The 72,089-nt window shown below is 43.5% G+C and overlaps 1 protein-coding gene across 2 annotated transcripts; it reads right to left on the bottom strand.

Annotated features, from left to right (window-relative positions):
• Positions 1–38,627: 38,627 nt before the first annotated feature.
• On the bottom strand, positions 38,628–49,317 carry LOC124670621 (diacylglycerol lipase-beta-like). 2 transcript variants are annotated; one of them, XM_047207099.1, is made up of 14 exons: positions 48,998–49,317; positions 46,449–46,587; positions 45,867–46,086; positions 45,678–45,778; positions 44,588–44,709; positions 44,417–44,508; positions 43,992–44,097; positions 43,372–43,526; positions 41,938–42,059; positions 41,339–41,469; positions 40,939–41,036; positions 40,662–40,816; positions 40,040–40,451; positions 38,628–39,202 (listed from the first exon to the last, which is right to left on the bottom strand). In XM_047207099.1, the coding sequence occupies exons 1-14, from the start codon at positions 49,262–49,264 to the stop codon at positions 39,115–39,117; spliced, it is 2,208 nt and encodes a 735-aa protein (XP_047063055.1). In that variant the 5' UTR covers positions 49,265–49,317; the 3' UTR covers positions 38,628–39,114. The 2 variants fall into 2 exon arrangements, with proteins under 2 accessions (XP_047063055.1, XP_047063054.1); XM_047207098.1 differs by lacking the exons at positions 38,628–39,202; positions 40,040–40,451 and having other exon boundaries at positions 40,705–40,816; positions 40,939–41,025.
• Between the last annotated feature and the right edge of the window lie 22,772 nt (positions 49,318–72,089).

Genomic DNA, 72,089 nt, shown 5'->3' with positions numbered 1-72,089 from the left:
AGAAAATACCACATAGTAGGTAGATATGGTGGACACAAATGGCATAGGTTTTGGCTCAAGGTTTTGGATGCACGAGAAGCATTTCCTCTCAGTACAAGGCTTTGGCTAGCAAGGTTGTTTGAAGCAAACACAAGTATATATGAACCGGTACAGCAAAACTTACATAAGAACAAATTGCAAGCATTATAAAACTCTACACTGTCTTCCTTGTTGCTCAAACACTTCTACTAGAAAATATCTAGACCTTAGAGAGACCAATCATGCAAACCAATTTCAACAAGCTCTATGGTATTTCTCCACTAATAGGTTTAAACTACATGATGTAAGAGAAACATGATCTACTTGAGAGATCAAAACAATTGCCAAGTATCAAATTATCCAAGACAATATGAAGCATTTTCTGTTTCCAACCAAATAACAATAAGTGCAGCGGTTTTCAACTCCGCCATGAACATTAAAATAAAGCTAAGAACACCATTGTTCATATGAAAAAGCGGAGCGTGTCTCTCTCCCACGCAAGGATTGCTAGGATCCGAATTTATTCAAACACAAACAAAAATAAAGACGCTCCAAGTAAAGCACATATGATGTGACCGAATAAAAATATAGTTTCAATAGAAGAAACCTGATAAGTTGATGAAGAAGGGGATGCCTTGGGCATCCCCAAGCTTAGACGCTTGAGTCTTCTTGAAATATGCAGGGATGAACCACGGGGGCATCCCCAAGCTTAGGCTTTTCACTCTTCTTGATCATATATCATCCTCCTCTCTTGACCCTTGAAAACTTCCGTCACACCAAACTTCTCATAAACTTCATTAGAGGGGTTAGTACTCAAAAAACTTTAATCCACCTTGGTCCTGTAGTGACACATTGCAAGAACTCAATAAAACATTAGCTACAGCTCTCCACGTCTAGAAAGCCTCACTTAAAGTCCACAAGAGACAATGCAAAAAACAGAGACAGAATCTGCCAAAACAGAATAGCCAGTAAATACAAATTTTTACGAGGTACTTCCGTTGCTCAAATCAGAAAACTCAAAACTAGTAAAAGTTGCGTACATATCTGAGGATCACGCACGTAAATTGGCAGATTTTTCTGAGTTTCCTACAGAGAAATATGCCCAGATTCGTTACAGATAGAAATCTGTTTCTGCGCAGAAATCCAAATCTAGTATCAACCTTCTATTAGAGACTTCACTTGGCACAACAATGCAATAAAATAAAGATAAGGAGAGGTTGCTACAGTAGTAACAACTTCCAAGACACAACAAAATAGTAGCAAAATAAACACATGGGTTATCTCCCAAGAAGTGCTTTCTTTATAGCCATTAAGATGGGCTCAGCAATTTTAATGATGCTCACATAAGGATAAGAGTTGAAGCAAAAGAGATAATCAAAAAGCAAGTTCAAAACACATTTAAGTCTAACCCACTTCCTATGCATAGGAATCTTGTACACAAATAAATTCATGAAGAACAAAGTGACAAGCACAAGAAGATAAAACAAAAGTAGCTTCAAAAGTTTCAGCATATAGAGAGGTGTTTTAGTACCATGAAAATTTCTACAACCATATTTTCCTCTCTCATAATAATTTTCAGTAGCTTCATGGATAAACTCAATATAACTATCACATAAAGCATGCTTTTCATGATTCACAAACACATAATTTTTATCAAGCTCAGAAATAATAGGATTAAAACTTTCAAACCCGCTTTTATTAATAATATAACAAGATGATTGATCAGTCTCAAAAGATATGGAACTCATAGATAAAGTCAAGAACTCTCCAATCCAATTTTCATTAGTAGTACAATTAATATTATCAAGTAACATAGGACCATCATCTAGAGATTTATCGTAAACATTTGCTAAGCAAAACTCTTTAGTACCATGCATTTCGACATCAGGCACAAACAAAGCATTATCATAAGATTTATCAAAGTAGCATGGATTATCATAGATAACATTAGCATAATTATTCTCACAAGTTTTACTCATAGGGAATATTTCAAGAGAATCCACATGAACATAACATTCATCCTCTTTCGGTAAGCATGGAGGACAATCAAATAGTGTAAGAGATAAAGAGTTACTCTCATTAGAAGGTTGGCATGGGTAGCTAATCCATTCTTACTCCTTTTGTTCATCACTCTCCTCTTCTTTTTCATCCAATGAGCTTTCAGAGTTCATCAATTTCCTCCTTTTTTTCATCCAATGAGCTTTCAGGTTCATCAATTTCTTCTTCCACTGGTTCCCGCAAATTGTGAGTGCATTCTTGTGCATTAATGAGTCTCTCTTTATAATCAATGATATAAGGATTATCACTCGTAGCTTTCTATGCAAAAATTAAGGATAGAAGAGACATAATCTTTAAGGTCCTTACAAACAACACAAGTTTCATAATTTTTAGACATGAATGATTCTATCTCAGAGGCTCCCATAAATATGACAAATTGTTCTACCTCTTCGAACCCAAAATGAATATAGCTATTCCAATTATAGTTCTTAATTAAAATTTCCTCACTAAAGCCACATTGAAATTTAAGATGTTTAGTATCCTGTTCAGAGCAACAGTTTATATCATGGCGTTTAAGCAAGATTTTAGCAATTGTATTTAATTTTTCTATCACAACACTCATAACTTTTCCCGTTCTTGATTCTCTATAATTATTATATAATTCAATAAGCTCCAAATAGGTTGTAGGTTCTCCCATAATAGCAGTTTTTAATTTTTAGGTTTTTCAAATTTTTATGGATTTTCGGGTATATAGGGAAAATAAAACAAGACAGAAAGAAACTAAGCAAAAGTAAACTAGGCAAAATAAAACTAGACAGAAATAAACTAAGCACAAATAAACTAAACAGAAATAAACTAGCAAGACAAAATAAAATAAAAGCAGAGAGAGAGGTAGAGTGTACTCCCCAGGTGAACTTATGACTAGAGCTATGCCTCCCCGGCAACGGCGCCAGAAAATAGTCTTGATAACCCACAAGTATAGGGGATCGCAACAGTCTTCGAGGGAAGTAAAACCCAAATTTATTGATTCGACACAAGGGGAGGTAAAGAATACTTATAAGCTTTAACAACTGAGTTGTCAATTCAGCTGCACCTGGAAAAGCACTAGTAACAGGGGTAATGTGAAAGTAGCAGTAATATAAGAGCAGTAGTAGCAGTAACACAGCAGCAGTAATAGCAATATGAGAGCAATGGCACCAGAAAATAGTTGATACTACTTCCAATGTCATATAGAACGAGTATATAATGATGCGAGATGGACTGGGGTTCCCAGCTATCTACACTAGTGGTAACTCTCCAATAACAAGTGTTGGGTGAACAAATTACAGTTGGGCAATTGATAGGATTGAAATAGCATTAAGACAGAACATCAAGATTATTAATCATGTAGGCATGTTTTCCATATATAGTCATACGTGCTCGCAATGAGAAACTTGTACAACATCTTTTGTCCTACCAGCCGGTGGCAGCCGGGCCTCTAGGGAAACTACTCGGAAATTAAGGTACTCCTTTTAATAGAGCACCGGAGCAAAGCATTAACACTCCGTGAAAACATGTGATCCTCATATCTAAGCCTTCCCCTCCAGCTTATCCCAGTTCGTCACTTTGGGGCCTCGGGTTCCGGACATAGACATGTGCAAACAACTTGTAGATACAATCTAAGCAATAAGTATAGAGCTTAAATCTAAGATCATGCCACTCGGGCCCTAGTGACAAGCATTAAACACAACAAGATTGCGAGCAACAATAACTTCACAAACTTTATAGATAGACTAATCATAATGTAACAATCCATCGGATCCCAACAAACACAACACCGATTACATCAGATGAATCTCAATCATGTAAGGAAGCTCATGAGATCATTGTATTGAAGTACATGGGGAGAGAATACCAACTAGCTACAGCTAGAACCCGTAGTCCATGGGGGAACTACTCACGGAGCATGATGGAGGCGGTGGCGTTGATGGAGATGTCTTCCGGGGCACTTCCCCGTCCCGGCAGGGTGCCGGAACGCAGACTTCGTCCCCCGAATTGGAGTTTCGCGATGGCGGCGGCACCCCTGGAGTCTTTCTGGAGTTTCGTCAATTGGTATCGCGTTTTTCGGTCGAAAGGGCTTATATAGGCGAAGAGTCGGAGTCGGAGGGGGTACGGAGCCGCCACACAACAGGGCGGCGCGCCCCCTGGGCCGCGCCAGCACCATGTGTGGGGCCCCTGGGCCTCCCCTCTGGTCCCCCTCAGGTGTTCTGGGGTCTTCTTGGAAAAATAGGATGCTGGGTCTTCGTTTCGTCAAATTCCGAGAATATTGCCCGAACAGCCTTTCTGGAACCAAAAACAACAGAAAACAGGAACCGGCCTTTCGTCATCTCGTTAATAGGTTAGTTCCGGAAAACGCATAAAAACATTATAAAGTGTGAGCAAAACATGTAGGTATTTTCATAAAACAAGCATGGAACATCAGAAATTATGGATACGTTGGAGACGTATCAATACGTCGCAAACGTATCTATAATTTCTTATGTTCCATGCTACTTTTATTACAATACTTGAATGTTTTATACATACTTTACAACATTATTATACATTTTCCGGCACTAACCTATTAACAAGATGCCGAAGTGCCGGTTCTGTTTTCTGTCGTTTTGGTTTCGGAAATCCTAGTAAGGAAATATTCTCGGAATTGGACGAAATCAATGCCCATGGTCCTATTTTTGGACGAAGCTTCCAGAAGACCGAGGGGGAAAGGAAGTGGGGCCACGAAGTGGCCAGACACTAGGGCGGCGCGGCCCAGGCCCTGGCCGCGCCGGCCTAGTGTGTGGGCCCCTCGCGTCGCCCCCTGACCTACCCTTCCGCCTACAAATAGCCTTCGTCGCGAAACCCCCTGTACCGAGAGCCACGATACGGAAAACCTTCCAGAGACGCCGCCGTCGCGAATCCCATCTCGGGGGATTCAGGAGATCGCCTCCGGCACCCTGCCGGAGAGGGGAATCATCACCGGAGGGGCTCTACATCATCATGCCCGCCTCCGAATTGATTCGTGAGTAGTTCATCCTTGGACTATGGGTCCATAGCAGTAGCTAGATGGTTGTCTTCTCCGCTTGTGCTATCATTGTTATAGATCTTGTGAGCTGCCTAACATGATCAAGATCATCTATTTGTAATGCTACATGTTGTGTTTGGCGGGATCCGATGAATATAGAATATTATGTTAAGTTGATTATCAATCTATCATATATGTGTTGTTTATGTTCTTGCATGCTCTCCGTTACTAGTAGAGGCTCTGGCCAAGTTGGTACTTGTAACTCCAAGAGGGAGTATTTATGCTCGATAGTGGGTTCATGCCTCCATTGAATCTGGGACAGTGACAGAAAGTTCTAAGGTTGTGTATGTGCTGTTGCTACTGGGGATAAAACATCGATGCTTTGTCTAAGGATATTTGTGTTGATTACATTACGCACCATACTTAATGCAAATATCTGTTGTTTACAACTTAATACTTGAGGGGGTTCGGATGAAAAGCCGAAGGTGGATTATTTAGGCATAGATGCATGCTGGATAGCGGTCTATGTACTTTGTCGTAATGCCCTGATTAAATCACATAGTAATCATCGTTGATATGTATTGAATCTTTATTTGTCAATTGCCCGCATGTAATTTGTTCACCCAGCATGTTAGTTATCTTATTGGAGAGACACCTCTAGTGAACTGTGGACCCCGGTCCATTCTTTTACATCTGAATACATTCTACTGCAATCTCTGTTTTTACTGTTCTTTGCAAACAAACACCATCTTCCACTCGATACGTTTAATCCTTTGTTTTCAGCAAACCGGTGAGATTGACAACCTCACTGTTACGTTGGGGCAAAGTACTTTGATTGTGTTGTGCAGGTTCCACGTTGGTGCCGGTTTCACTAGTGTTGCGCCGCACTACATTCCTCCACCAACAACCTTCACGTGCTTCTTGGCTCCTAGTGGTTCGATAACCTTGGTTTCATACTGAGGGAAACTTGCCGCTGTGCGCATCATACCTTCCTCTTGGGGTTCCTGATGCGCGTAGATGTACACGTCCGTTGGGAACCCCAAGAGGAAGGTATGATGCGCACAGTGGCAAGTTTTCCCTCAGAAAGAAACCAAGGTTTAATCGAACCAGGAGGAGCCAAGAAGCACGTTGAAGGTTGATGGTGGCGAAATGTGATGCGGCGCAACAACTGAGGATTCCGGCGCCAACGTGGAACCCGCACAACACAACCAAAGTACTTTGCCCCAACGAAACTGGTGAGGTTGTCAATCTCACCGGCTTGCTGTAACAAAGGATTAACCGTATTGTGTGGAAGATGATTGTTTGCAAGAAAACAATAAAACAAGTATTGCGACAGATTGTATGCGATGTAAAGAATAGGACCGGGGTCCACAGTTCACTAGAGGTGTCTCTCCCATAAGATAAAAGTATGTTGGGTGAACAAATTACGATCGAGCAATTGACAAATAGAGAAGGGCATAACAATGCATATACATGATATGATAAATATAGTGAGATTTAATTGGGCATTACGACAAAGTACATAGACCGCCATCCAACCGCATCTATGCCTAAAAAGTCCACCTTCAGGTTATCATCCGAACCCCATTCAGTATTAAGTTGCAAAGCACCAGACAATTGCATTAAGTATGGTGCGTAATGTAATCGACAACTACATCCTTAGACATAGAATCAATGTTTTATCCCTAGTGGCAACAACACATCACAACCTTAGAACTTTCTGTCACTGTCGCAAGTGTCAATGAAGGCATGAACCCACTATCGAGCATAAATACTCCCTCTTGGAGTTAAGAGCAAAAACTTGGCCAGAGCCTCTACTAATAACGGAGAGCATGCAAGATCATAAACAACACATAAACAATAGATTGATAATCACCATAACATAGCATTCTCTATTCATCGGATCCCGACAAACACAACATATAGAATTACGGATAGATGATCTTGATCATGTTAGGCAGCTCACAAGATCCAACAATGAAGCACAATTAGGAGAAGACGACCATCTAGCTACTGCTATGGACCCATAGTCCAGGGGTGAACTACTCACTCATCAGTCCGGAGGCGACCATGGCGGTGTAGAGTCCTCCGGGAGATGAATCCCCTCTCCGGCAGGTGCCGGAGGCGATCTCCTGAATCCCCCGAGATGGGATTCGTGGCGGCGGCGTCTCCGGAAGGTTTTTCGTATCGTGGCTCTCGGCATCGGGGGTTTCGCGACGGAGGCTATTTGTAGGCGGAAGGGCAGGTCAAGAGGCGGCACGAGGGGCCCACACCATAGGTCGGCGCGGCCAGGGCCTGGGCCGCGCCGCCCTGTGGTTTCGCCACCTCGTGGCCCCACTTCGACTCTCCTTCGGTCTTCTGGAAGCTTCGTGCAAAAATAGGACCCTGGGCGTTGATTTCGTCCAATTCCGAGAATATTTCGTTACTAGGATTTCTGAAACCAAAAACAGCAACCGGCTCTTCGGCATCTTGTTAATAGGTTAGTTCCAGAAAATGCGTAAATACGACATATAATGTGCATAAAACATGTAGATATCATCAATAATGTAGCATGGAACATAAGAAATTATCGATACGTTGGAGACGTATCAGCATCCCCAAGCTTAGTTCTGCTCGTCCCGAGCAGGTAAAACGATAACAAAGATAATTTCTGAAGTGACATGCCATCATAATCTTGATCATACTATTTGTAAACATATGTAATGAATGCAGCGATCAAAACAATGATAATGACATGAGTAAACAACTGAATCATAAAGCAAAGACTTTTCATGAATAGTACTTCAAGACAAGCATAAATAAGTCTTGCATAAGAGTTAACTCATAAAGCAATAAATCAAAGTAAAGGTGTTGAAGCAACACAAAGAAAGATTAAGTTTCAGCGGTTGCTTTCAACTTATAACATGTATATCTCATGGATATTGTCAACATAAAGTAATATAACAAGTGCAATATGCAAGTATGTAGGAATCAATGCACAGTTCACACAAGTGTTTGCTTCTTAAGGTGGAGAGAGATAGGTAAACTGACTCAACAATAAAAGTAAAAGAATGGTCCTTCAAAGAGGAAAGCATCGATTGCTATATTTGTGCTAGAGCTTTTATTTTGAAAACATGAAACAATTTTGTCAACGGTAGTAATAAAGCATATGAGTTATGTAAATTATATCTTACAAGTTGCAAGCCTCATGCGTAGTGTACTAATAGTGCCCGCACCTTGTCCTACTTAGCTTGGACTACCGGATCTTCGCAATGCCATGTTTCAACCAAGTGTCACAAAGGGGTACCTCCATGCCGCCTCGTACAAAGGTCTAAGGAGAAAGCTCGCATTTTGGATTTCTCGCTTTTGATTATTCTCAACTTAGACATCCATACCGGGACAACATGGACAATAGATAATGGACTCCTCTTTAATGCATAAGCATGTGGCAACAATTATTATTCTCATATGAGACTGAGGATATATGTCCAAAACTGAAACTTCAACCATGATTCATGGCTTTAGTTAGCGGCCCAATGTTCTTCTCTAACAATATGCATGCTCCAACCATTAAGGTGGTAGATCCCTCTTACTTCAGACAAGACGGACATGCATAGCAACTCACATGATATTCAATAAAGAGTAATTGATGGCGTCCCCGAAGCATGGTTATCGCACAACAAGCAACTTAATAAGAGATAAAGTGCATAAGTACATATTCAATACTACGATAGTTTTTAAGGCTATTTTGTCCCATGAGCTATATATTGCAAAGGTGAATGATGGAATTTTAAAGGTAGCACTCAAGCAATTTACTTTGGAATGGCGGAGAAATACCATGTAGTAGGTAGATATGGTGGACACAAATGGCATAGTAGTTGGCTCAAGGATTCTGGATGCATGAGAAGTATTCCCTCTCGATACAAGGTTTAGGCTAGCAAGGTTATTTGAAGCAAACTCAAGGATGAACCGGTGCAGCAAAACTCACATAAAAGACATATTGTAAACATTATAAGACTCTACACCGTCTTCCTTGTTGTTCAAAACTCAATACTAGATATTATCTAGACCTTAGAGAGACCAAATATGCAAATCAAATTTTAGCAAGCTCTATGTATTTCTTCATTAATGGGTGCAAAGTATATGATGCAAGAGCTTAATCATGAGCACAACAATTGCCAAGTATCACATTATCCAAGACATTTTAGAATTACTACATGTAGCATTTTCCAATTCCAACCATATAACAATTTAACGAAGAAGAAACTTCACCTTGAACATTATGAGTAAAGCCTAAGGACATATTTGTCCATATGCAACAGCGGAGCATGTCTCTCTCCCACAAAGTGAATGCTAGGATCCATTTTATTCAAACAAAAACAAAAACAAAACAAACCGACGCTCCAAGCAAAGAACACAAGATGTGATTGAATAAAAATATAGTTTCAGGGGAGGAACCTGATGATGTTGTCGATGAAGAAGGGGATGCCTTGGGCATCCCCAAGCTTAGACGCTTGAGTCTTCTTAAAATATGCAGGGATGAACCACGGGGGCATCCCCACGCTTAGAGCTTTCACTCCTCTTGATCATAGTATATCATACTCCTCTCTTGACCCTTGAAAACTTCCTTCACACCAAACTTCAAGCAAACTCATTAGAGGGTTAGTGCACAATTAATAATTCTCACATTCAGAGGTGACACAAACATTCTTAACACTTCTGGACATTGCACAAAGCTACTGGACATTAATGGATCAAAGAAATTCATCCAACATAGCAAATACGGCAATGCGAAATAAAAGGCAGAATCTGTCAAAAACAGAACAGTCCGTAAAGACGAATTTTAAGATGGCACCAGACTTGCTCAAATGGAAAAACTCAAAACTAATGAAAGTTGCGTACATATCTGAGGATCACGCTCGTAAATTGGCAGATTTTTTCGAATTTTCTACAGAGACTTGTGCCCAGATTCGTGACAGACAGCAATGCTGTTTCTGCGCAGCGATCCCAAATATAACCTCAACTTTGACATAGAAACTTTACTTGGCACAAAAACATGATAAGGAGAGGTTGCTACAGTAGTAAACAACTTCCAAGACTCAAATATAAAACAAAGTACTGTAGTAAAAACATGGGTTGTCTCCCATAAGCGCTTTTCTTTAACGCCTTTCAGCTAGGCGCAGAAAGTGCAAATCAAGTAACATCAAGAGTAGAAGCATCAACATCATAACTTGTTCTAATAATGGAATCAGAAGGCAACTTCATTCTCTTTCTAGGGAAGTGTTCCATACCTTTCTTGAGAGGAAATTGGTATTTAATATTTCCTTCCCTCATATCAATAACAGCACCAACGGTTCGAAGAAAAGGTCTTCCCAACACAATAGGACAAGATGCATTGCATTCGATATCCAAGACAACAAAATCAACGGGGACAAGGTTATTGTTAACCGTAATGTGCACATTATCAATCCTCCCCAAAGGTTTCTTTTTAACATTATCGGCAAGATTAACATCCAAATAACAATTCTTCAATGGTGGCAAGTCAAGCATATCATAAATCTTTTTAGGCATAACGAAATACTTGCACCAAGATCACATAGAGCATTACATTCAAAGTCATTGAATTTCATTTTAATGATGGGCTCCCAACCATCTTCTAACTTTCTAGGAATATAAGTTTCAAGTTTTAGTTTCTCTTCTCTAGCTTTTATGAGAGCATTTGTAATATGTTTTGTAAAGGCTAAATTTATAGCACTAGCATTAGGACTTTTAGCAACTTTTTGTAAGAACTTTATAACTTCAGAGATGTGATAATCATCAAAATCTAAATCATTATGAGCTACAGCAATGGGATCATTGTTCCCAAGGTTGGAAAAAATTTCGACAGTTTTATCACAAGCGGTTTCAGCAGCTTTAGCAATTTCGAGCGGTTTTGTACGCTTTGCACTAGGAGTAGAAACATTGCCAACACCAATTATTTTACCATTGATAGTAGGAGGTGCAGCAACATGTGAAGAATTAACATTACTAGTGGTGGTAATAGTCCAAACTTTAGCTACATTATTCTCTTTAGCTAGTTTTTCATTTTCTTCCTATCCCACCTAGCACGCAATTCAGCCATTAATCTTATATTCTCATTAATTCTAACTTGGATGGCATTTGCTGTAGTAGTAATCTTATTATCAATATCATTATTAGGCATAACTTTCAATTTTAAAAGATTAACGTCAAGGCAAGTCTATCAACTCTAGAAGCAATAATATCAATTTTATCAAGCTTTTCCTCAACAGATTTGTTAAAAGCAGTTTGTGTACTAATAAATTCTTTAAGCATAGCTTCAAGACCAGAGGGTACACTCCTATTATTGTTGTAAGAATTCCCATAAGAATTACCATAACCATTACCATTAGCAGTAAGGATATGGCCTATAGTTATTACCGGAGTTGTTCCTATAAGCATTGTTGTTGAAATTATTATTTTTAATGAAATTCACATCAACATTTTCTTCTTGAGCAACCAATGAAGCTAAAGGAACATTATTTGGATCAACATTAGATCTACCATTCACAAGCATAGACATAATCACGTCAATCTTATCACTCAAGGAAGAGGTTTCTTCAACAGAATTTACCTTCTTACCTTGTGGAGCTCTTTCCGTGTGCCATTCAGAGTAATTTATCATCATATCATCAAGAAGCTTTGTAGCCGCCCCCAAAGTGATGGACATAAAGGTACCTCCAGCAACTTGAATCCAATAAATTCAGCGAAGAAAAATTTAGTCCTGCATAGAAGGTTTGGATGATCATCCAAGTAGTCGATCCATGGGTTTGGCAATTCTTTACCAAAGTTTTCATTCTCTCCCATGCTTGAGCAACATGTTCAGTATCTAATTGCTTAAAATTCATTATGCTACTTCTCAAAGATATAATTTTAGCGGGAGGATAATATCTACCAATAAAAGCATCCTTACATTTAGTCCATGAATCAATACTATTCTTAGGCAAAGATAGCAACCAATCTTTAGCTCTTCCTCTTAATGAGAAAGGAAACACTTTCAATTTAATAATATCACCACCTACATCCTTATACTTTTGCATTTCACATAGTTCAACAAAATTATTAAGATGGGCAGCAGCATCATCAGAACTAACACCAGAAAATTGATCTCTCATAACCAGGTTCAGTAAAGCAGGTTTAATTTCAAAGAATTCTGCTGTAGTAGCAGGTGGAGCAATAGGTGTGCATAGGAAATCATTATTATTTGCGTTTGTGAAGTCACACAACTTAGTATTTTCAGGGGTATTCATTTTAGCAACAGTAAATAAAGCAAACTAGATAAAGTAAATGCAAGTAACTAATTTTTTTTGTGTTTTTGATATAGAGAGCAAGATAGTAAATAAAGTAAAACTAGCAACTAATTTTTTTGTGTTTTGTTTAGGTGCAGCAAACAAAGTAGTAAATAAAATAAAGCAAGACAAAAACAAAGTAAAGAGATTGAGAAGTGGAGACTCCCTTGCGGCGTGTCTTGATCTCCCCGACAACGGCGCCGAGAAAACAGGCTTGATGCGCGTAGATGTACACGTCCGTTGGGAACCCAAAGAGGAAGGTATGATGCGCACGGTGGCAAGTTTTCCCTCGAGAAAGAAACCAAGGTTTAATCGAACCAGGAGGAGCCAAGAAGCACGTTGAAGGTTGATGGTGGCGAAATGTGATGCGGCGCAACAACGGGGATTCCGGCGCCAACGTGGAACCTGCACAACACAACCAAAGTACTTTGCCCCAACGAAACGAGTGAGGTTGTCAATCTCACCGGCTTGCTGTAACAAAGGATTAACCGTATTGTGTGGAAGATGATTGTTTGCAAGAAAACAGTAAAACAAGTATTGCGATAGATTGTATGCGATGTAAAGAATAGGACCGGGGTCCACAGTTCACTAGAGGTGTCTCTCCCATATGATAAAAGCATGTTGGGTGAACAAATTACGATCGGGCAATTGACAAATAGAGAAGGGCATAACAATGCATATACATGATATGATAAATATAGTGAGATTTAATTGGGCATTACGACAAAGTACATAGACCGCCATCCAAGCTGCATCTATGCCTAAAAAGTCCACCTTCGAGGTTATCATCCGAACCCCTTTCGGTATTAAGTTGCAAAGCAATGGACAATTGCATTAAGTATGGTGCGTAATGTAATCAACAACTACATCCTTAGACATAGAATCAATGTTTTATCCCTAGTGGCAACAACACATCACAACCTTAGAACTTTACATCACTTGTCCCGGTGTCAATGAAGGCATGAACCCACTATCGAGCATAAATACTCCCTCTTGGAGTTAAGAGCAAAAACTTGGCCGAGCCTCTACTAATAACGGAGAGCATGCAAGATCATAAACAACACATAAACAATAGATTGATAATCACCATAACATAGCATTCTCTATTCATCGGATCCCGACAAACACAACATATAGAATTACGGATAGATGATCTTGATCATGTTAGGCAGCTCACAAGATCCAACAATGAAGCACAATTAGGAGAAGACGACCATCTAGCTACTGCTATGGACCCATAGTCCAGGGGTGAACTACTCACTCATCAGTCCGGAGGCGACCATGGCGGTGTAGAGTCCTCCGGGAGATGAATCCCCTCTCCGGCAGGGTGCCGGAGGCGATCTCCCTGAATCCCCGAGATGGGATTCGCGGCGGCGTCTCCGGAAGGTTTTCCGTATCGTGGCTCTCGGTGCGGGGGTTTCGCGACGGAGGCTATTTGTAGGCGGAAGGGCAGGTCAAGAGGCGGCACGAGGGGCCCACACCATAGGTCGGCGCGGCCGGGGCCCGGGCCGCGCCGCCCGTGGTGTCGCCACCTCGTGGCCCCACTCGACTCTCCTTCGGTCTTCCGGAAGCTTCGTGCAAAAATAGGACCCTGTGCGTTGATTTCGTCCAATTCCGAGAATATTTCGTTACTAGGATTTCGAAACCAAAAACGACAGAAAACGAGCAAGCGGCTCTTCGGCATCTTGTTAATTGGTTAGTTCCAGAAAATGCGTAAATACGACATATAATGTGCATAAAACATGTAGATATCATCAATAATGTAGCATGGAACATAAGAAATTATCGATACGTTGGAGACGTATCAGTTCCCAACGGACGTGTATATCTACGCGCATCAATGTCGGCTACAATTCATATTTTACTAAATATTGTGTGAAAGTCTTTAGGAGCGACAATCTCAAATTGGTCCTTGTTGGATATGTGGAGAACAACCTTTACGTGGTTGACCGCTCGAAAGAGAGCCCCTCTCCCTCCACATGTCTAATGGCGGCCAAACATGACGAAGGTTGGTTGTGGCATCGCCGCCTTGGTCATGTTAACATGAGAAATCTTAAACAACTCCTAAAGGGTGAGCACATTGTCGGACTAACCGGCATTTCTTTTGAGAAAGATTGTGTATGCAGTGCATGTGTAGCTGCAAAGCAACTCAAGAAGAAACATCCTATCAAGAGCATCGTCACCACATCTAGGCCTTTGGAGCTCCTTCATTTGGATCTCTTTGGTCCATCACACTATGATACTCTTGGTGGGAGCAAGTACGGACTTGTCATTCTCGATGATTACTCAAGATACTCTTGGGTCTTTCTCCTCAAGTCTAAGGATGAGACCCATAGGGAGTTCATCACCTTCGCCAAGAAGGCTCAACGTATGTATGAATCTGAGATCAAGGATATAAGGACCGACAATGGCACCGAGTTCAAGAACTACACTATGCAAGAGTTTGTTGATGATGAGGGCATCAAGCATGAGTTTTCAGCTCCGTACACCCCTCAACAAAATGGAGTTGTTGAAAGGAAGAACCGGGCTATTATTGAGATGGCAAGAACTATGTTGAGTGAATTCAATTCACCCCATAATTTTTGGGGAGAAGCCATCTCTACAGTTGTCCACTACTCCAACCGGCTCTTTCTTCGTCCTCTACACAACAAAACTCCATACGAGCTTCTCACAGGTAACAAGCCTAATGTCATGTACATTCGTGTCTTTGGATGCAAATGTCTTGTTAAGAACAATAAAGGGAAGCTTGGTAAATTTGAAACTAGAACTATTGAGGGCATATTTGTTGGTTATGCGGAGAACTCTCACGCCTATAGATACTACAACAAGTCCACTAGGACTATTGAAGTATCTTGTGACGTGGTGTTCTTGGAGGATAATGGCTCCCAAGAGGAGCAAGTTGTTCCATGTGTTGCAGGTAATGATGATGATCCTTCTAGTGCCATCAAACTTATGGGCATTGGACACGTCCGGCCCACGGAAATCCATAATGATGAGAAGAATGATGGAGTAGAAGTATCAAGCTCAGCCCAAGTAGAGCCTAGCTCAACTCAATCTGAACCATCAAGAGCAACTCAAGAATCATCCTCTACTCAAGATGAGCCACATTCCGAAGAACAACAAGAAAGCCCTCAACCCACTGAGCAATACCATGATGGTGATCAAGAAACATCCTCAACACATGATCAAGCTCAAGTTGTCCCTCATGATCGTGTCCTAGCAAGAGATGAATTTATTAATCATGAAGGAACCATTCGGAAGATCAAGGCTGCTACAAGGGCAAGTGACATGAAAGTAGATCAAGTCCTTGGTAGTGATAACGCGTGAAGCACACGTCCGTTGGGAACCCCAAGTGGAAGGTGTGATGCGTATAGCAGCAAGTTCCCCTCATTATGAAACCAAGGTTTATCGAACCAGTAGGAGATGAAGGCCACGTGAAGGTTGTTGGTGGAGGAGTGTAGTGCGGCGCAACACCAGGGATTCCGGCGCCAACGTGGAACCTGCACAACAACAATCAAGATACTTTGCCCCAACGTAACAGTGAGGTTGTCAATCTCACCGGCTTGCTGAAAACAAAGGATTAAACGTATGGTGTGGAGAATGATGTTTGTTTGCGAAGAACAACAGAGAACAGAGATTGCAGTAGATTGTATTTCAGATGTAAAAGAATGGACCGGGGTCCACAGTTCACTAGTGGTGTCTCTCCAATAAGATAAATAGCATGTTGGGTGAACAAATTACAGGTGGGCAATTGACAAATAAAGATTCATATACATATCATGATGATCACTATGAGATTTAATCAGGGCATTACGACAAAGAACATAGACCGCCATCCAGCATGCATCTATGCCTAAAAGGTCCACCTTCGGGTTAGCATCCGCACCCCTTCCAGTATTAAGTTGCAAACAACAGACAATTGCATTAAGTATGGTGCGTAATGTAATCAACATAAATATCTATAGACAAAGCATCGATGTTTTATCCCTAGTGGCGACGGCACATCCACAACCTTAGAACTTCCTGTCACTGTCCCAGATTTAATGGAGGCATGAACCCACTATCGAGCATAAATACTCCCTCTTGGAGTCACAAGTATCAACTTGGCCAGAGCCTCTACTAGCAACGGAGAGCATGCAAGAACATAAACAACAGATATATGATAGATCAATAATCAACTTGACATAGTATTCCATATTCATCGGATCCCACCAAACACAACATGTAGCATTACAAATAGATGATCTTGATCATGTTAGGCAGCTCACAAGATCTAAACATGATAGCACAAGAGGAGAAGACAACCATCTAGCTACTGCTATGGACCCATAGTCCAAAGATGAACTACTCACGCATCAGTCCGGAGGCGGGCATGGTGATGTAGAGCCCTCCGGTGATGATTCCCCTCTCCGGCAGGGTACCGGAGGCGATCTCCTGAATCCCCCGAGATGGGATTGGCGGCGGCGTCTCAGTAACTTTGCTCGTATCGTGGCTCTCGGTACTAGGGTTTTCGCGACGGAGAGTTTAAGTAGGCGGAAGGGCAAAGTCGGAGGAGGCTCGAGGGCCCCACACCATAGGGTGTCGCGGGCCCCTCCTTGGCCGCGCCGCCCTATGGTTAGGGCGCCTCGTGGCCCCTCTCCGTCTCCTCTTCGGTCTTCTGGAAGCTCCGTGGAAAAATAAGACCGTGGGCTTTTGTTTCGTCCAATTCCGAGAATATTTCCTGTGTAGGATTTCTGAAACCAAAAACAGCAGAAAACAGGAACTGGCGCTTCGGCATCTTGTTAATAGGTTAGTGCCGGAAAATGTATCAAAACATCATAAAGTGTGAACAAAACATGTAGGGGTTGTCATAAAACTAGCATGGAACATATGAAATTATAGATACGTTGGAGACGTATCAAGCATCCCCAAGCTTAGTTCCTACTCGCCCTCGAGTAGGTAAACGATAACAACAATAATTTCTGAAGTGACATGCTACCATCATAATCTTGATCAACATTATTGTAAAGCATATGAGATGAATGGAGTGATTCGAAGCAATAGATTGCTAACAAAGAGATAATGACTAAACAACTGAATCATATAGCAAAACTTTTCATGAATAGTACTTTCAAGACAAGTATCAAAAAGACTTGCATAAGAGCTAACTCATAAAGCAATAGAATCAAAGTAAAAGGTTTCGAAGCAACACATAGGATGATTAAGTTTCAGCAATTGCTTTCAACTTGTAACATGTATATCTCATGGATAATTGTCAACATAAAGTAATATAACAAGTGCAATAAGTAAACATGTAAGAATCAATGCACACAGTTGACACAAGTGTTTGCTTCTAAGATAGAAAGAAGTAGGTAAACCGACTCAACATAAAGTAAAAGAAAGGCCCTTCGCATAGGGAAGCATGGATTACTATTTTTGAGCTAGAGCTTTTTATTTTGAAGACATAGAAACAATTTTGTCAACGGTAGTAATAATTCATATGTGTTATGCATAAAACTTCCTACAAGTTGCACCTCATGTATCGAATACCAATAGTGCCCGCACCTTGTCCTAATTAGCTTGGATTTACATGGATTATCATTGCATAACATATGTTTCAACCAAGTGTCACAAAGGGGTACCTCTATGCCGCCTGTACAAAGGTCCAAGGAGATAAATCGCATTTGATTTCTCGTTTTTGATAGATCTCAACTAAGGACATCCATACCGGGACAACATAGAAAACAGATAATGGGCTCCTCTTTAATGCTTAAGCATTCAACAACAGATAATATTCTCATAAGAGATTGAGGATTAATGTCCAAGCCGAAAACTTCCACCATGATACATGGCTTTGGTTGGCGGCCCAATGTTCTTCTCTAACAATATGCATACTCAAACCATTTAATCATGATAAATCACCCTTACTTCAGACAAGACGAACATGCATAGCAACTCACGTGATATTCAACAAAGGTGTAAAAAGTTGATGGCGTCCCCAGAAACATGGTTTCCGCTGAACAAGCAACTTATAAGAACTAAGATACGTAGCTACATATTCATCACCACAATAGTTTTTAAGCTATTTTCCCATGAGCTATGTATTGTAAAGACAAAGGAATGAAATTTTAAAGGTAGCACTCAAGTAATTTACTTTGGAATGGCAGAAAAATACCACATATAGGTAGTTATGGTGGACACAAATGGCATGGGTTTTGGCTCAAGGTGTTTGGATGCACGAGAAGCATTTCCTCTCAGTACAAGGCTTTGGCTAGCAAGGTTGTTTGAAGCAAACACAAGTATGAACAGGTACAACAAAACTTACACAAGAACATATTGCAAGCATTATAAGACTCTACATTGTCTTCCTTGTTGTTCAAACACTTTTACCAGAAAATATCTAGACCTTAGAGAGATCAATCATGCAAACCAATTTTCCACAAGCTCTACGGTAGTTCTCCACTAATAGATTTAAACTACATGATGCAAGAGCTTAAACATGATCTATGAGAGCTCAAAAAAATTGCCAAGTATCAAATTATTCAAGACCATATGAAGCATTTTCAGATTCCAACCAAATAGCAATTAACGAAGTAGTTTTCAGCCTTCGCCATGAACATTAAATCATAACTAAGAACACAAGTGTTCAAATGAAAAAGCGGAGCGTGTATATCTCCAATACAAGGATTGCTGGGATCCGACTTTATTCAAACAAAAACAAAAACAAAAAGACGCTCCAAGTAAAGAACATAAGATGTGACGGAATAAAAATATAGTTTCACTAGAAGTGACCTGATAAGTTGTCGATGAAGAAGGGGATGCCTTGGGCATCCCCAAACTTAGATGCTTGAGTCTTCTTGAAATATGCAGGTCTGAACCACGGGGGCATCCCCAAGCTTAGACTTTTCACTCTTCTTGATCGTATTGTATCATCCTCTTCTCTTGACCCTTGAAAACTTCCTCCACACCAAACTTTAAGCAAACTCATTAGAGGGTTAGTGCATAATCAAAAATTCACATGTTCAGAGGTGACATAATCATTCTTAACACTTCTAGACATTACCCAAGGCTATTGAAAGTTAATGGAACAATGAAATCCATTCAACATAGCAAAAGAGGCAATGCAAAATAAAAAGGCAGAATCTGTCAAAACAGAACAGTCCGTAAAGACGAATTTTTGTGAGGCACTTAACTTGCTCAGATGGAAAAACTCAAAACTAATGAAAGTTGCGTACATATCTGAGGATCACGCAAGTAAATTGGCAGATTTTTTTGATTCTTCTACAGAGAGAAGGACGCGAATTTGTGACAGACAGCAAATATGTTTCTACGCAGAAATCCAAATCTAGTATCAACTTTACTATTAGAGACTTTTCTTGGCACAATAACATGATAAGGAGAGGTTTCTACAGTAGTAACAACTTCCAAGACTCAACAAAACAGTAGTAAAAATAAAACCATGGGTTATCTCCCAAGAAGTGCTTTTCTTTAACGCCTTTCAGCTAGGCGCAGAAAGTGCAAATCAAGTATTATCCAGAGAAGAAGCATCAACAGTATTGTTTGGAGTTTTCTCAACTATGCATTGTATCTTATCTATGTAAGAAACTCCTTTTTCATTACCTTTAGGCTTACTATCCTCCTCAAATAAATTTTTAGGAACAATCCAATCAAAATTCTTTTCTAATGCCTCATGCATTCCTATGAGTTTATAAGGTATTGGTATTTTAATCTCCCCCTCACAATTGGCTTTATTAGTGTATCTTAGCCTATCTTTTTCCCTTCTTTCAAGGATATTTGCAAAATTGGTATACAAGCCTAGCATCTTATATCGAATAAAGACTTTCCTAGCTTCTCTAGCTACATCACCAAATTCTCTAAGAAGGGTTTCTAGAACAAAAAATTTCTTTTCTCCTTCTTCCATATCACCGAGTGTAAGAAACATATGTTGCATTATTGGATTAAGATTAACAAATCTAGCTTCCAACATGTGCACTAAAGAGGCAGTAGCAATTTCATAATCAGGAGCAAGTTCTACCAAGGATCTATCTTCAAAATCTTCAGTCTTACTAACATGAGTGAAAAATTCTTCTATATTATCTTTTCCGATGATAGACCACTACCTACCGATATATCTTTCAAAGTAAACTTACGATGAAGCATGATGAAATAAACAAAAGTAAACTTGATGAAGTAAATGCAAGTAACTAATTTTCTTTTGTGTTTTTGATATAAAGCAAACAAGACCAAAATAAAGTAAAGTAAAGCAACTAATTTTTTTGTGTTTTTGATATAAAGCAAACAAAACAGAAAATAAAATAAAGTAAAGCAAGACAATAAACAAAGTAAGCAGATTGGATGTGAGAGACTCCCCTTGCAGCGTGTCTTGATCTCCCCGGCAATGGCGCCAGAAATTTAGCTTGATAACGCGTGAAGCACACGTCCGTTGGGAACCCCAAGTGGAAGGTGTGATGCGTATAGCAGACAAGTTTCCTCGGTATGAAACCAAGGTTTATCGAACCGAGTAGGAGATGAAGGCCACGTGAAGGTTGTTGGTGGAGGAGTGTAGTGCGGCGCAACACCGGGGATTCCGGCGCCAACGTGGAACCTCGCACAACACAATCAAGATACTTTGCCCCAACGTAATGGTGAGGTTGTCAATCTCACCGGCTTGCTGAAAACAAAGGATTAAACGTATGGTATGGAGAATGATGTTTGTTTGCGAAGAACAACAGAGAACAGAGATTGCAGTAGATTGTATTTTAGATGTAAAAGAATGGACCGGGGTCCACGGTTCACTAGTGGTGTCTCTCCAATAAGATAAATAGCATGCTGGGTGAACAAATTACAGGTGGGCAATTGACAAATAAAGATTCATATGCATATCATGATGATCACTATGAGATTTAATCAGGGCATTACGACAAAGAACATAGACCGTCATACAACATGCATATATGCCTAAAAAGTCCACCTTCGGGTTAGCATCCGCACCCCTTCCAGTATTAAGTTGCAAACAACATATGATTGCATTAAGTATGGTGCGTAATGTAATCAACACAAATATCCTTAGACAAAGCATCGATGTTTTATCCCTAGTGGCAACAGCACATCCACAACCTTAGAACTTTCTGTCACTCGTCCCAGATTCAATGGAGGCATGAACCCACTATCGAGCATAAATACTCCCTCTTGGAGTCACAAGTATCAACTTGGCCGGAGCCTCTACTAGCAACGGAGAGCATGCAAGAACATAAACAACACATATATGATAGATCAATAATCAACTTGACATAGTATTCCATATTCATCGGATCCCACCAAACACAACATGTAGCATTACAAATAGATGATCCTGATCATGTTAGGCAGCTCACAAGATCTAAACATGATAGCACAAGAGGAGAAGACAACCATCTAGCTACTGCTATGGACCCATAGTCCAAGGATGAACTACTCACGCATCAGTCCGGAGGCGGGCATGGTGATGTAGAGCCCTCCTGTGATGATTCCCCTCTCCGGCAGGGTACCGGAGGCGATCTCCTGAATCCCTCGAGATGGGATTGGCGGCGGCGGCGTCTCAGTAACTTTTCTCGTATCGTGGCTCTCGGTACTAGGGTTTTCGCGACGGAGAGTTTAAGTAGGCGGAAGGGCAGAGTCGGAGGAGGCTCGAGGGCCCCACACCATAGGGTGGCGCGGGGCCCTCCTTGGCCGCGCCGCCCTATGGTTAGGGCGCCTCGTGGCCCCTCTCTGTCTCCTCTTCAGTCTTCTGGAAGCTCCGTGGAAAAATAAGACCGTGGGCTTTTGTTTCGTCCAATTCCGAGAATATTTCCTGTGTAGGATTTCTGAAACCAAAAACAGCAGAAAACAGGAACTGGCGCTTCGGCATCTTGTTAATAGGTTAGTGCCGGAAAATGCATCAAAACATCATAAAGTGTGAACAAAACATGTAGGTATTGTCATAAAACTAGCATGGAACATAAGAAATTATAGATACGTTGGAGACGTATCAGGTAGCATCTCAAAAGGAGTGGTAACTCGTAGACACCATGCATTACTTATCACTTATTGTCAACATCATGCTTTTGTGTCTAGTTTTGAGCCACTCAAGGTACATGAAGCCTTGGTTGATCCGGATTGGGTAATTGCCATGCAAGAAGAATTGGAGTGTTTCACTCGTAATGAAGTTGAGAGACCTAAGGATCATCGCATCAATGTCATTGGGACCAAATGGGTATTTAAGAACAAGCAAGATGAGAATGGCATTGTTATTAGAAATAAAGCAAGGTTAGTGGTGCAGGGGTTTGCCCAAATAGAAGGTATGGATTTTGAGGATACCTTTGCGCCGGTAGCCCGTCTTGAAGCTATCCGTCTTTTGCTTGCATTTGCATCTTTCCACAATTTCAAACTATATCAAATGGATGTGAAAAGTGCATTTTTGAATGGTCCCTTAAAAGAAACTGCATATTTAGCTCAACCCCCAGGTTTCGAAGACCCACGTCGACCCAACCATGTGTATTTACTCCATAAGGCACTCTACGGTCTCAAGCAAGCTCCACGTGCTTGGTATGAGTTCCTTAGGGATTTCCTACTACATGATGGGTTTTGCATGGGTCCGGTCGATTCCACCTTTTTCACCAAGCGGGTTAAAGGGGGTGGATTATTTATATGTCAAATATATGTTGATGATATTATCTTTGGTGGAACTAAACCCAATCATAACAAAGCTTTTGAGCTATTGATGACTAGGAAGTTTGAGATGTCCATGATGGGAGAGTTGAAGTTTTTCCTAGGCTTCCAAGTGAGGCAACTTGCACAAGGCACCTTCATCTCTCAAGAAAAGTATGTAAAGGACATGCTCAAGAAGTTCAACATGACCAATGCAAGTCCAATGAAGACACCCATGCCTGTAAAGGGGCAACTTGGCTCATGTGATGGTGAGAAGGATGTGGATATAAAGGTATACCGTTACATGATAGGATCTTTGCTCTACCTTTGCGCCTCTAGGCCGGATATCATGCTAAGTGTAGGGATGTGTGCTCGTTTTCAATCTGCTCCTAAGGAGAGCCATTTGATGGCGGTCAAACGGATTCTAAGATACCTTGTTCTTACTCCTACTCTCGAGCTGTGGTATCCAAAGGGGTCAACCTTTGAACTTATTGGCTATTCGGATTCCGATTGGGTCGGTGATAAGGTCGACCGGAAGTCTACCTACGGGGCTTGCCAATTTATTGGCCGGTCATTGGTGAGTTGGTCATCCAAGAAACAAAACTCCACCGCTCTATCCACCACCGAAGCCGAATACATATCCGCGGAATCTTGTTGCACTCAGTTGTTATGGATGAAGCAAACCTTGAAAGACTATGGTGTGTCTCTTGGTACGATGCCTCTTCTATGTGACAACGAAAGTGCAATAAAGATCGCCAATAACCCGGTTCAACATTGTCGCACCAAACACATTGACATTCGCATCACTTCATACGTGACCATGTTGCTAATGGGGACATTGATCTCACTCATGTGGGGACAGCGTACCAATTGGCGGATATTTTCACTAAGCCTTAAGCCCGGTTTGTGAACTTGAGAGGAGAACTTGGTATTCTTGATCCTAAAAACTTAGATTGAATAACTTCTTGCACTATATTCTTGCATTTATCTTGCTATCTAGCTTAGTATATGGGGATAGTCATCTTACCATGTCTTGGTATGATGCATACCTATGTGTGCAACATAAATAGACCCAATGTCATTATATGGACCCAAGCATGTCTCTTCGAGGTCTCATGACATTTGCGCTTTCACATAGGGTGAGTAATCCCCCGCCCCTCATTAAGCCTAGATTGCAAATTGACTTCACTATGTAAGGCTAAATGATCTTATTGCAAAACTATTCCAAAATGATTTATGATTCTTGATATACTTCGAATCATGCCCATTGTTGCTATTTACATCTTGTTTGGATTTCACTCCAATGGGTATGCCTAGAAAACATTGTGTTTCCTACCCCATGTCTATGCTCATCTCATCATACATCTATCTATCTATATGTACATGTCATCTTCTAAGAATACACACACAATTGCACAAATATTAGGGGCAAAACGAGCCAAAATTGGGGTGGCCGGTCACTGGTCCGGTTGGACCGGCCTCAGCGTCGGGCCGCCCGGTAACTGGCCCGGTCGACCGGGTTGTGCGCTTGTCGTGCGGCTGTTAAGTGGGGAGGAGGGTACCCTTTGGGGATCTTCTTCCTCATTTCCCCCTCCACCACACACACCATGGGCGCCGCCTCTGTCATATCCACCTCATTCTAGGGCCTTTCCACCACTAGAATCCCCTCAAACTTCACCCAATCATAGATCGAGACCTTTGAATCATCTCCACCAAGGGATTTGATCCCTCTCAAGCCACATTTGGAGATCTTGGGGATTTGTCCCTCAAGCCCTCTCTAGGTGTTCTCTTTGTTCCCTTGAGCAAGGAGGACCATGTCTTCGGGTAAATCCCTCTCCCATTCCCTCTCCTTCTCGTTTTCCCTCACACATTGCACATTTTTTGAGGAAATTTGAGAAAATTTAGGGTTAGGGTTAGAGTTTCTAAGTCCTCATGCCTTTAGAGTGTCTCTCACCACTATGCACATGTTCCACTCTACAATGCTATAGTATATGTTCAAGTTTATGAGTTTTTGCATGATTTTGTGGTTGAATTTCTGGGCAAACCTAACAAATCGAAAGCACCTGGCCCCAGGCCCGGTCAACCGGCTGCTCAACCGGCCGGTTTGGCTCGTGGCCCGGTCGACCGGATTGCAGACCGGCCCGTCCGATCTTTCGTCCGGTTGGACCGGCCCACACGCCGGGTTGCCCAGTTATTCGCACAACTCCGTCAAAACACTTGAATATATGCTATACTCTTTGGCCTCCTTATTCCTGATGACATGTACACTTATCCCATTGCTATCTTCGCCCTATTTGCTCATTCACAGGGAATTCAAGTGATGATGGTCGTGGTGGTACTGCCAAGAGAGGTAGGCCTGTGAGGCCTCCGGGGTGCCGCACTAGCTCTCGCACGACTAGCAAAGTTGCTCAGGCCAGTGTTCCAGGTAGTTCAGCTGGGGGTCGAAGCAAGTCAGTTGCCAAGAGGAAGAATGACAAACGTGGAGCTGAAAATGATGATCTTATTGAGAGGGTGCCAACGTTCAATGTTGGCACAGTGCATGTTGCTGCTTGGAGACGACTCAAAGAGGAGAGAACCCCTATCAATATGAGGAACACACTTACACTCATGGAGATAGGTTCTTCTGGACCAACACCCAGCAGCATCTGTGGGATGATTTTTATGATTCTCAAGAGTGTATGAAGAATGGTACTATTGTGATGCCCAAGGCCATCAACACGGACGTTCTCACTATGCATCAAGCCACCAAGTATCGCTTTGTGGTTGACACCTTGCAAAGGATGGGGCTCTTTGATCTCATGTGCTTGAAGCCTGGTGATGGAAAAGGTGATGGGTACTATTGTCCAATCCAAGTGAGGCAATTCCATTGCACTGTGTTCTTTCATGATGACCCCGCCCGCACAATGACATGGATGACAGGACAAGACAAGTATTCTTGCAACTACATTGACTTCTGTGAGGCCATGGGTTTTGGTGGCGGCCGTGATCATGGGTTCAAGATTCACTCTCAGAACAAGCTCACTCATGGGAACATCTCTTTCTCCTATCCTCAAGAACCCACAGCTGGTCCTCCCACTATCTCGGGCATGTACTACTCCTATCTTGTGCTTGCCAAGCTATTCCGTGAGAACCTCATCAGCAAGTCAGGAGATACAAGTGAATGCCGTGCCTACCATCTGAATTTGATGTACTACTGCCGCCCTGAAAATGTGAAGACCATTGATGGTTGTGATCTCCTCTATTGTGAACTGAGGCGCTCTGTTCGCAAAAGGATGACTCCAAATTATGCTCAGTACATTCAGCAGCTCATTGATACGGTTGTGCAATCTCCTCGCAATAGGCAAGATCAATGGGTCAAGATGGAACCCCTGAAACTGCCTCAACAAGGAGATAGACAAGGAGATAGACCGGAAATCCCATCCATGATGTCTTCTGAGCGCCGGTCTAAGGAAAGGCATGACCCTGCTAGCTCCAGCTACTCTAGGAGCCCCAAGCGCGGTGCCTCTCGCTTCTTGACCAGTCTGTGGCAGATGTGCCAAAACACCAATGATGTTGCCCATCAAAGTCTTGCCTTGAACCAGGAAACTAGGAGGCGACAGAATGAGTTCATGGCTGCAAGAAACGCCCATGTTCCTCCTCCTGGACCTGAGATGGAGCATGTGATTGCACCTACTTGGCAGATGCCTCCCATTACTAATGAGATGCTTCAGAATTTTGATCTCTCCATGTATGCGCACGGTGGTCTTCCTCCTCGATCTGCTCAGGACCCTGATACTGATGGTAATGGCGACAATGATGATGAAGATGAGGAATAGTACAATGAGGATGATGATGAAGAAGATGATGATGATAATGGTGATGGCAGCACTCCACCCACGGGGACAGAGTTCTATTGATGGGAGCGCTAGCATCCCTAATCTTTTCTTCGCCTTTTTGGTGTTCCGATGCCAAAGGGGGAGAAGAGAGTAGATTCTAGGATCACGGGTTCCTTGGTTGCACAAGCCATGCTTGACATTTTATTTGCTTCTTATTTGGCTTGTGCTTATTTGCTTGCTTTTTCATTCCAAGAACCATTTGCTACTTTAAATAATTCGTGTATGGACATGTACTTGTATGCTTAATCTCTATGTTAGGATGATTATGTGTTATGCTTATATATCTTGATATTCACATGTCCATACAATGCTTGTTTCCTAAAGATATTGGGGGAGCTTCTCATATTCCACAAATGGTGCACTTTGCATTCAAACACAAATTCTCCAAGTGCACACATTATGGGGGAGCTATCTTAATATCTCATATGGAATCAAGGTTTAAAGCTTATCATAATATCTATATGTGACTCTAGCTCAGTTTGTCATCGTATACCAAAAAGGGGGAGATTGTAAGAGTATTTTACCCTTATCTATTATTTTGGTAACTATGACATCGTGCTAGAGTATTTGGTCTAATACATGTCTACAAGATTATTCCCAGGTATTAGCCAAAGAGGTATAATGGTGTATCAATGGAACAAGAAGGCAATGGGAGACCCCCCCCCCCACTTCGATGAAAAATCAACAAGGGCGCTTCAGCACTTTGCCGATCTGTGGCCCGGTCAGACCGGTCCTGGCACCGGCCAGCCCGGCGCCGACCGGCCCCTGGACTGGTGCCAACCGGGTGATGTCCAGTAAGCTCGGAGAGCTCACTCGGTCGGGGTCCGGTCGTTGGCCCGGTTTGGACCGGCCGATCCGGTCCCAGGCCCGGCCGGACCGGGTTGTGGACTAGGCACCCCGGCGCCAACCGGCCACTGCCCTGACGACGTTCTGCGGGACAATTACTAGCTCCGGTCAAGACCAAGCTCCAGCTCCGGTTTGGACCGGCCGGTCCGGTCCCAGGCCCGGTCTGACCGGACCCTCGCCAGACGGCCCGGTCCCTGGCCCGGTTGACCGAGTTCCTCGAGAAAACTGCTGAGGTGGCAAGTCATCAACGACCATATTTCAAGTGACACTATATATACCCCTTCTTCTACCTCTGAAAGGGTAGGCACTACACTACAAGCTTTTCTTGAGCTCTCTCTCATACTCCATGGTTAGAAACACCTAAAGCCTCAGATCTCCCTCCTCCTCCACCCAAACTCAAATCCCTCCGGGGAAAAGATAGAGGAGGGCCCGATATACCGTTCTACCAAGCCAAATCTTGATCTCCCTTGTATTCATCAAGAAACTAGCTCTCTAGGGTTCCTTGGAAACCCTAGGCGGGCAAGAGTGGTTCGGAAGCATCCGGGCTGTGGATTTTCTCCTGACAAGATTGTGAAGGTTTGGAGGCTACCTCAAATTCTACCACAAGTGAGTGAGCTATTCCTTCGTGGGATAGGCTCCGGAGAATAGGGTGAGCCTTCGTGGCGTTGGGGAATCCTTCGTGGGACCTCCACCCCTCTAAACGTGACGTACCTTCTTGCAAAGGAAGGGAACACGGGAATAAACCCTCGTCTCCGCGTGCTATCGGTTATCTCTAACCGAACTCCTTACTTGTGATATAATTGCCTGTGAGAGCCTTCGTGCTTGAGTTACTTGTATTGTCATATAGGTTGTCTCACCTAGTTTGCATTAGGCTCATCTTTATATGCCGCAAAGCCTAATATTGCGAAGAAAGAACTAAAATTTGTAGAAACCTATTCACCCCCCCCCCCTCTAGGTTTACCATCTCCGATCTTTCACTTATTCCCTCATAAGCTTTTGTAGATTTCGTGGGATTTGTAAGTGAAGTATTTGAACACATGTGTTCTTGCCATTGCATAAGTTGCATCATTTTGAGTTCTCCACGGTGATACGTGGAAGTGAGAGTTATTGAGTTAAATTTCTCTTGGGTGCTTGTACCCGAAGCTTGTACCTCTTGGGTTCTTCAAAGCATAGACGACTTGTTGGCCTTTGTGGCGTTGTGGCCTTTGTGGCAGTGTGTCCTTTGTGGCATTTTGGCCTTGGTGGAGATTGCTTGGGAGCCTCCAATTGTTGTGGAGTTTGCCTCAAACTTCTGACCTTCGTGGAGTTTACTTGAGAGCCTCCAATTAAGTTGTGGATCTTACTCCAAGCTTGTACGGGTTCAATGACCACCCTCAAGTGTCCCTTAGTGGATCGAGAATTTCCTTTTTGGTGGGAAGGCTCGAGGAGAATATGGTGTGCCATTATGACAGAATGCCTTGTGCCTCCACACTGCTCCAACGGAGAGTAGCACCCATCAGGGTGTGAACTTCGGAATACATCGTCGTCTTCATGTGCCTCACTTACTCCTCAACCCGAGCTCATTTACTTATGCACTTTACTTTGAGATATCCTTCATGCTTGATGTTTCATATCTTACTATCACCTTATTGCTTATCTTGCTTAGCATAGGTTGTTGGTGAACATATGCAGACCCTAGTTTATAGGCTTTGTGTTTGACAAGCAAAACATTAGCTTTATTCCGCACTTGCTCAATTAAGCCCCCAATGTAGAAGTTTTTAAACCGTTATTCACCTCCCCCTCTAGGGGCATCCTTTGTCTTTCACCAGACTTTAATGTTTACAACATCAAAGTGCATGGCACATGGAAGTTCACAAAATAGGTGGTGTTGAGCCTTCAAGTTTACAACACCAAATTCCAAGGCATTAAATTTGAAGACATGACTCTACTGAGTCTAACGGGGATACTTTCCCTTTCGTTTGTTGGCATCTTCTTCCCCCTCCCTTGCAAGAAGAGCTCTCTCTCTCTCTCCTGCACCGCCTCACGAAGGTCTTTCTCTTCTTGGTCATTCTTCTCTTTCTCCAAACTTAGCTTCTCATTCCAAATCTTCATATTTTTCTCGCGCTCCTCCTCATGAATCAACTGAAGGGTGTAGTCCCACTTTCTTCTTTCCCCGGTTACGACCTCTCTCTTGTGGTAGCTATCTTGCTCTAAGTCTATCCACTCCACAAATGGACAAAGCGATGGGGGAGACTGCAAATAGTTAATATTGTTAATGGCAAACACTCGATAAATATTCATTATAAGTGCAGACACATACCGTCGGGTAGTCATGGGCATTTTTTTGGCTTGGCCTTGTCATATGCATAATTAGGACACATCCAAAAACTCCTTCTGTGTTTCTCATCCCAACCATCACATCACTTGGCCACACAAAGATCACCGCACCAACAACAAGCACATTTAGTTCCTTCTGGAAAATTCATGGGCCAATGGTCGTACAGTGTACTTCAACTTCGTCGGTATGTCCTGCGTATCGGACGGCGCCATACCTACAACAATTTTCAGGATAAATTTAGTATGAAAGAACAATATTTTAAATGTAATGTGTAACCAAATAATTATAATTTTGATTTATACCCAATCATGTATTCACTAAGCTATGCATTTGAAAAATACAATAACAATATGTTACCTAGACATGCCAAGTTTAACACCAAATCATAGCCACATACTCTAACCCTAATTAGATCTAGGCCTACCTAAAACTAAGAAAAACCCTAATCTACAAATCATAAGCATAATGTTTCATATGCTCATAGCCATCATACAAATCACCATTGGCCAATACAACAAAAACCAGCCATAGATTTTTTGTCCAATACAATTTCTAGGGTTTCAAAGATTTAGGAAAATCCCAGCAAGTTAGAAGATTTGAATCGGACAAAAACAAGGGAGAAGGGGGAAAGTACCTATATGTTCTTAGGGGAGTCCAAATCCACGAAGAAATCAAACCAAAATAGGAAGATTTGACAGGGGCGAGTTGGGGGAGAGATGATGAGACACGGAGAGCTTCGGGGTCGAGAGGGAGAAGAAAGTGGCTGAGGATGGCGGGGTAGGCGGCCCAAACACTTAAACTTTTTTATGAGGATAGCGCCCTTGTGTAGTGAGTTGAGCTAGCAAAGGGTAGCACGGCGCTCCGAGGCGCTACCTTAGCGAGCCGCGGCCCCCCTTGCCACACTAGCAGGAGGATGGTGGGTATCGCTCCTACAAAACAGTTTATGAAATAATTTCGATGAGATTTTATTTTGTGCAATAGTTTACCTCTAAAGCCAGGTTTGTCAAAATGGCCGAACACGGCCGCACCAGACCAGCCACCAGGAATAGCTAGACCTGATTGCTGAGTGCGGTCAGGGATATCAGCGCTTCTTCGGGCTGCCGGGACAAGGTGCTGTCTCCTCTGTGTGTGTCGTTCTCCTGCGTGGGTTGGTGGGCGGGGCGATTTCTCGAGGACGCTCGACCTCGATGAACTTCTCTTTGGCAAACCAATGCTCTAACTAATCCCCTGGAGACTCCATGGCGATTCAGACTAATGATGATGATCCAAATCGATCGGTCGCTTTTCCTTCTTTTCTCCCCCCATTTTGTGTTTTCTCCCTCCCTCTTTTCAAAGACAGGTCTATTGCGTGACGAAATGGTCCAAACACACTCAGCGATGGAGATCCAGATGCTTTCCTTCCTGACGGGATATCCGAGAGCGATCGCACTGCACTCAGCCCGTACTGTCCCTTAATACTAAAAACGAAAGGGTCTCTCTCTAAGCACATCAAATACACGGAAGATCACAAGGTTGGTGACGAAGTAATCTTACTCCTATTTCACATGATCTAAAACTAGCTTCAGTCAGGTGTCATGATCCGGACGGATGCTCTTTTCTTTACGCGCAGGATATGGGTGGGGGATCTCACCTGCTTTAGTTTCTCCATCGTCAAACTATTCCCTGGAGCACTAGTTGTATGTGTGAGTGTGTGGGTGACTAAACTAAAGGGGCGATCGTAACAGCATCTCCAGCCGTCTCCACGACGAGGCTCCCAAGACGACTTTTTTTATCTGGATGGACAAAAACAATCCAGTCGCGCTCCCGGACCCTCAATTTCGTTCGGATTAGGCCTTTCATCCGTCCGGAGAGCCCAGGCCATCCCCGGCCCCCCGGGGAGCGCTCGGGTACTCCGGACGAAACGAAAGCGCGGGAAACGCCCGAGAAAACTTCCCGTGCGGCTGGTGGCCCCGACTTGTCGGCCAGAGACCGATCTTCGTCCTCATCGCATCGTCTTCCGCGCTCTGTAAAAGACTGCCGCCGGTCAGTCTTCGCCGAACGCGTAGCTTCCACGCGGCGAGTTAATATCGTCGCCTCGGTTTCACGCGCGTCTACCTCTATTTATGGCCGGACTACCGCACCTGGCCGCATTCATCACGCCAGCCGCCATGTTCACATCTTCCCCAATCTTCCTCAATCTCGAGCAAAGCTAGCGGACAATGGCGAACGACGGCGCTGCCAACAATGGCTTCGGCCGCCGCTCCCTCCACCAATGGGAGGTCCGGCTCCTTCACATGGCGGGCTACCCGGCGCCGCCGGACTTCCGCGCGTCGGGAGGATGGCGACTCAGCGCGGGCGGCGTCTCGATCCCGCCGCCGCCGATGGGTCGGGCCGCCCTCGAGGCGGAGATCAACGCGATGCTCGTCACTCTCAGTGACGAGCAGCGCACGGATCCGCGCTTCTTCCCCGACAACTACGACTCGTGGAGCAACTTCTTCCGCCGCAGGTACGAGCGCGAACTCGCCACGGCAAGGAACGCCGTGCCCAGAAACGTGCCGATGATAAAACTGGAGGAGAGCAGCGACGACGACCTGTACCGGCCGACGCCGCCACGCACCGGTGACCCTGGCCAGGGTTCCAGCCGATGGCACGAGGCGCCGCCGCCCGAGGACGCCGGGAACTCCAGCGACGACGACGACGGTGGCGACTACACGGCCTACTACCGCCATTTCGGCATGTAGAAGGCCGCTTTTAGTTTAAGTTTTAGTTTGCCTAACGCCGAATTCAAATATATGTACGAATTCGGCCTATTTATGGACAAATTCGCCTATATATGTTAAATACCATTAAATTTCGCTTATGTTTGAATGAGTTTCGCCCAATTTTTTCTGAATTCGGTGTATTTTGTCAAAAACTTTCATCCAGGCTGAACTCGCCGCTGGAAAAATGAGCCTCCCGCACCAAACTTTCATCCAATCCGGCGCTAAATAGCGCCGGATTTCGGCCTGGGAGCCCCAACGGGTGGGGATGCTCTATCTAAGTGCCCAATTGCCAACTTGGTCACTAGATTGGCAAGAGGATGCACAATGTATTGTATATTAACCTGGATGTGCGGGTCCGATTGAAGTCTCACTTGACATCACCGCTGCAACTGCAATTGCACACTCCTCTAGTAATCCCTCTGTCTCAAAGTACATTGCATATACTTTTCGGTCAAAGTTAAACTTTATCAAGTTTGATGAAGTATATGATAAAATATATTAACTTCCATATATATAATACCAAATCAATGTTATTAGAATCATCATGACATATATTCATATTATATATAATTGGTATTGTGGACGTTGATATCTTTTGCTATATATGTTTACTCAAATTCTATAAAAAATAACTTTAACTAATAATTTATATTGTAACATATTTTTGGAACGGATGAAGTATCTAGCAGCCTAGACAAGCTCGATATTGCGCTTGTCTAGTTGGTAGGCAACTAGACATCCGACGGCTGACAGTTGATGCACTAATTGTTGGCCTCAACTTGATCGGTTGATCCCCTCCACCCAGAAGTTGCGTTCATTGGAGCTTCACTTTTAGAGTGAAGTCGCTACAAAACTTCTCTCAACTTTCAGGCGTATAATTTTCTAACGCACTACAAAAGGCAGGCGAAAGAGAGAACGAAACGTTGGAAAGACGTGTCAATCGTGTTGACGATTCCCTCCTATAGAGAAACTGATAGATGTTGTTTGCTACTTCATGTGAAATCCTTATGCTCTAGCAGTTACTAGCCTATGCATAAGTAAGAATACAAGAAGCTCGGCAAAGTTTTTTCCTCCGTTTCAAGAAAATATAAGAGCCAAACTTCTTTGATATAAATGGCCTTTTCCTAAACTCGAGCCTCTTCCAAAATTTTAAAACTTCTATAACCTTTTATATTCACACAATGTTGTATGACTTGTTTAAATCACTAGACTTAGCCATTTTTAGCTTAGGATGAGTAAAAAACAGCTAGAACACGTCTGTTTGTTTGGCTACTTCATTTATATCATGCCATTTTAGATGGCTAGACTCAACGATGTCAGGCCCTACGGAAAACTCTCAGACCCTAGGGTGGAAAAAAAAGTGTTTCTCAGTCGATTGTGAGCTTAGTTCTTGGTCAAATGATGTTATCAAATTATGAAATACATATAACGGGTTAAAGTATTTTTCTTAGTTGCATCTCCACTTGCAATAAAAAAAATCTTAGTTGCAACCTAACTTATGACTATATGCACGAACCACGATGTAATTGAGAGATGTAGGACTGGATTGAGCACTGACCTAGCTGAGAACTTGCAAAACTGTAAAGAAAAAATAGCTAGGTCACGCCATTTCAGATGACTGGACTCAATGAAAACTAGACAAATTAAATGACGTGTCATGTACATCAGTTAAGCCATACAACATAGCGTGACCAAGAGAAACCATAGTAGTTTCAAAATTCTGATAGAAGGGCATAAGTCGTTTAGAGTTTGAAAGCAGGTCGTTTAAGTCAAAGAACACTGAGAATGATATCATTATCAGCCAAAAAAGTAGGTTGATATGCACTCAGATTAAGCTGGAACTGGTCACGAAGGAGTCCGCGATCATTGGCCAGACATCTCGTCGATCCAACCCCTGAGCCCTCGCTATTAACCTTTTATCCGACGTACGGGAAACCCGTGAAAAATGATGGAACGCAAAAGTAAAGCGGAAAATATGTGCCCACTGGGCTGGCCACCGGGAACAAAACAGCGGAGGAGGAAAGCGACCTCTGAGGCAGCAAGTCGATCCGGCTCCAGCCGCCATGCATGAGAAAAGACTGTTGATAGATCATGTTGGGATCCCAGCTCGCTTATTACCCTTCCTTTTCGTCTGTACTGTTGCGATCTCGTGATGAAGGCGTGTAAAGTCGATAGCTCATGTGCCTGCCATTGATCTACAGAATTCGGTGAAGAGAATTCCGTGTCTCACCTAGTTAAAGCTAGGGCCAAAACGACTAATTTCCATGCAGTACGGGCTTAGCTTCGCCTTAAAACTAAAAATGATAAATTGACACAGTAGTAATCTCGTTTTTTTCTGGGAAACACACACCATTCACACGTGCATACACTCATTACTATAAAAGCACGGACGAACCTCTAAAAGACTGAGTGCAACAAATTAATCTGACGTGTATTGAGATTGACGAAGCCGAAACGCTTGGGCTCTAGGCCACCCCCAGCGGGCATTCGCGGGGCGTCAAACCCTAACCTCCCCGAGCCTCTCCTTCTACCCCCTCCCTCCGTTGTCGCCGCCAATGGGAGCCACCGTGCAAAGCCTAGGCGGGGCGGTGCCTTTTCTCTACCTGGCGCAGGCTCCTCTCAGGTGGGGCTGGTGGGCAGACGGCAGTGCATGGTGGCGTCTCATCGTCTGCGAAGGTGGAATTTCCTCTACCCAGCGCAGGATCCTCCTAGGTGGGGCTGTGGGCAGGGGCGAGGCACGGTGGCGTCTCTTCCTCGGTTGTGGTGCTACTTGGCGGCAGGCAACGCAGGCGGCGGCAACTCGGCTCGAGATGGTCTGGTGGCGTCGTGGTGGCGCTAGGGCAGCGAGGTAGCATGCTGGTGGCGGACAGGATCCGATGGCTCAGATATGGGTCATGCGGGATACATCTAGGTCTAGGCGGGTTGGCTTGTTCACACTAGCGCACCCCCTGGAGTTGGTTGCGGTGGTGCGGCGCAGAGCAAGAGGGTAGCGGTTGTGGTGGCCTACGTACTGCAGTGTGGCGGCGAAAACTTTACGTGCCCAATCTGGGTCGGTCCTGGCCTGCTAGGCATGGTGTGTCCTTGAAGTTGCGTCCAATCTGCATTCCCCGACGGTGGTGGAGGACGTCCTCTAGGTGGTTGTGTTGTTGCCGCCCTCTGGTTCCAATGTTCCTACATCCTCCGAGCTGCAGGTCACACGATGGACCTCGCTACATGGGTGTGAGTTCGTAGATGCCAGGGTGACGGTCCCGGAAGGTGCACTGCACGGGTGGCTCGACGGCGAGTGACATAGCAGTGGTGATGGATATCTCTTGGGGCCACGAGGGTGGCGAGGAGTGGCCGTTGGGGGCTCCTGGTTAGAAGCTTGGCTCGGGCATGACTTGTACTCCGAGGTACCAGGTGTGGCGAGGGTTTTTCCAGGCAAAATTCCAGCGCTCTAGCGCCAATGACTGTGACGCCTGCGGGTGTCGTGACCCTCTGAGGGCGTTGTTGTGGCTAACCTCGCTGCATTGGGGATCCGGATGAAAACCCTAGACCCCCGTGGTCCTGGCAAAGGCGGCGTTTGTTGCGTTGTTACCTCCTTGGGGGTGTTGTCATGGAGCCCAGGTCTGCTTCTTCTTACAACGTCTTCGGTGGCAAGTCCTGCTGGTGTCCCAAGCTTATTTTAACTATATGTAGAATTTTTCTCTAATTTTTTTTGAAACTTTAAATTTCTTTTTTCCAAATTTTGAGAAATAGCAGGCTAGATGTAGCCTGAGCACCATTTGTGGTTGACTTGCTATCCACTAGGCACTGCCCTGCTGACGCTTCCACGAGGGACAAAGGATCTGTTTGGTTCATGGGATAGCTTTCCTTTACCAAAATATTGGCAACCATTGGCAAGTCAAAATATTGGTTAGAGATTCCTTGACCCTATGTTGGCCAAAAAATTGGTAAGATTTGTGAAGGCAATGTGAGAAGAGTTGGCAAGAAAAAAATTTGGCAACCAACCAGGCAAAGACCAAAAAATTGTAGGCTGCCATAAAATTGTTAGGGTAAATTTTGGCACCATCCAAGCATACCCAAAATTACAAACTCAACTGCCCTGGCTAGAGTTATCGGGGAGGTGTTGGTACGGTTTGGTGCGATGGAGAAGAGAGAGAGAGAGAGAGGACGGGGGCAGCTGGGGTAGGAAATCCCACGCCCCAAGCGTGCCGGCTCGCTGGCGTGATCGATCGGTCCCTGCATGCCCTGCCCTGACCGAGCCGCCACGCAAGATGCAACACGTCGGCTTGCCCTGATTCGGCCGCTGATCATCATTGCTCGCTCGATCAACGATCAGTTAGCCATGTTGTAACTGCTGTTAGCGAACGTGCCGGGCGCCAAATCAGGCGGCATTCATTCAGTCATAGGCGTTTCGTTCATTCGTTGCCGCTCGCTTCCGCCCGACTTTGGAGGTGTTAATTAGTTGGAGGAGAGCTATAGCTTGCGTGCGGTGCGGCTCGGCGACGATCGAGCTACCTTTTCTGACTACATTTGCTTCCGAATGAATGATCAGCCGGCGGCCGTCGCGGTCCTCCCCGGAGAGCGTACGCGCAGTCGCGCACGTCGTCGTCGTGTGCCCCGCCTTGAGCTTGCAGCGCAGGCCCCTCCTCCGGCCGCGCCAACAACCGATTCCGATCCCAACCGCCAAGCCAGCGGCGCGCGCGAGCGAGCTCGCTGACCAGTGAGTGATCCACACGGCGTTGCGCTATCTATCTCTACAGACTACAGGGCAGAACCTGAGTACTGTAGTATCCTCCTCCAACTCTCCAAGTACCGAAGTACGCTTCGTATCTATCTATCTGACCCCCTGGAGGCCTGAATGGAAATTAAGGTGGTGCGGCTTCAAGTTCAAGCAATCAACAAGACACGCCACGATACATGTCTTGGCACAGTGCTGCATGCAGTGTCCAGCTAGCGACGGAGACGACGATCAATGCGGAAGCCTACTCATTCCGATGGTTCTTCCCGTGCGTGCGCTGTCATTTGGCACGGCGCATTTACAGGGCAACGCTGCAACCGCACGGTGCACGTTGCGAGGTCGGCGGTTCGAGACCAGGCGACGCTGAGACAGGTCACTGGCCGGGCCACCCGTGCCTCCAACTTCCATTGCTGGGCTAGGCAGGCTAACTAACAAACACTGTGGTGGTCGAGTGAATGCCAACGTGGGCTGTGTTAATGACTCAAGTACAGATGCACATGGCAGACTCTGTCAGTCATGGTTTGGTGTTCATGGTACGAGTAAAACAAAACTAATGGGGACAGGATCACCGATAAATTCTTGCAATCTTTCAGATGGCATGCAAGCAGCTCCGGGACAAACACACAACAATATCAGCGATAGAAATCTTACAATCTTTCAGATGGCTTCAAAGCAGCTCCAGACAGAAAAAACAGAAGACCGATTACTTCCTAGCTACTTTCTCATTTCTAAATTAATTGGCTCAACTTTATTTAGATATGAATGCATCTATATACGGTATAACAATTAATCTCCCTCTTCATCCAAACACGGAAGGCGTGTTTTCTGTACACATATATACCAAGCATGCAATGGAAGTGACTGCATTACCACTAGTTATGACCTCTCAAATATAAAGATTTTCAATGAACACATAACGAATACAATGAGACTCTATTTAACATGGGAGTAGAGGGAACAACACCCTTATTTGCAATGGAAATAGAATTTTTGTGAAGAAAAAAAAGTGCTGCTCCGTATATTTTTTTGGGGGTGGAGTGAGATTAGTATGTAATTAGTGTCTCAGACAAAAGTGCTGGAACAGAGGAAGAGAAGCTATAGATTAATTAACCTCTAGGTTGTATATTCACACTTTGTTTGTCACTTGCTAGTAAGTACCTCCAACTAACTATGCTGCTTAAATATGTACATCATCTTGGCTTGGAATGAATAGAAAAAACTGATATGAACAAGCACTGCCGCAGAATAATGAATAATGAATGTGAACAATCCAGTATGGCTGCACCAATGATCAATGCAGAAGAGACGGCCAGGGTAAGTAGATACGTAGACGCCAGAAGATATTGTTGATATACTGTATTGTTGCGCATGGAGGCATTGCAATTCCTTTTAGCCAGATATATGTTAGCTGGTGCCTGTCCAGGTAATCTGTCAGTGTCAATAAGCTCAGCAGGGCATGGAGCGGAATCAAAGCCTCGGATCTCTTGTATACACAAATATAGCCACAAGTTATACAAACATGTTTGCAGTATGGGACGGTTTGCTCCTTCAGTGTCTTAAAAGAATGGGTGGGCAATTTTGCCCTGGTCAGACCAAATGTTGTACAGGTGAATCACAGTTAGTTGAACTCCTTAACGTTTGGCATTCTAGAGTTCTCTGCATAGCATACTGAGACCTAAAATTTCAGAACGTAAGCTGTTAGTGTAACTGTAAGCGGATAAATCAGTTGTAATACAACTCAGTTTGCAACCTTTGAATGCAGGCAAAGAAAAAGGTTACATGTGGTATAAGCAAAGCTGTATACTTCAATTGTCAACAATTGCAAAACTAATTGCTTCTAGTCTAGAAAACTCTAATGCCAACTATTGGTTCTTGGAAAAACAATCCAATGACATAGCTTAGCAACACATATATCTGGTATTCAAACATAACATATTTGACATGACAGAGGCTTTATACTTCCATATGATAGCGAATGTAATACCAACTTACTAGTCAGACATTCATGTTTTTTTATAACGCTATTACCCAGCCCTTAGTACCAACTTAACAGTTTACATCGAGTTCCACTAGCATGTAACATTAGTTGGCCCAAATTGTAGCACTTCTGGTCTAACTTTTTAGACAAAGCAAGGACGAAAGACCAAGGTGGGCCATACTAGACCATGGCCCACCCTTTTCTCCAATCTTTCCCTATGTTTTGTTATAAATGTAGCCCATTAGCAGTAAATAGCCTACAAATGGCCCACTCTGGGTGCCCACCCTTATTTACTGTCACGCTCTGCCACTGCATGGAGAGTACTAAGGGACCTGACTATTTTGTTCTATGATCTTTTTAAAGAGTTGTGTTCTTCTCTTTGGAAGTTATGTCCTTTCTTTGGGTAATAAGTTTCGATGCAATGTTGCAACATTCCTAGTACTACTTACAAAGGTTAATGGCAATATGGCATTACCAAATTTCATGTACTATATGTATTAATAGTTGTAGTTGGTCAAATAATTTGAACATTACCTCCATGGTAAGTGATCCATGAACATTGATGGAGTAACAGCGATATCCCTGAAGTTCTCTCTTTTTGCCAAAACAGCTTTATATGGTGGTTCAGCATCCTGCAAGTTCCAGCATGTCCAAAGAGGGAAGAGGCTTCTTCTGTTCCGCACCACGTGAATAATTAAGCCTGGAAGAAACATTTCCGGAGTGTCCACTAGTATTTCCCTATTAGATGTCTGATGCTCTTCCAAACCAAAATCATGCCCATCAAGTGGAATCGGCTGGACATCCTGATCAATGTCTAGGGTTTGATAGCTTCTGTGTTCATCTATGGATGAATTGGATCCACCGTACCCACCAAGGCCATTCTGCAAATCTTGGAGATCTGGCTCACTATTGCATAATTGGCCTTGGTGTGACGAACGTCTTTCATTTGGTACTGCCCTCCCTGTAACAGGAAAAGGCAAATTCAAAAGGACAATTCAAGAAAAACCAAATGGGCATTGCAAAATCTGTGACATATATAAGATAGATTCAAGTGGTCAAATTCTCATATGTTCATCGAAAGAAACAAAAGAAAAGGTTAGAAAATTTCCTTCAGATGTGCGGCTAGTTTCTGTACTTCGGTCAGGAGCATTACCCTGATACTTGTTCACATTCAATATTCTGCGAGCAAGTTTTTGTATCATTGCTGTATCAGCAGGAGAGTTATCTGAAAGAGCATTTATTGCAGCAGATCGTAGCCTGAGGATTGAGTTGATTGAAAGGCGAGAAGAAAATTCATCGTTGTTTATAATGCTGGGAAGGAAGAGGAAAATTCAGTCAAAGAACTGAAGAAGTTAATAATCCTTGTTAAGAGAACCAAGAATGAAAGTTCCATTGGTAAAGCAGGCTTTAGGCAACTCTCAGCTTATTCTTACGTGGTAACAAAGTGCGAACATGCTTCAGCTATCACCAAGTCCACACACGGAAGTGGACCATAAGCATACACATGCACGTCTGGGTATCTGCCAAAAAGCTGCCCAAGAGCAAGTTAGAGCCTTGAAGAGTCATGGGTATTAAATACTCCTGATAACACTGATCAGCATCCACAGGCAGCGATTAAACAAGTCATGAGAAAAAGCAGAAAACGCAAGTAAAAAATCATATGAGCTGATGACAGATTTTTATGCATATAAAACTTGTGGAATGAAAAGCTCATCAGATAATGCATAAATCATGAACACAACGGGTGCGGGGGGGGGGGGTAGCCGTAGACAAACTGGAACGTAGGTAAATGGAGAGTTAGAAAAAATACAGTGAAAGGTTAACATCTTTTACCATCATTCCTAGGACTGTAGCAACAGCACCTCCTAAAGAATGTCCAACAAGACGAATTCTATATCCATGACACTCACTGCCCTCCTGGACCAGCGTAGATAGAAAACCAAGTTTTCTGGAGGACGTGTTTTCTGAGTTGCCATTATGGTAAGAGAGAACAGGTTAGTTAATAAAAATGTTTTATCACGTAGAAAACGATAAAATAAAATCATATATTGCATCTAATCTTCCAATCTCAGGTGATAGTTTACTAAAAACAAAAACAAGCACCACAAGCAAATGAGCAATATACTTATGTTGCAAAACAAATCAAATAATGATGTAGAATAAAAACAATAAACAGTCTGTAGGGGTACTGAATTAGCGCTTGCCATTTATGTGCTAACCAGTAATAATTGGATGACACAGTTTCAAAGATAGTGACATAAATTTTTATACCAACAGTTAATACAGTTAAATATAGTGAAACATGCAGTATACAAGATTATAAGGTATTTACAGAAAGAGGACGTAAGCATGAACATGATTAAACCATTTCAGATACAAGAACTTGAATTGCTGAACTGAACCAAACTATAACAGAATGTGAAAATATAAACCTCCTGTGCAGTCATTGAGTTGCATGAAAAGCTCTCGAGCAGCCTCTACAATTCCACCGTGTCCATAGTGTGGAAATGTAGAAATAACTCTCTCCCTCGTAGTTACTGGTAACTGTTCATTACTGAAAATAAATGAGCATAGTGTAAGAAAGAACGGGTGTTGTGGATACAGGATAACACATGGATACTCCACTTAAATGGTATCTAGCCTCTAAGTTGGCCCCTTAACTCATGGGTTTATTCATTGTCATCGTTCTAACAGTTTCTCTACTAAAAAATCACTTGACACTAGGTCCAATCATCCAATTTTCCTTAAGACAGAGCTCGCAGCGTATTTGTTGTGGACTCTGTCATATAATAAATGTTCAAATACTGTCAGATGAGCCTTTTCACCAACAAAAATACCGCTAAAGACTAATAATCCATTAACCCGAAGCACTACAATATCCATTTTGTTTAACTGTGCAGAACAACTGACTATGGAATGGCTGGAAAATTGATAATGATGGTAAAAGAAAGACAAACTAAGCATAAAATTGAATCAAGAATATTGTATGGGAGGAAAAGGAGTTCAAGGATCAAAAACAACAAAACTAAAATCCTAGAACCATTTTGTATGTTGAGAAAATTCAGATACTAAACCTGTGTGCTGTGGGCAAGCAATCTTCAAAGGTGATTCCACGCACAGTAGCTAAAATTTGGCTATGTGACACCGTTATATTTTGTGTTGCTACCAACTACAAAAACGTTAATTTGCCCAGTATCATTGCAAAAACCGGTAACTTGACATATGTTGCACTTTGGTTCAAGACATGGTCCAACTACTTTTCCTTTGCTGTGTATATGATTGTACTAGGCCCTTTCTTTCTTTTTGCACCGTGGACCAAGTTTAGCCACGTACTAAACCATCTATGTCACAATTTTTTATTCAACTACCGTTCCATTTTGTAAGGCGGCTATCACAGCTCAGCATTACATGTTCAACGAAGCCACAATCTAACATATTCAAACATCACAAAAGAAGGCTATGAGGATTTGTCAACATAGCTAAATGTGGTCCACCGTGCAAAAAGAAAAAACAAATGAGCCAACAAAGAAGAAATAGGTAGGAACACGTCTTTAACCAAGAGGTAATGTAGATTTTTCAATGTGTACTCCCCACCTAAACCTAAGAAATGATATATTAATGATGGCGGTGGTGTATCTCACAAGTTACCTGGGTTTTGTAATGGTATTGGCCAAATTGAAATTTTGCGGAGTCTACACAACTGGCACAAACTAACGGTACCCCACAGCCAATTTGACAAACATTACCATCCAAGTATTAGAAAAGGGCTTGCAGCAGGTGTTCTGAATGTACACAAGTTAATTTGAACAATATAACAAGCAAGAATTACGGAAGAAAAGAAGATGTGGCTATTAAGATGGGCTTACTTTACTAATCCATCCAAATCTTCCTTAGTGAAAGCACACTCTCTACATAATCCATCGGTTATGAGATCCTCTGGTGTCTCTGTCCCACGCACCCCAATAAGAACAGTCTTTTTCTCGTGGAGGACCACAACAAAGTAAGCAGCTTCACGTTTGCTCTGCATAGTTGTATGAAAGAGATCATCAGATTCTCTTTAAGATATCAACATGTTATTTCTTTACAACATTTTTTGACTTGTCACGACGCCTTCCTGCAAGTGAATGCATTGTACAGTACCACAAGACATTCAGCACATAATGGCACACCCAATGGACTGTCCAAACGAATTTCACGTTCTCAGCAACTAGATGATGCATATTAGACAATTAGTGCGCTCTAAGAGGGAGAGCTCCTTTAACAAATCTGCCAATAGCTTAACGAAAAAACAATCCTAGGTTAAGCAGAATACAAAAAGTGGTTCCCGAGGGCAGCTAAATGAGCATAGATGAGAGGTGTCAGCAAAGAAACATAACATATGTACAAATGCCATTTACAATGCTATTCGCAAACGGTTGAAATAATTACATCGTCCCAGTTTTGTCGAAATTAATTAATATAAGTGCTACTATAAAACATGCATTACCTGACGAACGCGGCCTCGAACAAGTGCAGTAGGTGCTATATTAGCAAATCTAAGGAAAGCTGCAGCATGACCTCGCCACCAGTTATCACCATCAAGTGCAGGGCGCCTGAACAAAGATTGGTATGTAGTAACTGTTATGTAAGTAAAAGGTCAGAATACACTGGTCTATGATTTCATTGGAAAAAGGGGGAAATACAACAGATCAACAGTCATGAAGATGTGCATACAAAATGTTTAGATAGAAAGCATAAGTGTGTAACAAGATTTTTAAGATTAAAGAGAGTAATGCTCAAATTTAGCTTAATTCACTGAGTAATATTTTCCCTTCAGAACAAGGCTTCCAGCCGAACTGGACTAGATAAGATCACAAAGTAATAAGAGAAAACAAGGGAGAACTGAACAGACAACTGAGAAGACATGGTTACCTTCTGCGCGTCCATGGAGTTAAAACGCCTTGTCTATAAACCCATGCACATGGAAACAAAATGGGGTTTCTTCCAACATCAAGAAGTGGCCCCTGCAATAGAACATTGTCCCATGTAATTATACAAGGCAGGCATACATAAGAAATATGTCCCAATTAGATAGTGTCTAACCGTATAGCACGCTTCAGCAAATGGATGGAGAACAGCAGCTTCTTGCATAAGGTTATGAGGTGCCTCCACAAGGTCAGTTTGCAAATCAGGCAAATTCCCATGCTTCTGCAATAGAGCAAGCCCTATAATACATACCATATAAGAAATCTTTATTATGCTGTTAATACTCATAAGTCATAATGGAGCATAGAATATAGTACTAGCGTTACATACATAATCCTTTTGCAATTAACCATCTATGGAAAATAGCAAGGAAGCCTCCCTTTTGAACTATATTTTCATAAAACTACAGGCATTACCGGTGACAAAGAGGCGGGAAAACGCCATGCATCTCGTAGTTTAGCATGAACAGGTTTCGAGTACGTATCCCTTTCCAATCTCACTTCCAATCATAATATTTCATCTATCTCGGCGGCTAACAGAATGAGCCTAAAGGTCAACTACTTGAATAGCCAAGAGAAAAAAGGGTGACCATGGAACTTCAGTTTGAGCAGCATTTTCTTCTGGTATTCTTCTGAAATCTTATGGTTTTACATTTTATGTCAAGTAAATTGCACCAAGCCCACCACATTCTGTGTAGAAAACAAACTGCAGAAAAAAATTGCAATCACGATATATGGTTTGCGTATTCTAAATTTGTGCGGCCAACCCACCAGCATCTGAAATACAACAGTTCCAGTCTTACATTTTCATTAGCTGAGTATAACTGTATAAGAAACATTTCCCCTCAGGTTTTCTGTGTCAAAGGATAGCAAATAGAAATATTTAAGTTATTAGTTTTCTACAGTTGTCGTGCTTCTCAGGTGGAAGTGGACACTGGACAGTTTCCATAATAACTTTTGAAGACCATTCTTCAAACAAGCGATTAATAACTACGAAGTATATGTTGGAGTATGGTGTGGTACCCAGTAGAGTTTATTCATTCTTTATTGTGTACAAAGAACTGATATAGCTATGCACATCTTCGGGCAGGCGCATAGCAAAGTTTCAGAAGATTAATGCGGGTTAGGTGGAAGTATAAATGATTAGAACATCCAGACAGGCCACTGAACATATAGTTGATATGAAACGACTGAAATAAAGAGGCAACCTGCTAACAGTTCCAAATGACCAGTCCCAGAAGCACGATATGCAACCAAATCACCCAGAAGTCTTGCCACAGAATAGACCTCATCTTCTTCCAATACGGTTCTAGATCAGTACATACGACAAACCAGAGTAAACAGATATATTAATATTGAAACCTCATACACTGTAAAATGACTGTAGAAGGGCTTACAGATATTTTGCACGTCCTAGGCAGCACAAAGCCTCACGGATTCCATGATCAAACACTTCCCTGTAGTGAGCTTTCCATGCCATATCATGTGTCGCATAGAATGATCGCCATCTCAATACATCAGAACCCGTGAAGCACTGAACGATGACCACAACCCAGGATAGGATAAGAAACAGAGCAATTAGTGCTCGCCCAGAGACCTGGCCAGCATCATCCTGTCCTAGATTACAAGCAAGGCAAGCGAATTATTTGAGCACAAGATAGACGTATCGAAATGATAGAGCGGCAAAGAAAACTTAGGCAAATAGGCACTGGATAAAATATGGGTCCTCCTAAGATGTATAGTTCTCTATTGATTCAGTAGTTACAGAGACTAAAACTGCACAATAACAGGAGTAGGTAGCATTCTCTTTTTACTGTTTAACCATATATTTCATATAGAGTTTCCGAAAATATTCTCAACAAATGTTTTGTATGAATAGAGTTAACTTAGCAGTGAGCTTCGCCAAACGAAGCTCTTGAAAAGGTTTGGTTCAAAAGCTAACATTACAACTGATAAGTGATAAACCAACTCAAACATACCAAAGAAACAGGAAGTGGATCTTCTTCCGTTAGGAAGATCTCTCACAATGACAAACATGAGATATATTGCGCCAACCAGCTGCAACGCACCAACAGCCATACCAAATCTAGTCCACCACAGCCACCGTTTATACCTCACCTGTTCAGAAAATTGGAAGTAGCAACAGCATGACAAATCGGTAGAAAGTATACTCTTCTCAGATCTAATTAAGTTAAACTGCCTCATTTTAAGAAATATCCATATCTCATCATTAACCCTGTTTACTTATTTTCTTAATTCCTTTAGATCTCCTTTGTGCCCTGTTTACATATTATCTGGGGCAGAATGTAAATATGAATAACTGAATATAAATTACTTAAGTGATTCATTGATGGGTCTCAACAGGGAATGGTCAATATGTTAGCATTGTTCTAGCATAGTTCGGTAGGAAAACATGTTCATAATGCAACTGCAAGTGCATTATGATCCATAAGGTATAGATAAATGAGGCTAGTTTAGAGCATAGTGGTTTAGAGTGCATGAAACAAAATACCGCTTCCACTAATTACTAACCCTAATTACCACAATGACTCCCCTCCCAAAAATTGGTTCGGCCTGATTAACACGACAAATGAATGTACATAACCTTGTGTGCTCTTGTTCAACTACAAAATTGGAACCACAATCCTCACCAGTAACTTGTCACTCATCAAGAGAAATTTCCAGATTGCCAGTGCTATCGAACTTGTGCGTCATATTAAGCTCTTAGCTTCCTCAATTATTGTCTGGTTTTTATCACTATCCAGGAGTAACCATACTGTGAGGTCAACTAAGGCAACACCATAACAGCAGCATTATCAGCTGATATCTTCCATCAATCAAACCGCATGAGTTATGTAGGTTCAAGCTGTTGATGCAAACCCTTGATGAGTTTGGATCTCGCAGAGCAAATTCAAAATCCCCAACAAGCCTAAGATGGCCTCCATTTGTCACTACACCTGAGAAGTGAGAATGAAGGGAAGGCATTTAGTCAACACACAGTGCCACGATATGCCAGTTGCAACGGTCCAGTTGTTTGTGAAACACCTATCTTGGGACGGATTCAAGTTGAGGAGGTCTCCAATTGCTTTGGGTTGTTCAGGTCAATTATGTGCATAGATACCATTGAGAGTAGGAGTTATAGCAGAGAAAGAGAGAAACCATGATCCAATTGTAGCTGTGTGAGGACATATTTGCTTACTTAGCAAATTTGATCTATGATATATATGTTGGCATTGCTATATGGTATATGTTTATGCTCAGCATTGGCTACTTGAATCGATTGTCACCATTCAGATATTTGAACTTGGGATAGTTGGACAGTTCAAGATGGAGTTTTCTTATAGCAAGAGTTGTTTGGAAGTTTTGGTATAGTAGTGGGACTTGTAAGTTGAATTTGTTAGTTTTGACTTGTGAAGAGTGATACTTTAAAACAAACTGATTTTGCACAAGAATAATCATTCTTCATACATGTCCACCGAAGCATCCTAACTGAAAGTAATTGCAAGTTGTACCCTAGCAGAGAATGAGAAAACAGTAGCCAAGATACATACTGTACTATTTAAAATCCATAATATCATCCAAACATAAAGGGTCCAAGAAATACATGGCAACATTTGAGAGGTACCCCTAGAGTTGTAAGCTGTTTGCCACGCCCCTAAGAAATACTCATCACAACAGTCACGAGCTGGCAAGAAACAGCTGATAGTCTACTCAGACTCAGATTCAGATCCAGAATCAGAGAAACGAACTGGGGTCGCCAACAGAGCGTTGACCAGCTGGAGCCACGGGACACGCTGCTCCCGAAGCCAGAGGATGGTGAAACCTTTTTCCAGTACATTAACAGCGGCATCCTTTAGCGCTCTGCTCAGCTCTCGGGCTGGGCCTGTGACCAGATCATCGTTAAGCAATCCGGCCCTGACGTGGGCTTCCCTAAAGGCCTTCCCCAGACGTAAGAGCGTAATTGCTGAGTGTTCCATGAGTAGGAGGGCTTCCAGGACGCCCCCTTCCAGCTTGGCCTCCTGATCCATGGCCTGGGGTAACAGATCATGCTCGAGCCTGTGGAGTTCCAGCGCCAAGCCTGCCACGACCGTGAGGAAAGGCAGCTCGGAGCAATACAACCTCAAGGACGTCGAGTCCTTGAGCTGGCGGAGGAGTGCATACGACTCGGGCGCGATGCGCACGGAGTCCAGAGAGAACAGATACACAAGCATCACCAGCTCATCGGAGCGGGCCAGCTCATCGGAGCGGGCGTGCAGGGATTGCATTTGGGCATGGGAGTGGATGTGTTCGCCGAGCATCTTTTCCTTTTGGCGGCGAAGAAGACGAGGAGGGGTGGTGGTTCTCGCGGCGGCGGCGAAGAAGACGAGCCAGCCGCTGTTTATATATGATAGGGGCAATCTGTTTTCTACGATTTAGGGTTTCTTCGGTAGAATTGGCCTCTACCGTCGGATGCGTTTTGAGGTGCCTACCATCGCAACCAGAAAGGATCTACCTAACCAGCAACATATCGGAGGGAGATGCATCTCACCCTGATCTCGTGGCGAGCGACGGCGTCCTCGGCGACCGAGGCGGCTTCCTCGTCCAGGTGGCGGCGAGCGATGGCATCCGCGGTGGCGTGCTGGGCCCAGGCGGTGCCGAGCATGGCGAGCACCCGGACCCCGGCCATGACGGGCGCGGCGGCGACGGCGAGCCCCCCGCCGCATCCCGGCGGGAGCACGGCGTCCATGAGGTAGAGGCCAAGCAGCATGACCGCGCAATTGAGGCCGCCGACGAGGAAGGAGACGACCCGCACCATGCCGACCCGGAAGGAGGTGGCCGACACCGGCGCGGCCGCGGCCGCGGGGGCCACGGGCTGGCCGGCGCCGGCCATGGCGGGCGGCCTCCGTCGGTCGGGCGGCGGAGAGGAGCGGCGGCGGGGGAGGAGGAGGAGGCGGCGGATTGGGAGGAGGAGCTGGGCGGGAGGAGTTGTGGAAGGCCCGCGGCAGGGGAGGAGGGGCTTCCTGGACATCATCCGGCCGCGGCGGCCATGGAAAGCGGGGTACGCGGGTGGTTGGGGACGGGCACGGAAATAGAATGAAGCCTCCGCTGTCTTTGTTTTTGTTTTGGGGACGTTTTCCAGGTAGAGCTGAGCTTTGAGCTTGATGATGATCGCTGACTCACTGCCAGCTGCTTTAAGTTTTCTTTTCTGCGTTTTATAGGTGGCTTTTGGAACTACTCCGTATTTGCGATTTGTCAAACTCAAACAACCTTCCCCCAAATATGTTCTACCTTTGCTAAATTTTATATATATCTAATCACTAAATAGTATCTAGATACATTTAAATTTAGACAAAATTGAGAGGGGCGTGCTCAGCGTCCCGAGGATCAAATCCCCCTATTCCGGGTCACTAGCCACACGATTGACGTGATCCCGGGACCCAGACTCACGATTCACGTGAGCAGAATCATACATTGGGTGAACGCTTCAACGAAAATAAACAATTGGAAAGAACACCCACATCCCACGAGGGGATCGTCATCCTCGCACTACCTCCACCCACGCCAGAAACACAACCGCCGATGGTGACATAGGCATCCCGAATGGGACTGCCGAATAAGGTACCTGAGGATAGCTGAAGGCCCACGAACCGAAGTTTATAAAGTCTGGAAGCCCAATAGACGTTGATATGGAAGATAGAGATAGATTAGGAATAGAGAGTCTTATAATAATACGGGAATGACTCAAATAGTCTCCCGGACTTTGTAACTTATGCGATACGAAAGCCTCGGCTCCACCTCCTATATAAAGGGGAGCCGAGGGAGAAAGAAGGGATCGAAATCATTGTCAACATACACCCCGTTTTCATAGTCGAGCACATTTTCGGCTGAACCTTCGAGATCTACTTGCCCTCTACTTTCTGCGAAACCCTAAGTCTACAATCTGTAGGCATTGACAAGTTAATTCCTTGTCAATTGGCGCCGTCTGTTGCAATTTGGAGGCGACAAGGAGCTGATCTCGATGGCATCGTCAACATCATCAGTAGCAAGCAACGCGATGGACGGAGGTAAACAGGTCAAACCTGATCTCGTCGATTTTGTTCATCACCCTCCCGCCCGTTTGCATGCATATGCCGATCTGGAGGATCCAACGGAGATGATGTTCGGGAGTTTCCACTTCCTCGTCGGGAAAGAAGGATCGCACCGTTTCGCGGCACCGATTTTTTCGGGAGCGTTAGCGGCCGATTCCGATTTTTTGGGATCATCAACATCAACTATCGAGTCAAGCGACGAGGAGGTTTTCGCCGCCAAGCTTCACCAAGCCTGCCATCGGCGGAGAACTCGCCGATATGTTCGGCGACATGTCTTTCGGGTCATTCACGGGCTCCGATCTGAGCAGCGACTCGGAAAGCATCGATAGCTTCGACTTCATCAACAGGTCTACTTCTATTCGGGAGGTTTTCGCAGATCTATCCGACGGTGTCACCGACCTTGAAGAAGAAAAACAAAGCTACAATATATCATCAAGTCTGCACAATAGGTGACTCAAGTCGCCAAGAACATGAAGCGTCAGAGGCTTTCGATGATTTGGGCAATCCATACATCGATCCCGCTGATCTTACGCGAGGAACAGGAAAAAAAATACGTCGGAACTACACCTCACGAAAAAATGCAGCTTCCGCAAGCAGCTTGGGACAGAGCTCAGAGAGCCATGGATGGCACAAAGCCGATAACCACAACAGCCACAGCTGAAGAACTGCAAGCATATCAATATAGACTCACTCGTGCCGGACGTGAACTAGAAAAACAAAGAAAGGTACTTGATGATAGAAGAGCCGCAGCTTCCGCATCAAGCGCGTGCAGGGCCAACCTGAGCCGACAATCAGGAACTTCGGGAGATAGTCACAGAGCAGCACGCGCAAGAGCAAGATCTCGACTGGCGAACGTGCCCGAGAATGAGCGCGATAATCTGATCCAAAACCTCGACATGTCCTTTATGTCGATAGATACAAGAGAACACATCATCCCCAAAACACCGGAAGCAGGATATATGGCAACTCACGCCTTCATACTGGCATCCAAGCCACCTCCCGGAGATCCCAGAGAAGCATTGTATCAGATGGCTATGGCAGGAGTTGGCGGCATGGGGACAGCGATAGTGGGTTCAGGCACACCGCAACCCGAAAGTGATCCACGAAGAAATAGTCCAAGGCAAAATAGTCCTCAACCTACTGCGGTGGCAGCACGAGACCCTCCACGGGAAGGTGATCTAAGAAACACGGTGACTCAAACTCGAGTCGACAAAGCACGTGAAAATAGATCTAGGATACACTCGCCACAAGTCGACGAAGAAGACATGTGTGGACTCCCTTGCTTTACCCGACGAGTTCGCAAAACTCGAGTTCCCTCTGGTTTCAAGCTACCCGATAACTATAAAAAGTTCGATGGCTTGCAAGACCCAGAGGACTGGTTAGTCGACTACCTGGAAACAGTGAAGTTGATGGGTGGAACCAGAGCAACAGCCATGCAGAGCATTCAGGTTCACCTCAGCGGATCCGCAAGATTGTGGATAAAGAAGTTACCAGGAGGGTCCATCGACAGCTGGGAGACATTCGAGGACTTGTTCGTAAAAAAATTTCGTTCCACGTGCAAGAAACATGCATCAATAAACTAGCTAAGGGCCTGCAAGCAGAAGTATGACGAACCAATGAGGATGTATATCCAGCGATGGAACATCATAAAAAAATCGGCAGAAAACGTATCTGATGAAAGAGCAATTGATGCATTTGTTGCGAGGATCCGAAGAAGAGACCTAATCAAGGATTTGGGTATATCCAACCCGAGAACAATAGCAAAGCTCATGGAGATAGTAGCGAATCGTTGGGCGGATGACGAAGATGTTGTTCAAAATAAACGGCATAGATCACCCGAGGAGGATCGCAACAGAAACAACAATCAAAATAGGCGACGATACTCTCGCCAATTCTCAGATTACGACGCTCACGTCCAAGTGGCGGCTGGCTTCCGAGGAAATAGTGGAGGAAATCATCGGGATGATTATCAGAGAAGCAAACGAGCAGCGCAATGATCATAGATATGCGCCAAGTTCCAGCAGACAAAAGACCAAGGTTTCAGAGGCCATACAATATATCACCCGAAGATCTTCTGAACGGGCCATGCCAGATGCACTTTTATCTCGACAGTGAAGGGAAAAGACAGTCAGGTCATCTTCAGAAGGATTGCCGAACCTTCCAAGCTCTGCATAGGTATGCGGAGCACACCAATGCAGAAGCAGCGAACAGGGGGCACGTACAGGGGCCAAGGAGTGAAGTCGATCCACCTGCCACCACCACTCGCAATTACCATCTCAAACCAACACCAGTTGCAGTTGGCGGCACCTCCAGTCAACAATAGCGACTACATTGACACAACGGGAGCAGTGTCAATGATTCAGAAAGGCAGACCCTCGAATAGGGCGCAGAAGGTAATTTCGCGACAAGTATACATGGCAGAGAAGATGCCTCCACCAACCATCGAGTACCTAAATTGGTCAGCACGGGACATAGGATTCACTCAAGCGGACCACCCGCCTCAAGTTCCACGACCAGGACAATCAACTATGATTTTACCTGCGGTGATCGCAGGATTCGAGGTCTCGCGCATATTCATAGATGGAGGAAGCAGTCTGAACCTCATGTATGCGGATACCTTGAGGAAGATGAATATTTCTCTGGCAAATTTGACACCAACAGACACGCGTTTCCATGGTATTACACCTGAGAAGCCGAACTATCCTCTGGGAAAGATCTTACTCGATGTACAGTTTGGAACTCGAGAAAATTTCAGGAGGGAGAAGCTGGAGTTTGAGGTTATAGATTTTCCATCACGGTATCATGCTCTATTGGGATGACCCGTGTATGCTAGATTCATGGTTGTGCCGCATTATACATACATGTTATGGAGAATTCCTGGACCCAATGGCCCAATGACAGTGAAAGGAAGCTTTGCCTTGGCAGATAAATTTGACAAAGATTTCCATAAGTTGTCACAAACCTTCGGGATTCAAGCTGAATATGAAGCGTCTAGGCTAACAACCAACTATGACGTGTTACATGACGGAGGAAGGCCACTTAAGGAGCAAACCTTCCACACCTCCAAGAATTCCAAGGAAGTACAGATTCACCCGACAGATCCCAAGAAGACGATAGGTATCGTAACAAACATGGATAGCGCATAGGAAAGCGCGCTCGTCAAGTTCCTCCGTGAGCGCTGGGAAATCTTCGCATGGTGTCCAGCTGACATGCCAGGAGTACCCAGGGAACTTGTTGAGCACCCTCTCAATCTAGATCCAAGAGCTAGACCAATTCGACAACCTTTACGGCGTTTCTCCGAGCCAAACCGCAAAGCTATGTTATCTGAGATTCGTCGACTCAGAGAAGCGAATTTCATCAAGGAACTACACACCGAGGCCACATGGGTCGCCAACCTAGTACTGGTCCCGAAGAAAAACATTGACGTCCTTCGCATGTGCGTTGACTTCACGTGTCTCAATAAACATTGTCCGAAGTATCACTTTCCCCTCCCGAGGATCGATCAAATTATCGACTTCACAGCGGGTTGCGAACGTCTTTTCTTTTTGGATGCGTATTCTGGTTACAATCAGATACGCTTAAAAGAAGAAGAAGAAGTCAAAATAGCTTTCATAACCCCTTAGGCGTGTTTTGCTACAGGACTATGCCCTTCGGGTTGAAAAACACGGGAGCCACCTATCAGAGGATGATGCAGAAGTGTCCCGCCACGCAGATTGGCAAGAACGTCCAAGTATACATCGACGACGTCGTCATCACAGCAAAGCAAGGATCATCCCTGATTGATGATCTCAATGAAAGCTTCGACAACATTGACAAGTTTTGCCTCAAGCTGAACCCGACGAAATGTTCCTTTGGTGTTCCTGCGGGAGAACTCCTCGGATACTTAGTGTCAGCCAAGGGAATCGAAGCCAATCCCGAGAAAATACAGGCCATCGTGACAATGAGGAAACCAACCAAGCTTAAGGAAATACAACAACTAACTGGGCGAGTCGCAGCATTAAGCAGATTCGTCGCAAGGTTGGGATAAAAAGCGCTACCTTTCTACGCGCTCATCAAGCAAGGGGATAAGTTCGAGTGGAACGAAGAAGTAGACAAAGCTTTTGAGCATCTCAAACGCACAATTTCGACACCTCCGGTACTGGTGGCTCCGAAAGAAAAAGAACCTCTCCTGCTATACATCGCGGCCACACCTCAGGTGGTCAGTACAGTCCTCGTGGTGGAGCGAGAAGAACAAGGGAAGATCCATGGGGTTCAGCGGCTAGTATACTTCATCAGCGAAGTACTGTCACCTTCCAAGCAGCGTTACCCGCATTATCAGAAATTATCATATGGAGTATTCATAACAGCAAGAAAGATGTGGCGCTATTTTTCAGCACACCCGATAATAGTGGTCAATGAGGCACCCCTCTCGAACATCCTAAACAATCCAGAAGCCACAAGATGTGTCTCCCTTTGGGGAATCGAGCTTTCCCCTCGGGACATCACATATGGAAAAAAAGAAAGGCGATCCAGTCGCAAATTCTGCCAGACTTTGTCGCATAGTGGATGGAACTGCAAAATACGGGACCCCCATATTTACCGAGTACCTGGCATATGAACTTTGACGGGTCCAAGAGATTGGAAGGAGCTGGAGCAGGCATGATACTGGTGTCACCCCAAGACGACAAAATGAAATACATATTGCGGATGAAGTTCTCCAACGCGTCCAATAATGAAGCAGAATATGAAGCACTCATACACGGGATGAAGATGGCAAAGGCGTGCGGCGCCACCCGTTTAAAAATCTTCGGCGACTCCCAGCTGGTAGCCCAGCAAGTGATGAACAAGTGCGATGCAGTCAATAACAGCATGATAGCGTACAAGGAGGTGTACAATGAACTCGAACAACTCTTTGATGGATGTGAAGTCAATCACATCAGCAGGCTCAGCAATGATGAAGCCGACGTTTTGGCAAACATTGGCTCGCAACGCCTGCCGATACCACCTGGCATTTTGGGGGAAGAAATAAGCGATAGATCAACCAAGGCGAAAAAAGCACCGAAGCAGCCGAAGAAAAAAGAAAAGGCCAAGAAAGACTCGGGGGGCTCCAGCAGCCCAAGAAACAAATACATCGGAAGACGAGGAGGAACCAGAGGAAGTTATGATAATACAAGTTCCCTGGATGCAGGTTACCTGGCGTACATCACAAAGAAAGAGATACCTGATGGCGCGTGATGCACACGTCCGTTGGGAACCCCAAGAGGAAGGTGTGATGCGCACAGCAGTAATTTTCCCTCAGAAAGAAACCAAGGATATCGAACCAGTAGGAGATGAAGGCCACGTGAAGGTTGTTGGTGGAGGAGTGTAGTGCGACGCAACACCAGGGATTCCGGCGCCAACGTGGAACCTGCACAACACAATCAAAATACTTTGCCCCAACTTAACGAGTGAGGTTGTCAATCTCACCAGCTTGTCGAAAACAAAGGATTAAACGTATGGTGTGGAGAATGATGTTTGTTTGCGAAGAACAACGAGAGCAGAGATTGCGGTAGATTGTATTTCGGATGTAAAAGAATGGACCGGGGTCCACAGTTCACTAGTGGTGTCTCTCGAATAAGATAAATAGCATGTTGGGTGAACAAATTACAGTTGGGCAATTGACAGAATAGAGATGCACATACATATCATGATGACTACTATGAGATTTAATTAGGGCATTACGACAAAGAACATAGACCGCCATCCGAGCATGCATCTATGCCTAAAAAGTCCACCTTCAAAGTTAGCATCCGCACCCCTTCCAGAGTATTAAGTTGCAAACAACAAACAATTGCATTAAGTATGGTGCGTAATGTAATCAACACAGATATCCTTAGACAAAGCATCGATGTTTTATCCCTAGTGGCAACAGCACATCCACAACCTTAGAACTTTCGTCACTCGTCCTAGCTTTAAAATGGAGGCATGAACCCACTATCGAGCATAAATACTCCCTCTTGGAGTCACAAGTATCAACTTGGCCAGAGCCTCTACTAGCAACGGAGAGCATGCAAGAACATAAACAACACATATATGATAGATCAATTAATCAACTTGACATAGTATTCAATATTCATCGTATCCCAACAAACACAATATTCAATTCATTTGTTTAGTTATTATCTCTTTGTTAGCAATCTATTGCTTCGAATCACTTCATTCACCTCATATGCTTTACAATAATGTTGATCAAGATTATGATGGTAGCATGTCACTTCAGAAATTATTTTTTTTATCGTTTACCTACTCGAGGGCGAGTAGGAACTAAGCTTGGGGATGCTTGATACGTCTCCAACGTATCTATAATTTCTTATGTTCCATGCTAGTTTTATGACAATACCTACATGTTTTGTTCACACTTTATGATGTTTTGATGCATTTTCCGGCACTAACCTATTAACAAGATGCCGAAGCGCCAGTTCCTGTTTTCTGCTGTTTTTGGGTTCAGAAATCCTACACAGGAAATATTCTTGGAATTGGACGAAACAAAAGCCCACGGTCTTATTTTTCCACGGAGTTTCCAGAAGACCGAAGAGGATACGAAGTGGGGCCACGAGGAGCCGCCACCATAGGGCGGCGCGACCAAGGAGGGGCCCGCGCCACCTATGGGGTGGCCCCCTCGAGCCCCCTCCGACTCTGCCCTTCCGCCTACTTAGACTCCCCGTCGCGAAAACCCTAGTACCGAGAACCACGATACGGAAAAAGTTCCAGAGACGTCGCCACCGCCAATCCCATCTCGGGGGATTCAGGAGATCGCCTCCGGCACCCTGCCGGAGAGGGGAATCATCACCGGAGGGCTCTACATCACCATGCCCACCTCCGGACTGATGTGTGAGTAGTTCATCCTTGGACTATGGGTCCATAGCAGTAGCTAGATGGTTGTCTTCTCCTCTTGTGCAATCATGTTTAGATCTTGTGAGCTGCCTAACATGATGAAGATCATCTATTTGTAATGCTACATGTTGTGTTTGGTGGGATCTGATGAATATGGAATACTATGTCAAGTTGATTATTGATCTATCATATATGTGTTGTTTATGTTCTTGCATGCTCTCCGTTGCTAGTAGAGGCTCTAGCCAAGTTGATACTTGTAACTCTAAGAGGGAGTATTTATGCTCGATAGTGGGTTCATGCCTCCATTGAATCTGGGAAAGTGACAGAAAGTTCCAAGGTTGTGGATGTGTTGTTGCCACTAGGGATAAAACATCAATGCTTTGTCTAAGGATATTTGTGTTGATTACATTACGCACCATACTTAATGCAATTGTCTGTTGTTTGCAACTTAATACTGGAAGGGGTGCGGATGCTAACCCGAAGGTGGACTTTTTAGGCATAGATGCATGCTGGATGGCGGTCTATGTTCTTTGTCATAATGCCATGATTAAATCTCATAGTGATCATCATGATATGTATATGAATCTTTATTTGTCAATTGCCCACATGTAATTTGTTCACCCAACATGCTATTTATCTTATTGGAGAGACACCACTAGTGAACTGTGGACCCCGGTCCATTCTTTTACATCTGAAATACAATCTACTCGCAATCTTTGTTCTTTGTTGTTCTTCGCAAACAAACATCATTCTCCACACCATACGTTTAATCCTTTGTTTTCAAGCAAGTCGGTGAGATTGACAACCTCATTCGTTAAGTTGGGGCAAAGTATCGTGATTGTGTTGTGCGGGTTCCACGTTGGCGCCGGAATCACCGGTGTTGCGCCGCACTACACTCCTCCACCAACAACCTTCACGTGGCCTTCATCTCCTACTCGGTTCGATAACCTTGGTTTCTTGCCGAGGAAAACTTGTCGTCGTACGCATCACACCTTCCTCTTGGGGTTCCCAACGGACGTGTGCTTCACGCGTTATCAAGCTCTTTTTCCGGCGCTCGTTGCCGGGGAGATCAAGACATGCTGCAAGGGGAGTCTCTCACATCCAATCTCTTTACTTTGTTTATTGTCTTGCTTTACTTTATTTTATTTTCTGTCTTGTTTGCTTTATATCAAAAACACAAAAAAAATTAGTTGCTTTACTTTACTTTATTTTCTGTCTTGCTTTCTCTATATTAAAAACACAAAAAATTAGTTACTTGTTTTTACTTTACTTTATTTTGTTTGCTTAGTTTACGTTTATTACTGCTAAAATGAATACTCCTGAAAATACTAAGTTGTGTGATTTCACTAGCACAAATAATAATGATTTTATAAGTACTCCTATTGCTCCACCTGCTACTACAGCAGAATTTTATGAAATTAAACCTGCTTTACTGAATCTTGTTATGAGAGAGAAATTTTCTGGTGTTAGTAATGATGATGATGCTGCCCATCTTAATATTTTTGTTGAACTTTGAGAAATGCAAAAGTATAAGGATATAGATGGCGATATTATAAAACTGAAATTGTTTCCTTTCTCCTTGAGAGGAAGAGCTAAAGATTGGTTAATTTCTTTGCCTAAGAATAGTATTGATTCATGGACTAAATGTAAAGATGCTTTTATTAGTAAATATTATCCTCCTGCTAAGATTATATCTTTGAGAAGTAGCATTATGAATTTTAAGCAATTAGATAATGAACATGTTGCTCAAGCATGGGAGAGAATGAAATCTTTGGTAAAGAATTGCCCTACCCATGGACTAACTACTTGGATGATCATCCAAACCTTTTATGCAAGATTGAATTTTTCCTCGAGGAACCTATTGGATTCAGCTGCTGGAGGTACTTTTATGTCCATCACCTTAGGCGCCGCAACAAAGCTTCTTGATGATATGATGATCAATTACTCTGAGTGGCATACTGAAAGAACTCCTCAAGGTAAGAAGGTAAATTTTGTTGAAGAAACCTCTTCTTTGAGTGATAAGATTGATTTTATTATGTCTATGCTTGTTAATGGTAGGACTCATGTTGATCCTAATAATGTTCCTTTAGCTTCATTGGTTGCTCAAGAAGAGCATGTTGCTGTGAATTTCCTTAAGAATAATAATTTCAATAACAATGCTTATAGGAATAATTATGGTAACAACAACTATAGGTCATATCCTTCTAATAATGGTAGTGGTTATGGTAATTCTTACAACAATAATAAGAGTGTACCCTCTGGTCTTGAAGTCATGCTTAAAGAATTTATTAGTACACAAACTGCTTTTAATAAAACTGTTGAGGACAAGCTTGGTAAAATTGATGTTCTTGCTTCTAAGGTTGATAGTCTTGCTCTTGATGTTGATCTTTTAAAACTGAAAGTTATGCCTGATGAAGTTAAATACTAAGTTTGCTAAAAAAAAATGCCATACAAGTTCGAATTAATGATTATATTAGAATGTTAGATGAATTGCATGCTAGGTGGGATAGAGAAGAAAAAGAAAAACTTGCTACAGAGAATAATGTAGCTAAAGTTTGGACTATTACCACCACTAGTAATGTTGATTCTTCACATATTGCTAAACCTCCCACTATAAATGGTAAAATAATTGGTGTTGGCAATGTTTCTACTCCTAGTACAAAGCGTGCAAAATTGCACGAAACTCATTTGAAACTGTTTGTGATAATAGTGCTGAAATTTTTCAAAATGTTGTAGATCATAATGGTTTAGATTTTGATGATTGTCATATTTCTGAAGTTATAAAGTTCTTACAAAAACTTGCTAGAAGTCCTAATGCTAGTGCTATAAATTTAGCCTTTACAAAACATATTACAAATGCTCTCATTAATTAATGCTAGGGAAGAGAAATTAAAACTTGAAGCTTCTATTCCTAGGAAGTTGGAAGATGGTTGGGATCCCATCATTAAGATGAAACTCAATGATTTTGATTGTAATGCTTTATGTGATCTTGGTGCAAGTATTTCTGTTATGCCTAAGAAAGTTTATGATATGCTTGACTTGCCACCATTGAAAAATTGTTATTTGGATGTTAATCTTGCTGATAATTCTACAAAGAAACCTTTGGGGAGGATTGATAATGTTTGCATTACGGTTAACAATAACCTTGTCCCCGTTGATTTTGTTGTCTTGGATATTGAATGCAATGCATCTTGTCCTATTGTCTTGGGAAGACCCTTTCTTCGAACTGTTGGTGCTGTTATTGATATGAAAGAAGGAAATATTAAGTATCAATTCCCTCTCAAGAAAGGTATGATACACTTCCCTAGAAAGAGAATGAATTTGCCTTTTGATTCTATTATTAGAACAAATTATGATGTTGATGCTTCTTCTCTTGATAACACTTGATTTGCACTTTCTGCGCCTAGCTGAAAGGCGTTAAAAAAAGCACTTCTTGGAGATAACCCATGGTTTTATTTTACTACTGTTTTGTTGAGTCTTGGAAGTTGTTACTATTGTAGCAACCTCTCCTTATCATGTTTTTGTGCCAAGTAAAGTCTCTATAGTAAGGTTGATACTAGATTTGGATGTTCATACGAGAAACAGACTTGCTGTCTGTCACGAATTCGCGTCCTTCTCTCTGTAGAAGAATCAAAAAAATCTGCCAATTTACGTGCGTGATCCTAAGATATGTACGCAACTTTCATTAGTTTTGAGTTTTTCCATCTGAGCAAGTTAAGTGCCTTAGAAAAATTCGTCTTTACGGACTGTTCTGTTTTGACAGATTCTGCCTTTTTATTTCGCATTGCCTCTTTTGCTATGTTGAATGGATTTCTTTGTTTCATTAACTTTCAGTAGCTTTGTGCAATGTCCAGAAGTGTTAAGAATTATTATGTCACCTCTGAATATGTGAATTTTTGATTATGCACTAACCCTCTAATGAGTTTGCTTAAAGTTTGGTGTGGAGGAAGTTTTCAAGGGTCAAGAGAAGAGGATGATACAATATGATCAAGAAGAGTGAAAAGTCTAAGCTTGGGGATGCCCCGTGGTTCATCCCTGCATATTTCAAGAAGACTCAAGCATCTAAGCTTGGGGATGCCCAAGGCATCCCCTTCTTCATCGACAACTTATCAGGTCACTTCTAGTGAAACTATATTTTTATTCCATCACATCTTATGTTCTTTACTTGGAGCGTCTGTTTGTTTTTGTTTTTGTTTTTGTTTGAATAAATTCAGATCCCACAATCCTTGTATTGGAGATATACACGCTCCGCTTTTTCATATTGAACACTTGTGTTCTTAGTTATGCTTTAATGTTCATGGCGAAGGCTGAAAATTGCTTCGTTGATTGCTATTTGGTTGGAATCAGAAAATGCTTCATATGGTCATGAATAATTTGAAACTTGGCAATTGTTTTGAGCTCTCATAGATCATGTTTAAGCTCTTGCATCATGTAGTTTAAATCTATTAGTGGAGAACTACTGTAGAGCTTGTTGAAATTTGGTTTGCATTATTGGTCTCTCTAAGGTCTAGATATTTTCTGGTAAAAGTGTTTGAACAACAAGGAAGACAAGTGTAGAGTCTTATAATGCTTGCAATATGTTCTTGTGTAAGTTTTGTTGTACCTGTTCATACTTGTGTTTGCTTCAAACAACCTTGCTAGCCAAAGCCTTGTACTGAGAGGGAATGCTTCTCGTGCATCGAAAACCTTGAGCCAAAACATATACCATTTATGTCCACCATAACTACCTACTATGTGGTATTTTTCTGCCATTCCAAAGTAAATTGCTTGTGTGCTACCTTTAAAACCTTTCAAAAATTCATTCCTTGTTTTTGCAATACATAGCTCATGGGAAAGTAGCCTAAAAAACTATTGTGGTAAGGAATATTTCGCTTGTGTATCTTAGTTCTTATAAGTTGCTTGTTGAGCGGTAACCATGTTGTCTGGGGACACCATCAACCTGTCACACCTTTGTTGAATATCATGTGAGTTGCTATGCATGTTCGTCTTGTCTGAAGTAAGGGAGATTTACCATGAGTTGAAATAATTTGAGTATGCATGTTGTTAGAGAAGAACATTGGGCCGCCAACCAAAGCCATGTATCATGGTGGAAGTTTCAGCTTGGACATTAGTCCTCAAAATCTCTTATGAGAATATTATTATTGTTGAATGCTTAAAGCATTAAAAAGAGGAGTCCATTATCTGTTTTCTATGTTGTCCCGGTATGGATGTCCTTAAGTTGAGATCTATCAAAATCGAGAAATCAAATGTGATTTATCTCCTTGGACCTTTGTACAGGTGGCATAGAGGTACCCCTTTGTGACACTTGGTTGAAACATATGTAATGCGATGATAATCCATGGAAATCCGACCTAATTAGGACAAGGTGTGGGCACTATTAGTATTCGATGCATGAGGCTTGCAACTTATAGGAAGTTTTATACATAGCCCATATGAATTATTACTACCGTTGACACAATTGTTTCCATGCTTTCAAAATAAAAAAACTCTAGCACATGAGTAATCCCTGCTTCCCTCTGCGAAGGGCCTTTCTTTTACTTTATGTTAAGTCAGTTTACCTACTTCTTTCCATCTTAGAAGCAAACACTTGTGTCAACTGTGTGCGTTGATTCTTACATGCTTACTTATTGCACTTATTATATTACTTTGTGTTGACAATTATCCATGAGATATACATGTTGAAAGTTGAAAGCAATTGCTGAAACTTAAATCTTCCTTTGTGTTGCTTCAAAACCTTGTATTAAGAATCTATTGCTTTATGAGTTAACTCTTATGCGAGACTTTTTGATGCTTGTCTTGAAGTACTATTCATGAAAAGTTTTTGCTATATGATTCGAGTTGTTTAGTCATTATCTTTTTGTTAGCAAACTATAGACCATTGCTTTGAGTCACTTCATTCATCTCATATGCTTTACAATAGTATTGATCAAGATTATGTTGGTAGCATGTCACTTCGGAAATTATTCTTTTTATCGTTTACCTACTCGAGGGCGAGTAGGAACTAAGCTTGGGGATGCTTGATACGTCTCCAACGTATCTATAATTTCTTATGTTCCATGCTAGTTTTATGACAATACCTACATGTTTTATTCATATTTTACAATGTTTTTATGCATTTTTCGGGACTAACCTATTAACAAGATGCCACAGTGCTAGTTCCTGTTTTCTGCTGTTTTTGATTTCAGAAAAGTTAGTTTACAAATATTCTTGGAATTGGACGAAACAAAAGCCCACGGCCCTATTTTCCACGGAGTGTTCCAGAACACCCAAGGAGAGACGAAGAGGGGCCACGAGGTGGCCACCCCACCTGGCGGCACGGTGGGGCCCCTGGCCGCGCCGGCCTATGGGGTGGGCCCCTCGGGCGCCCACCGACGCTGCCCTTTCGCCTATATAATCTTCCCAACGCGAAAACTCTAGTACCGAGAGCCAAAATACGAGACCAGTTCCAGAGACGCCGCCGCCGTCAACCCTAACTCGGGGGGTTCAGAAGATCATCTCCGGCACCCTGCCGGAGAGGGGAATCATCACCGGAGGGCTCTACATCACCATGCCTGCCTCCGGACTGATGCGTGAGTAGTTCATCCTTGGACTACGGGTCCATAGCAGTAGCTAGATGGTTGTGTTCTCCTCTTGTGCCATCATGTTTAGATCTTGTGAGCTGCCTATCATGATCAAGATCATCTGTTTGTAATGCTACATGTTGTGTTTGTTGGGATCTGATGAATATGGAATACTATGTCAAGTTGATTATTGATCTATCGTATATGTTATTTATGATCTTGCATGCTCTCCGTTGCTAGTAGAGGCTCTGGCCAAGTTGATACTTGTAACAAGAGGGAGTATTTATGCTAGATAGTGGGTTCATGTCTCCATTGAATCTGGGGGAGTGACAACAACCCCTAAGGTTGTGGATGTCTTGTTGCCACTAGGGATAAAACATCAATGCTTTGTCTAAGGATATTTGTATTGTTTACTTTACGCACGGTACTTAATGCAATTGTCTGTTGTTTGCAACTTAATACTTGGAAGGGGTGCGGATGCTAACCCGAAGGTGGACTTTTTAGGCATAGATGCATGCTCGGATGGCGGTCTATGTTCTTTGTCTTAATGCCCTAAGTAAATCTCATAGTAGTCATCATGATATGTATGTGCATTGTTATGCCCTCTCTATTTGTCAATTGCCCAACTGTAATTTGTTCACCCAACATGCTATTTATCTTATTGGAGAGACACCACTAGTGAACTGTGGACCCCGGTCCATTCTTTTACATCTGAAATACAACCTACTTCAATCATTGTTCTATTTTGTTTTCTGCAAGCAAACATCATTCTCCACACCATATGTTTAATCCTTTGTTTTCAGCAAGCCCGTGAGATTGACAACCTCACTGTTAAGTTGGGGCAAAGTAGTTTGATTGTGTTGTGTAGGTTCCACGTTGGCACCGGAATCCCTGGAGTTGCGCCGCACTACACTCCTTCACCAACAACCTTCACGTGATCTTCATCTCCTACTGGTTCGATAACCTTGGTTTCTTACTGAGGGAAAACTCGCTGCTGTACTCGTCATATCTTCCTCTTGGGGTTCCCAACGGACGTGTGCTTTATCGTCACAAGCAAGGCGGTACTCCCGATAGAAATATAGCATAACTCTCCCAGAGTTGCAAAATATGACGAAGAAACCTCAAGAAAGGCGCTAGAAGATGATGTCGACGCACTCGACGAAGCTAGGGATGAAGTACTGTCGAGAGTAACCACGTGCCAGCAGAACCTCAAAAACTACCACAGTCGACGTCTGCGACCCAGGTCCTTTCAAGTTGGCGACCTAGTCCTTCGGCTCACACAAGATAGTCATGAAAAAATTGAGTCTCCATGGGTGGGGCCATACATAGTTACCAAAGTAATCCCAGGAGGAGCATATAGGCTGAAGGACAAGAAGACAGGCAAAGACGAGTCGAACCCGTGGAACGTGGCGCAGCTGAGGCGTTTCTATGCCTAGAACGAAGTCCATGTAGTACAACCCATGTAAACGTACATTGTATCTGAAGAGCTCACAAGTTTTCAGACGCACTCTTTTCCTTTCAGGGCACCGAATGTGGCTGAAAGGTTTTTAATGAGGCAGGCTTGCAATGCTGCAATATAGCATGGTTGAAATAAAAAATAGTGATAAAAAATACTTCTCCTTTTTCTTGAGTAACGCTCGGGGGCTCGAACCCGACAAAATCACAATATATTCGACTCCAGCGCACTCGCCAATATACACGCCTTGGTTACACATAAACCTCGCGAACAAGAAAGATAATTATGCCAACAGAGATACTCGGGGGCTCAAAGGGAAAAAATATTTTTTTTTCCCTTGGCTTTATACAAGTCTCGCAATGATATATTACAATATACACGACTTAAAAATATATGCAATCCTGCGGTTCAGTTCAATATAAATGCGTCGGAGGAAATGAAAAGAATTTCTGCCCAAATATATCTATGGTTATGTTCTCCCTTGCGGCACAGACAGTTTGCATCGAGTCATCATATCAAAACTCCTTGAAGAAATTGGCGTCCACTCGAAGAAGCTCATCGATCATTTTTTCGGCTACGGGGGGCACAATTGCACTGTGTTTGTCAACATTAATCCTCCTCTTCGACGTCTTGTGGTAAAAGTGCCGATAATATTACTAAAGTCCAACTTCGAGTGGCAGACCTTCAACCAAATCAGGGAGAACTTAGCGCCAGCCATCATCTGAGCCTTTGCAAAGTCATGGATGCTCCGTGCGTCTCTGAATTTACTCATAAGCTCGGTGAGATTTCTGGCTGAGGGTTCCGAGGAAACATGCAATTGTATACCATGGCAAGAGTACTGCCGAAGAAGTCACGGAATTCACGAATTTGGGCGGCTCGATCTTGGAACCGAACGATTCGGCGAGTGAGATCTTCATCCACCCAGAAGTCAATATCGTTTTGCTTGGAAAGACGAAGAAGGAGCTCGACTCATGAATTAACTTGTTGTTCTTCGGCAGCAGTATCCAGAAACGAACCTGCACACAACGATTGAAGGAAACAACAAAGTGTGAGAAGGAACACGAAGAATATCAATGAAAAGGGAGGACAAAAGCGTAGCATACCTGCCATATCTTGACTCGCATCAGTCATCAGGTCAAGCATATAAGTTTCGCGCTTGGTAGCACGTGAGGCATCGGCAACAACAGTTTCTTTCAATTCAAGAGCCTCCTGTGCTTATCGAAGAGCAGCTTGTTCACGACAGAGGATTTGCGAGATTGGTCCATAACTATGACAGCTTGTTTCTTCATGGCTTGGAGTTGCTGTCGAAGATCGTCCAATTCTTGGTGAATTGAGTCAGCGCACGAAGAATCGTTCAAGAAAATGCCGCCAGGAGCTTTTGTAGAATGAGAAGCAGCGGGTGAAGCGTGGGAAGGTCCAGTAGCCTCGGTATAGTTATAAAAAATTAACTGGAAGAAAGAAATATCGACATCAATCATTCGGCAGGGAACACTTTTCCATTAGCATTCAATACATTTACACAAAAGAGGGTCCTTACAAAATGTGAATACTAGCAAGTCGACATAAATTGTCGCGAGTAACAAAAGAAAGCGACAACTACAGAAGGAAAGAAAAATAGACACGGGATTGGTCTACTTGACCTCCGTCCTGGCAGTGTTAGCGGAAGCAGCAGACGTCGAGTCAAGATAGGTGATGATTTTCTTCGAGTGGGGCTTGGCGTCCCTCACCAGAGCTTTCCACTTCTCCTTGTTCAGACCTTGGGGAGTGCCAGCCTTTGCCCAGTCGACTTCCTGGCCGCTGGCAGTGACCAAGGCGATGGTCCCTTCGACTCCAATCTTCAGGCTACCCTAACGATGGGCCAAAGCAGGATCCTCCTTCGCCATGAAACATTGGACAAGCTTAGAGAAAATCTCTGGCTGCGTCTCCTTAACTGGGGAAGAAATGGGGGAAGATCCGCTTAAACGCGGCTCATGCAGAAGAGATCTTGGTGCGCGCCAAGTCGCAGTTTAACTCAAGAATATCGAGAGTGTTAAGGAGATGATCGTCGGATTCTTCCTGCAGAGTATATTCTTCACCCATACGCCCTGCTAGAGAGAATCGTGAATCCATTAATATTAGAACAAACAAACAAAAAAGCAGAAGCAAAGGGCGAGCGAAGTAACGGCTTACTTGTAAATCTGCGGTTCTACGTGTTCAGGCGCGTCAATGTGGCATTTTCGCGCTCGATTTGCTGGGCCACCCTGTCGCTTAAGGAATTCTCTGTAGTCTGGGCCTCTGACGGAGACCTTCGACAACTGCAGCCTCCTTCTCGGCTTTCTCACGGGCCCTCTCGCTGATTTTCAGCTTGGCATCCAGCACATCAGCATGTTCCTCGGCACGACGAAGCGCATCTGAAGCGGAAAGATCAAAAGACAAAGAATTCTCGTTAGAAGACAGAGAATCCACCGCCAGAAATAAGAAACACTGAGAGTAGTGCAAGTTTTACCTCTCAAAGAAGCAGCTTCATCACGGAACCTGAGAAATTTGGAGCCCAGGTGGATCAGATCCTTCATTAAGGGCTGCATAAAATTCGACAAAATAGAAAAATATCGTCAGAAGGGGAAAAAAACTCGACAAGCAAGAGAGATGGTTAGGAAGAAAAAAGGGAACTTACATCGTCCAGGAAGGAAGCCGACGAACTCCCAACAACAACCTCTTGAGTGCTTCGAGCCCTGGTCCTAGCTTTCTTAGTTGGAGGCGCTCGGGGGCTGGGCACGGGAGTCGTTGCTTTCGGGCTACGTTCTGGGAGAGGCGAATTTCCTGCGGCAGTGCGGTTCTCTTCAGAAAGAACCATGGTGTTGGACGTGCTCGTAGGAGCCGTGCCATGAACTGCGGGTTCTTCCTCTCTTGTTCTTTCCTCAGACCTTTCAATATATAAATAAGGCAACATATGAGATCCGAAGAAAAAAGAGATAGGCAAAGACACAAATAAAGCAACTCACAAGCTAACAACGCTAGCATCATCAAAGGGGTCGAAGGCACCCTCTTCTTCCAGAGAAGATTCTTTGGCAGTTGGTTCAGTAGGCTTGGAGGCACCGGAATCTTTGACATCGTTTCTTTTCCTCTTGCGCTCAGGAGAAGTGGCAAGTGGAGGAGAGATGGAATGGCCAGAGTCAGATTGTTGTTCTGACCCGGTTTCTTTTTCGGAGGAACCCACGGATTTCTGAGATCCCGCATTTTCACTCTCAGGAAGAGAGGATTATTGCGAATCGTCGGTGACAACGACTCGACCGTCCACCTCTCCACCTTCACGGAGTGGGGGAAGAGAAGAGATAATTTTGTGGTCCTGTAAAGCACAAAAAAATCAAAAGCAAAGAAATAAGAACATAAAGAAGGCCAATAGCAGTCGACAACATAGAGAGCTCAACTTGAAAGAAACACTTACTTGGGGGAGAGCGTGGCTAGCACTGTATGGCTCCACGCGACAGGATAATTAAAGGGACTTCATGTTTTTTTCTCAAGGAGGTACGTCAGATAAATTTCTCCAAGTCCTTCACAGAAAGATCTTTGGACAAGCGGTCGACATCTTTCGCTCCTGAGTACATCCAAAGAGGGTTTTGCGAGCCTGCAGTGGCTACACCCGAATCCTAAGGAAGTAGGCGATTATTTGCACACCCGAAAGTTCTTCTCCGTTGGTGTTTTGGAGTTGATGGATTCGGGTCATCAAGGCTTAGGTGGCCTCCTTTCCTTGGCAGTGGCTTCCGTGTCCCAGGATCTACGCCTTTGAATTTCTTCGGCAGCTTCGAACGACGCAATGCCATATTCCTGGGAAGGGGAGGACTCGTCTTGGATGTACATCCATTTCTTGCGCCAGTCTTGGACAGAGTCGGGAATTTAACATCAAAATAATCAACGTCAGTACGGACGCAGATACAAACGCCACCTACATTGTAGATGACGTTCCTAGAATTATTGTGCCTGAGATAAAAAAAAAGTGTTTCGACAGGCCCCAATGAGGATGGATGCCGAGGAAACACTCGCAGAGAGTGATGAAAATGGAAATAGGGAGGAGAGAATTCGGGGTCAGCTGATGCAGCTGAATCCCGTAGATGAAAAGGAGACCACGAAGAAATTCTTGGATAGGAGTGGAGAGGCCGCGAACAAGGAAGTCGATGAATGTTTCCCGGAATCCGATAGGAGGATGAGGGAAGCTTTCATTGCCGGGAAACTTCAGTGAGTCATGCTTCTTCAGCAGGCCCAGTTTCTTTAGAGTCTTCTAGTCTTGAGCGGAGATCTTGGACCGCTCCCAACCTGAAACCCGAGCCTTCTCCGTTGGTGCATCGGTGCCTGGAGCTTTGTTCTTCATCAGCTTCGTGCGAGGAGGCATGGGGAGCGCTTTGGTGGAAGAATAGGAGAAAAAGAAGCAAGAGCACAAGGAGCTTGAGGGATGGCAATGGCACAGAGACAGAGAGAAAGTAGATGTGCGGCGTGGCGAAGGGGATGAGTGAGGAAGACGCGGTGAATTTTATAGCGAGAAGTTGATCCGCCGCGCCGTTGGATGAAAAGGGGAAGCGTTTTCAGCCTTACGCGTGTCCAAAAGGGTAAAACGGTCTTGTCAGCCTGAAGTTACTGGACGGAAGTTACTACGCGCGTGCCGGAAATTACGGAGGACGTGCGTCCCCCACTTACGCGACGTGTCGATGGCGCAGAAATTTGGACCCACAACCCAGCGAGGTGACAGGAGCCGTGGCTTCCCTAGGAGGGAATCGTGGCTATCGTCAGCAGCGACGTCATTCAAGAAAGCTTCGAGTGGTTTTACTAAAGATAGCGAAAATAAAATTTCGAGTCTTCGGGAGCCTATGATCAAATGCAAGCATCTGTTCATATGCTCGGGGGCTACTCTTATCATAAGTATTGTTTATACTTCTGAAAAGAGGACAAAACGAAAGACAAAAATATAGAGTTGGACAAAATAGCAAAAGTTGAGCCTACAACCAAGTGCAAACACTTGACTGTAGCCTCGGGGGCTACTCCCATCGGGAGCACTGGTCGCGCACCCGATGAAATATGAGAAGGAAAAAACAAGAGGATGACAAGACAAAATATAAGAATGCATACGAGGAATTATCGTTGTACATCTTCGAGTTACATATAACTCGTCATGTACTCCCATCGGGAGCTCAAGATATTATCATCGAACAATTCGGAGAAATTAGCAATTCCAACAGCCGACAAAGGCGCTCGACAATATATTCCCAGAACGTGTCTGCCGCGGTAAAAACTATGGATGCCATAATATTTTACGAAGGTAAGTCCCCAGGATCCGTCCTGTGTGGCATGGTATCGCACCCGAATGCGCTCTACTACTTTATCCTTGTCAACAGACACGAAGAAAAATCCTAGCAGACGCGTTATGTACTCGATAAAATATAACTAGAATTCGGCTCATGGTAAGACCTTAAGCGGCGCATGTCGAATTACACTAGTGTCCCGAGGTCAAGTCCAGGGACTTGACCTTGAAGTAGTTTTTTGCGGGTTTGCCACGAGAACAGTTAACTGGTCCCTGATCTGTCAGATGAACCAGCCCCATCTACCATTATCCATGCACAAAATATAAATATCTTGGGAAAGTCTTATCCGAAGAATTTATGGATTGACTTTACGGCGGAGATTTTACTCGACTTTACGATTCAATCAAAATCTCGGGGGCTACAGACATAGGCATCCTGAATGGGCCTGCCAAATAAGGTACCCGAGGATAGCTAAAGGCCCACGACCCGATGTTTATGAAGTCCGAAAGCCCAATAGACGTTGATATGGAAGATAGAGATAGATTAGGAATAGAGAGTCTTGTAATAATACAGGAAAGACTCAAATAGTCTCCCGTACTTTGTAACTTATGCGATACGAAAGCCTCGGCTCCACCTCCTATATAAAGGGGACCCGAGGGAGAAAGAAGGGATCAAAATCATTGTCAACATACACTCTAGTTTTCATAGTCGAGCACCTTTTCGACTGAACCTTCGAGATCTAAAAGCCCTCTACTTTCTGCGAAACCCTAAATCTACAATCTATAGGCATTGACAAGTTAATCCCTTGTCAGGTGGGGTCTCGCCGGAGAACCACGTCGCAGCCCCATCTACCATTATCCCTGTACAAAATATAAATATCTTGGGAAAGTCTTATCCGAAGAATTTATGGATTGACTTTACAGCGGAGATTTTACTCGACTTTACGATTCAAGAAAAATCTCGGGGGCTACAGATATAGGCATCCCAAATGGGCCTACCAAATAAGGTACCTGAGGATAGCTAAAGGCCCACGACCCGAAGTTTATGAAGTCCGGAAGCCCAATAGACGTTGATATGGAAGATAGAGATAGATTAGGAATAGAGAGTCTTGTAATAATACGGGAAGGACTCAAATAGTCTCCCGGACTTTGTAACTTATGCAATACGAAAGCCTCGGCTCCACCTCCTATATAAAGGGGAGCCGAGGGAGAAAGAAGGGATCAAAATCATTGTCAACATACACTCTAGTTTTCATAGTCGAGCACCTTTTCGGCTGAACCTTCGAGATCTATTTGCCCTCTACTTTTCGCGAAACCCTAAGTCTACAATTTGTAGGCATTAACAAGTTTATCCCTTGTCAGATGGGGTCTCGCCGGAGAACCACGTCGGGGTGTCCGCCGGAGAACCTCCTCCA

Source organism: Lolium rigidum, chromosome 7 (genome assembly GCF_022539505.1).
Source record: "Lolium rigidum isolate FL_2022 chromosome 7, APGP_CSIRO_Lrig_0.1, whole genome shotgun sequence".
Taxonomy (NCBI): domain Eukaryota; kingdom Viridiplantae; phylum Streptophyta; class Magnoliopsida; order Poales; family Poaceae; genus Lolium; species Lolium rigidum.
This window is presented reverse-complemented; position numbering and strand designations above follow the sequence as displayed.

What these genes read in the sequence shown, in the direction of transcription:
- LOC124670621 (XM_047207099.1), bottom strand. Translation starts at nt 49,264, where the DNA reads ATGGTGCGGGTCGTCTCCTTCCTCGTCGGCGGCCTCAATTGCGCGGTC. An exon ending in ACTCAATGACTGCACAGGAG is followed by an intron (nt 41,470 to 41,937) that starts GTTTATATTTTC and finishes ATGGCAACTCAG; the next exon opens with AAAACACGTCCTCCAGAAAA. An exon ending in ATTGAATGTGAACAAGTATC is followed by an intron (nt 40,452 to 40,661) that starts AGGGTAATGCTC and finishes GGGCAGTACCAA; the next exon opens with ATGAAAGACGTTCGTCACAC.